Source organism: Dioscorea cayenensis, chromosome 6 (genome assembly GCF_009730915.1).
Source record: "Dioscorea cayenensis subsp. rotundata cultivar TDr96_F1 chromosome 6, TDr96_F1_v2_PseudoChromosome.rev07_lg8_w22 25.fasta, whole genome shotgun sequence".
In the NCBI taxonomy this organism is placed as follows: Eukaryota; Viridiplantae; Streptophyta; class Magnoliopsida; order Dioscoreales; family Dioscoreaceae; genus Dioscorea; species Dioscorea cayenensis.
The window spans coordinates 14,741,940-14,814,028 of record NC_052476.1 but is presented as its reverse complement, the minus strand read 5'-3'; the positions used below and the strand labels follow the sequence as shown (position 1 = coordinate 14,814,028).

At 35.5% G+C, this 72,089-nt stretch overlaps 2 protein-coding genes and 2 non-coding genes across 4 annotated transcripts; 1 reads left to right on the top strand and 3 right to left on the bottom strand.

Annotated features, from left to right (window-relative positions):
• Window positions 1–22,833: 22,833 nt before the first annotated feature.
• Window positions 22,834–22,966, bottom strand: LOC120264170. Its single transcript, XR_005537342.1, has one exon. It is a non-coding gene; the product is annotated as a small nucleolar RNA Z247 (small nucleolar RNA).
• A 14,830-nt stretch (window positions 22,967–37,796) lies between these two features.
• Window positions 37,797–39,635, bottom strand: LOC120263818 (cytochrome P450 94A1-like). Its single transcript, XM_039271796.1, has one exon. It carries the CDS (start codon window positions 39,491–39,493, stop codon window positions 37,928–37,930), a length of 1,566 nt encoding a protein of 521 aa, XP_039127730.1. The 5' UTR covers window positions 39,494–39,635; the 3' UTR covers window positions 37,797–37,927.
• Window positions 39,636–56,766: 17,131 nt separating this feature from the next.
• Window positions 56,767–56,871, top strand: LOC120264087. Its single transcript, XR_005537266.1, has one exon. It is a non-coding gene; the product is annotated as a small nucleolar RNA R71 (small nucleolar RNA).
• Window positions 56,872–64,128: 7,257 nt separating this feature from the next.
• Window positions 64,129–65,912, bottom strand: LOC120263992 (cytochrome P450 94A1-like). The gene has a single exon (XM_039271978.1). It carries the CDS (start codon window positions 65,671–65,673, stop codon window positions 64,147–64,149), a length of 1,527 nt encoding a protein of 508 aa, XP_039127912.1. The 5' UTR covers window positions 65,674–65,912; the 3' UTR covers window positions 64,129–64,146.
• Between the last annotated feature and the right edge of the window lie 6,177 nt (window positions 65,913–72,089).

Sequence of the window (72,089 nt, the reverse complement as noted above, 5' to 3'; positions counted from 1 at the left end):
GTCAAATCCTTAACAACAAAACTAGAAGTAAAAAATCCCACAGACATTAGGATATCTTTACAAAAGGTGGATATTAAAATTAAATTGTGTTTAATTTGAGGAGCACATAGGGTATTAGACAGCTGAAAAGTAGTGTTAGATGCATATAACTAAGTTGAACCATTATGAGTAATTGGGATTTTGTTACCATCTCCCAGTGTGACTCCCTCAAAGCTATTGTATTTTGGTATATTGTGTGGCTCAATGGTAATATAATGTGCATCATAGGTGTCTAGAATCCATGGGGTTGCAGATGCATGAGAGCTAGCTATAAATTTTGCATTAGCCTCAAGATGATTATGAGACTTGCTTTGGCAAATTGTGGCGATATGACCGGGGTGATTGCATAGCTGGAATCGAACATCATTATTGATGGTGTTAGAAATTTGTTGACGCCATTCATGTTCAGGATTGTACTTGAGATTAGGACGCCATGCCTGAGAGGTGACATTGTTGTTGTTGTAAAAGTGACAAGTATTCCAAGAGTTATTGTGATTGCCCATCATGTTGTTGTTGTTGGTCTTACTTGTGATGATAAACGTTATTGGTGATGAACATGTTTTACTTGATGGAGGAGAAAGAGTTCATGATCAAGAAGCTTTTTGTAGAGCTCAGGATATTCAATTAGAATACTATAGTTGCTGATTGTCGTTGATACTTTGTGAAAATCAAGACCAAGTCCATTCTGAATTTTGATTGTGAGCTCTCCTTCAACTACTGGTGAGTCGGCAATGGCAAGCTCAATGGCAATGTGTGGACTTGATGGAGATACTCAGAGACGCTGTTGTTTTCCTTGGTGATGCCACTGAGTTGATTCCGTAAGCCATGGATGTGGGTGTGACTTTTATTGGCATAGATGGTGTGAAGAAGGACACAAGCTTTCTTACCATTGGATGAGCTAGCGACGGTGGATGTAATAGTACTATCAATAGAGGCCATCATTGCTTGGTAAATAAGGCGATCATGACAAACCCAAAGGCGATACACTGGATTGATTTTAGTTGTGATGTTGCGAGTGATTGTTTTTGTTAGGCAAGGTGTAGAACCATTGAGATGTGCAGTGAGTTCATGGCCATTGAGAAGCAACATCAATTGGGTCTTCCAAGTAGGAAAATTGGAGCTACCTTGGAATTTAATAGGTAATTGTGAGGAAGGATTGAATTGCAAAATATAATTGTTGGTGTTTGTAATAGGTAATTGTAAGGAAGGATTGAATTGCACAATATAATTGTTGGTGTTTGTATTATCAACATTGAGAATAAAAATATGCCATGCGGAGGAGGCCATTGGATGTGTGGGATGATTGGTGCTTGAGGCAGGTAAGGAAAAAAAATGGATTGAACTTACATGAGATAAAGGTCTCTGATACATAAAGAGTTATGAGAATGGGATACTTTAGTGATTGTAAGGACAGAGCTTAAAATAGATGAAGACACCTAACAAGATTCCTTTATTATAGGAGAATTATCATAACTAACTTGCAAATAAAGAAGAATAAATCAAACTAAGAAATGTCAAGCACTAACTACAAGAGACACGTGTACTAATAACAATGACCTTCTTTGTAACATGTAAACTTTCTTGAAATTACATAACCGTATTTTTTATTATTTTAACATACTCCTTTTGGATACTAAATCTAATTTTCCTGACATAATCATTATAGCATTGGTAGGCCTCACTTTCTTAATTGAATTTCATCCTAATTTGGATTGGTTTAAAAATTATTTGTGGGATATGATTAACTTGCTATAGGTTAAAAAAAAAGTTATAGAACCAAACAATTCATCACTAATGATATCTATAAACAATATCTGTCAAATAAAAAAATAATGTATATATAAAGAGTGAAAATCAACATATAAGTTAAGGGAGTTTATAATTAAATTATAGTAAAAATAGGATAAAAGAGAAATAGATAGCTTTACTGCAAGTAAATAGTGTAATCTAATTAAAAAAGAGAAATAACATAAATGTACATGAATATCTACATGTGATAAAGTTTGTTAATAGAATAGTTAATATATTTATGTGGCTTTGACACCACAATGCTGAAGATAAAGTTTGTTTATGTAAAAGACCAAGAGAAGATAAAATTTGTTTTTGAAAAAGAAGAGCCTAATATCTTAATTGGGTTTCGAGGTGGGAATTTAGCGCAAAATTTTGGTGGGATTTTGGTTTGAGATTTTTAAAACATAAAAGAATCAAAGTTAAAAATAAATGAAAATGCGAAATAACGATATGAGAAGGGGATTTAGCGAAGTTTGAATCTTGACCATTGAAAGCATGTATAACACATGTCAAACATCTAAACCTGTATTGGAAAGTAATGAATGGAGATGGTATTGGACTAGAGCCGAAGAACCCCTTCCCTCACTAGCCACAATATAGATCCATTTAACTCAAATGAAAATATGAAGGCTATTATTATATCACTAATAGTTTAAAAAATATTATTTTTATTTCTATAAACACATGTATTAAGATGGTGGATGGGTAATAGTTAATTGGTTTAATACTCTACTTAATCCTTTTAAAATTTGAGATCAACCTATTTTAGTCCCTCTATTAGAATTTCAACCCGTGGATTACATTTATTTGTTAAATTTTGACAATGTAAGTCCTGAGACCAATGACAACTAGGTTTATTGTTTAGTTTTACTTTCTGAATTTTTTATGTTAAATATTATTAAAAAAAGATGAAAAGGGGGGAAAATTATAAACATTGAAATAATATATCCGTAGCTACCCTCTCACCTTCAAATTCTTTTGCCTCCCTAAACCTCTCACCCTAGATGGACATGGTTCCACCCAAGATTTCAATTGCGATCAGATCGATTGAGTTATTGGACCATAAAGACTCCTAAATTATGTTGATATCTCTCTAAAGAATTCCAATACATACTTGATAAATCTTCCCTCATTGGATCAACGCACTCATGAATTAACCCTAACCGAAAGAATCACAATGCCCTATCTATAGGCACATAGCTAATTCTCTTCATTTTTTACGAGATCTATGCATAAGGGATCTCTTAATCTCAACCTACATAATCAAATTTGAATGAAAGCTCTCACTATGAATAATCTAAGGCATCGAGACATGTGCAAGAAAATCTCAAACAAAACAGTGTAAACCAATATAAATTGATATCAGATTACAAAATCCTTCTAGGTTTCCCCAATGTTTGAACACCTAAAGATGTTCAAGTACTCGTCCTAAAAATGTTCATAATAGAATCAAGACAAAAGAACATCAAGATAAAAAACATAAACAACTCCCATAATGCTTTAATCATTAGAGGCTTAATCCCCTCATCAACCTTCTTTATACCTTTCTCCTCTATTTTAAGTCAATGACAAACCTTTTTTGAGTCACACTTTTTCCTTCCTTAGGTCAGTAACCAAAGTCTAGCAAAAAGATCCCCTTGAAAACCCTCATGGAAGCTCTTATAACCACAATTCATGGAGTTCTAGAGTCATATATAGAGTTGTGGATGGTTATCCACAGGGCATGGTTGGTCATCCACTAAGCGTGCTTACTCTCATGGATAGGGCCGTGGATCTCTCTAATGACTCTCCACTTGAAAGCCTTAAACTCTGAAAAACAATTGACTGATCCAGAATAATATTCATGACAATGGATGGGACATTGATCTTCTTGGAAAATACACTTTTGACTCAATATTTACTCCAAATAGCCATTTGTCCTTTTGAGAAGTGTGCAGTTGTACATCATTAATTTTATATTATTTTATATACTTATTTGGCATATATTAGTGTATTCATTCAGAAAAGATGTTATACATGGTGAAAATTGTAGTTCTGGATAATAGACAACACTTATGGAGGAGAGAGAGACCAAAAGAAGCAATTTAGAGCCAAAATGAAGAAGATAGAGTTCTCTCGACATCAATAGTATTAACAGGCAGCACAGAACACCTTATAGTTACCTTATAATCGGATTTACAACTGTAAGCCTTATCTTGAGAACCTTGTGAGCATGTTTATGCCCGTAAGGAGCATAAGGATCAAATAGAGGGACTTATGGGCATAACTTACGCTTGTAAGCCTGACCGTAAGGGTAGCTAGAGGAGCTTACAAGAAGCAACACACACCGGTAAGAGAGGTCACAAGCACCATCCAGAGGAGATTACAGTTTAGCATTCATGACATTAAGTTGAACCGTAACATCAAGACAGAAGATCTTGCAGGCGGGGCTTACGGTCATAAAAACTTTGCCTGTAAGGCATGTGACCCATCATCTTCAGTACTTTATGGCCTGGTTCTTATGCTTGTAGGGTGCCCGTAAGTTGCTAGATATAAAAGATTATGATAAGGATTTTTTTGATCTTTTGATGGCCAAGCTTAGGGAAAAGATGAGAAAACTTCACCAGGCTTTCTAGGGTAATCCATTAAGGAAATGAGACTCAACCATCTATGAGCACAACATTGGAGCTGTGTCAAGGAGCAACATTGGTGGTGTTTGTGAAAGGTAGAAGGAGAGTTCATCGGCATCTCAAGGGGAAATATTATAAAAGAGGGTTTTGCTTTCAATTATGTCTATTGTCTCTTGTGAATTGCTTGATTGTTGTCTATTGATGGAGAACTAATTTATAGGTGTTTGGGCATAGGTGAACTCTAGGGTTTATGATTTGATTTCTTTTACATTGATTTATTAATTACAATCTTTTATTGTTAAATTCAATTGCGTGTATTTATTGTCTTGAATTCTAATATGGCGAGAGCCCTAAATTCATGTTTGATATGCTTGTATGATGAGTTGAGAGACCGACTGACACAGCGGGGTAAGGTTGAGGACTTGTTTAGTCTAAGAATACCCAAGTCAACAACGTAGTGGAAATCTAAATCCTGTTTAGTCTAAGAATGCCCAGGAATTTAGAGGAAAGACAAAGAACAAAACAATTTTATTTCAATTCCAAGCTGCCTTCATAACCCGAAAGCTTACAAATAAATAGACCGACGAGAAAACACTAAAAGAGAAATAAATCGAGAATTTTCCAAAAATAGAAAATTTTTTATTGACACCATAGAATAAAAAATCAAAACCAAACATAGGGAATACCAAAAAATGACGTCTCAATCAGAGATTTACAGCCAAGAATATGGATGGAGAAAATCTTTCCATAAACGGCAAAATTGATGTTTTCAAGGCCCAGATGATGGAATCTGGCCGAAAAAGGGTGTGACTACAAAATATTAAATTGTATATAAATAATATTTAAATTAGTATTGTGAAAAATTATACAATATTTTTTCAACACTTGAGAATGTTGCATTTCGTTGTTATCTACAAATACTATATTGTTAAAACAATAATAATGAAATGTCGATATAAGAGGTTTAAGAGACACTTAACAAATGTTAGTAAATAATTATTGTACAAATATTTATAAATGAAATTTAAATTTAAAATTAGATATGATGAATAACTTTTACCAACATTTACAAATATCGACATAAGGTCAATATCACAATAGCTATTTTATTAAACCAATATTTACACAAGGTCAATATCAGTATTTTAAGAGACATTTAACAAATGTTACTATATAATCTCTACAACAACAATTACAAATGTTTCAATATTTTAAAAATAATGTGATAAAAGCTTATGGCGACATCTGTAAATATTGCACAAAATAAAAAAAAAAAGTGGTGCTCAAGCTATATACAAATGTTCAAATAAAATCCATATTGATTATGTTTACAAATGTTGGGAAAATATCACAATAAATGTCGGAATATATAGGTACCGAAGTTTCCTTGAAATGTCACAACAAAGTATGCGACTATGACAATTACAACATATAATCGACATTTATTGGAAAAGTCAGTATAGAGCCATTGCAATGGTTTTTAGTTATTTTACGACACATAACAAATGTCAGAAAACCCCTTTTTGTTGTAGTGATAAGGCCAATTTTAGGTTTTGAATTAGAACTAGTAGTCTTTAGTTCTCTATGGATCGATACCCTACTTCTTAGCACACTTTATTACTCAATCGGCATGTATACTTGCGTTCCGTAGGTAACCAAGATTCGTCCCTATCACCGCTCCATGTACTCCAAAAGAGTTAGTTTATACCTAAATTTATAAAAAATACAAATTAAGCACTAGATAGAAAATAATTGACTCCAAAAGTACATGCAAGGTGCTTTAATTTAATATGGAAATATGTGCAACTGAGCACTCATCAAAGAGATTCCATTTCTCATATTTACTATATTTGTAGGGGACAAATATTTTGACAAAAATCTCTTTTCAATTTGCTCCCAAATTGTGACTGATCCTATGGGAAGTGCAATTAACCATTGTTTCGCTCTGTCTCTCAATGAAAAGGGGAATAACTTGAGTATGGTAGTATTATCTAAGACTCCATTGATCATAATGTGTTGTCTCTAGGAAGTTTGCATCATGTAGACCATCAAAGTGTACCTTTTGTTGTACCACTGTGATGACATTCAACTTAATTTCCAAATGGTTAGGGGCAATAGTTGGTCTAACAATACTTGACTCTATACTAGCCAAAGATCTTGTATAATCAGATATGGTCCTCTGTTACTCTGCTCTTATCTTTGATTGGTCAACTCTTGATTCTTCCTTAAATTGTTCTACATCCTATAACATTCTCTCCTTTAACCTTCTCCTCAAAGTACGCTCTGTGATGCTAAGGACTTTTTTTCGGTTTGGTTTTTCCACTTTGAGATTGTGTAGTAGTGTATTTTGAGTCATGCCCTTGTGTCTTTCGAGACTTTCGTAATATTGTAGCAGTGTTACTGTAGGATAACCACTATAGCAGTGGTATTGTAGCAATTTGACAAAAAGGCACACGAGGTGACACATGGTCATGCGGATGTTCTACACTCCCGTGTGGGTGCCTTATGTCTTTCTTGTGCTTAGTATTGTAGCAGAACCACAGTACTATAGCACGGTGTTGTAGCAATCATCAAAAAGGCACAAGGCCGTGTGAACATGTCACACGCCAATGTGGGACTTTTTCCAGTGCATTTAAGGAAAGGGTATAATGGTCATGTTACCCTTTTCCTTCCCTTTTAACCCTTCCTTCCATTTCTTCTTCACTTTTGCTTGGATGAGACAACCCTCTCCACCTCTCCATTGCTCTTGTGATTAAAGATTTATTCATCATCTCGTCCACTTTGTCGAATTAGTAAGGTAAGCCATCTCCTTCCTTGCTCTTCATGCTTTTGTTTGTGGTTTGATTCTTAGACCTAGTTTTAAGGTGGATGAGTTTGAGGTTTTGATTTTTGGTCTCCATTCTTGTATATTGAGTGTTAAGAGTGGTTGGAGAATGTGTATTCCTTGTATCCTTCAATATTGTTGAAATCTTAAGTACCCTTCATCCTTGAAATCGCGGGTTATAGTAGTGTTATTGTAGCAACCGAAGCTTTATCTCAATTCTTCTAGATTTTAGGTAGAATTGTAGGATTTGGTGTTAGAACCATAATGGTTCTTATTTTGGTTCGATTGGATGTCTTATGATTCCAATCGAACTACTTGCGCGTGTAAGGAAATTAACACACACATTAGTAGTTTTATTTTGTTGTGTTTTCTTAATTTTCCTTTCATGTGTCTGATAGGTGGTAAATTCTTTGAGAGAAAGGAAAGCGAATGGTGGGATAGTAAACCCTTCCAAGAAAACTTTGCATTGTATTGTGAGTGGTGATTTTGTTAAATGCATAGCTTTATATGAGTGCTTGAGTATTTTATAACATAGTATAACTTTATATATATATATATATATATTATCTTCCTCTTTCTCTTAAAAGCATTGAATGTTTTTCTCATGGAACTTGAAACTCGTATTATGTTTGTGCATGCATTATGTTTCATGAGCAATTATATGTCTACTATCCTTTTTGCTATTTATGAGTAAAATACTTTCAAAGTATGTTTGGTTGGACTAAGACTCAGAAATGAAAAGTAATCCTTTATCCTGAAAATAATTTCATATGTTCATTGGAATGTGATGGTGATAGCGGGGCACATCCCATGGGCATTGGTAAGAAATTGTGGATAAGGTCTGGCTTAACACTGTAGGGGTCTCTTTGGTCCAGCCTATGTACGTAGAGGTGGCGGGGATGACCCTGGGTTTTCCCATGCAAAAGATGTTGTAGAGCTCTTGATGGGTGTAATGCTGAGATACTCGGGGTCACCACCCAAGTTGATCAGATGCCAACGCCAAGGGGTTCTTATTCTGTTTTCAAATCCTTGGCAGTCCCAGGACTAGTTGAGGTCACAACTATACTAAGAGAGTTTTTATGGTCAATAGAAAACCTATTTTTGTACTTCTAGTATATATTGATTTACATATGGATGTTTTTAAAATATTTTATGTTATGTTAAGCAAACTGCTTTAAAATTGTTTATCGTTGTGAAATGCTTTAGGACTCTATTTATCTATGCAGTCATCCCTCATTGAGTAATCTTATCACTCACCATCTCCCTTTTTCATCTTGGCACAGGTTATAGTCTAGTCGATCATCGTGCTGTGAGAGTCTAGTGTCGTGTTCAACATCTATTAGCCTAGGTTTGTCTGTATCTTAGGGGTTTAGGCCAATATATTAGTCATGTTGTATGTTTTATCTTTAGTTGTGTGTACTGGATATGTTTGTGTTGTAGGGATAATGGGTATCATGGGAGTGTTATATGTATCTAAATCCACTGTTGTGAGTATGTGATATGTAGATTTGTTTATTTATTTCAGTGTTGTCGGATGTCACAACGCCTTACCTTAACTTGAGAGTGGGGTGACACATCCCATCTCAAGTTACCATGACGGTTGCCATGAGCTTGTCCTATGGGACTGGGTGTGACACTCAATTTTGGGGTCTTCCTTAGCATTCTTTGAAGAAATACCTTGGGTTATGCACTATCTCCTAAAACACACACACACACACACACACACACACACACACACACAAAAGGAAAAAAAAAGAGAGAAAAGATCATTTGTTAAACAAAATAAAAAAAAAAGAAAGGAAATGAGATAACAAAAAATAAATCGCCAAACATAAATAGTATGAAGTTTTCTCCTTAAGTGTATGCCAGAAAATAATGACTCATAAACTTTGAATCCTATAGAAGTGATTGTTAGTGGAATTTCATGTAGCTTGAAAATCTAAGAAAATACAAATCAATGATACAAGAAGCATTAATAATCTTAATAACGGGTGGTGATCCTACGGACACAGTTGTGTGGGATTAAGATAGAACTGAGATGCAAGATCATCTTATCCACATGATCTTTGATCCACAATTAAAACTTATTTTAATATTAAAACATAGATAAGGGTAAATGGGGTATTTTTACCCTCAAAGTTATTGCCCCTCGTCTTCCTTGTAAACCCCATCCCATCTTCCTTTACCCCCTCTTTCTTTGATCCACAATTAAAGCTTGTTTTTATATTAAAAATTTGATGGGTATATTAGTCCATCTTCTTTTGCATCTTACTTTGGAGCCCTAGAAAGCAAAAAGGCGCATGAGGGAGGGGGCACATTTTGATGTGGAAATTCCCAAGCTTCCGTTTAGATCAAGACAAGGGGTTGTGGTTCGAGCATCATTCTCACCAATCATTACCCTTTTCGGCGTTCCTGATTGCAATGGTTAGGTCTCGACGATCTTTTTTGGTAGATCTGAATCTGTCTGGGATGGTTTGAGGCATCGAGATTTTGGAGCAGATTCAATTTTTTTCCTGGTATTTTTGAGTAATGGCAAGGTCTATACAGATGAGCGCCGAGTTGGAACGGCTCGATGGCGAAATCCTCGACATCCTGCATGGCTTATTATATAATTTTTCTCATCTCTATTCTTCAATTTTGTTTTGGTAAATTTTTATGCAATTTCTGTACAAAGTCAAGCTTTTATTGTTGATTCTTTGGTATATAATGTTGATAACTACTTGTGTATTAGTAATACAAAGTATTCTTTTTTTACATTGAGCATTATTTTTCTCAGATTTTATCACTTATTCTTGTGTATATATGTTCTTTTGTGCATGTAGGGTTATGGAGATAATTGTGAAAGAAAGGAACCAAAAATAGATCATGGATGCAAATTTTTGTAGAAGTCTTGGATTGAACAAATGTGAAGACACAAGTTGTGCTCAAAGACATGTGAGTGTGCTCAAGTTTACATACAAATTGGAGGGGACACAAAGATAGTCACACTCATTTGTTGTGACTTGTACAATACGAGCAAGATCTTCATCAATGTGGCTTTTAGTTGAAGACGCAACGCGATCTACCCCATATATGTGTGTCCGTTCATGTGGCCTCGATAAAAAGTGTGAATTTGAGGGTATTTTGGTGAAGTAATGTAGCAGTTTAGTGTAGCAAAATCACTGTAGTAGTTACTGTTTATAGATAACATGAAAACAACTTCTGGAGATTCACACAAGCGTGTGGAAATTCCACATGCTCATGTGGATGTCCAATTCCAGCCTTATAAAAGCTATGATTTCATATTCGTTTGAAAGCTTTTTCTCATCTTTTCCCCATCTTGGGAGGCACTCGTGGCTAGGGTTTGGAAAGGCTTTGGCTAGGTCTTTGGAGTGGTTCTACGGCCTTCGACACCATCGTTTTTGGAATATAGTTATTAGGGGAGCTTTCGTCGGCATCGATTCGACGAGGTGTGCCCTTTGCTTGACAAGGGAACCCTTGGAAAAGACGAGGCAACTCCACAAGACCATCGATATGGGCTACGAGGGGGTTTTACTATGGATCGCATGCTTTTACATTCGATTTCATTATTGATTGTATCTTGCTCCATGGAGAGCTAAATCCCTAGTAGATGCTTGGACTTGTAAACCCTAGGATGATTTTGTTTCATTGATCTTTCTTTATGTTTCTTTAATTGATGTCTTTATTTGGGTTCCAACCTTAAATGCTTGTTGAATTGATTTTCCCTTAGAGAGACACTAGGGTTGAAAATCTATCTTGGTAATCCTTGTGGATGAGTGACACACCATGAGGGTTAGACAAAGCTAGGTTTTAGAGGGTCGAGAGGTAGTAGAACGTCCTCTTTCCCTTCCGATGTGAATTATCCTACCTCCACGTACCAAGAGTTCTTTACGGTCATAATAGAGTGAAGTGCTAAGAGACAAACTCCACTGGGGCTTAGTTGTGCTAGCAACATAGTGAAATGTTGAAGTAATCTTTAGTGCTGGGGCTTAATTGTGACTAGGGGTCTTTCGCCTGGACCAAAGAGATAGATTTATATTAGGGAATAAGGTTTATCTCTTGGAGTCCCTAAATCTTCATGCAACCCCACATAGTGTGAGGCGTCGAGAGTATCCCTTTCCGCCGGGGCATAGTGTGAAGGTTAGTCACGGTTGAGCTTAGGTTTAGGACCGTGTGTTTTTGGATTTTCACGATTGATTAGACATCAGTTAGGAGACATAATGATTGGTCTTGCACTTGAAACAATAGTCCTAGGGTGAGCAATGCCCGGGTGCCTTATTTTCTATCGATTGCCTCTTCTTATATCCCTATTGCGCTTTCCTTTCTTTTTTTTTTTACTTTTATTTGCACTGATATTGTTCACACCACTCTTGAATCATCTTTACTATAGTTAAATAGCAATTCTTGTGTTTATGAGCACTATTCCCTATGGATACGACTACCCACTCACCAGTGTACTTTATTACTTCAATAACCCATGCACTTGCGGTACGCACTTGCATGGGGTGTGTCAAATGTATGAACAAGCAATCATGAAATATAGGAGATTTTTTTATTATGGAAATTTTTATTATTAATTTGAAGAGGAGACTACAAGAAAAGACACAAAAGAGGGGGAAAAACATAAAAGGGGAAAGGGTTTGAGGGGATGAGGGATAATAAAATTGAGGGTAAAATACCTAATTTTCCTTTATCTGTGTTTTAATATTAAAGTAAGTTTTAACTGTCGATCAAAATCCTGTGGATATGGTGATCCCATGTCTCGGTTCCATCTTAAATCCCATGGAACTGAGTTTCATGGGATCACCACTCTCTTATAACATGGCATTAGAAAAATAATCTAGTGGACTCAATTCCGTGGTAACTACCACGGAACCAAAGCGTGGCTCATTTTTAACCATGGGTTAATAAATTTTGTTATTTATTTATTATATAATATAAGGGTAGGTTGGAAATTATTTTAAAATATTATTTCCTTTTATTTTAAGAGTTATTAAATAAGGCAATTTAACGGGTGAGAATGATCCACATTTTAATTCCGTCATACCTACCACATAACCAAGTTCATGGAATCATCTCTTGAGCCATTTAGAAAATTGATCCACCACTAAGTGAATCTTTATTCCTCCACATTATTGGCAATCTTGTTATAAAATCCATACTAACATCATGGCAAGGAGCTCTAGGACATGGGAGATAAGTGTCTAAACTAGTATTTACGGAGTGATATTTTTGCCATATGACAAATGCTACATTCATCACAAGAATCTACAAAATTAAAAACAGAAATTTAGAAATGAAATTTTTTATATTTCTATTTGAAATGGATTGCAAAAGGAACAAAAATTTTGTTTTTAATTTGGAAACAATTTAATTGTTTTGTTATAATCCTTTAACAGCTGATTATGAACTAATTAGAAATAAGTATATAAAAGTATGTTTTATTAAAATATTATTAAAATCTATTTTTAATCAATTTTTTATAGAAACGGATTAAAAATAAACATTTTATAATGCATTTTTACTAATAACGAATTATGTAATAAAATTACTTTTAAAATTTTGAATATCATTGATCAAAATAATTATTATAATTAACTATTTAAAAAATAAATATCTCACTTGAATCATTATTCACCCTTATTATTTTAAATAACTGTTTAAATTGATGACTTTATTAAAATAAAATTAATAAATAGGGAAAATTACTGTTTGCCCCTCATGATATTCAAAAATCCCTAAAAACTGCCTCCAACTTTTGTACACCCAGGACAACCCTTCTGTTATAGTTTAAATTCTCTTTTACCCCCTATTGGTCACTTGAAGTGGGTCCGTGTTATGAAATTCTATTTTTGCCATTGCAAATGGTGGGAAAAATACTGCCCAATCACATTATGTCCGACCTTTATGCATACAATTGTGCATTTTTTTACCTTCCTGCTTGCTTTTTGTTAAACAAAGTTTAGAAAGCTCATTGCATCTTCTTCTTCTTCTTCTTCTCCACCTCATTTGGTTTGTTCAATTTGAGTTCTGCCTGTTTTCCAATAAGATGAGAATTTCTTTGTTGCTCTCAGTTTGATCATTCTGCGGGAAGGGAATAACAACTTATAAAAATGCAGGGCTGTTATGGAGAGTTTTTGTGCTATTGTTAGATACAATGGGGAGGGATGAGTGCTAATATTCATGGCGCTAACTTCTTGGGAATCAGTGTTAGTGAGATATGTGAGCGATGGGGTCTCGATATTTCCCGTGTCAGGGTGAAGTTTATCACACCCGATGGACGTAAAATGGTTTGTCCAGTAGAAAATGAGGCTGACTTCCAGCGCATGTGTCACGTGTACTCCATCTTCAAATGCGTTGTAGTCGATCTTATTGTTAAGGCAGATGATGTGTCATTGTTGTATCCTACTAAAAATGATTTCTTCTAGTTATAAAGTTCTTATGTTTTATGTTTATGTAGTCGTAGAAAGTTAATTGTTGTTTAATTATCCCATTTACCTTTTAAATATATTACATTACCATTTACATGTTGCTTTCTCTGCTTAAATTATTTTATTTCTATTTAAATATTTACTTTACCGTTTAAATTATTTACTTACCGTTTAAATATTTTTGTTACCGTTTAAAACATGTTTAGTTACCGTTTAACCATTTTATGTTTAAGTTTAAAACATTGACCTTTTCTATTAAAACTAAAGTGTTGGCAGAAATTCGGATTCTGGGAGCGCTCCCGTTCCACCTCATAGAGACCCTGACGGTGTGACATGCCTTCCTTCCTCGTCAGATCAATCTGAAGTGTTATCATTGGATATCGGATAACGTTTTCAAGGCGTTTTCAACCGTAGATCCTGCAATGAAACTGTCGCCGACTAGGCATTGTAAACAAACAACTATTTAAAAAGAAAATAACTTATTTGAGTGTCAATTTTTGATATTTAAACAGAGATATTGCCGTTTAAACATTTTACTTAAACATTTTTAGAATCAAAAACGGTATTGTAAATAAATAAAAAGTTATACAGAAACAGTAATAATTTACACAGTGACAATGATATTTAAACAATAACAATGATATTTAAACAAAGACGATGATTTTTTAAACATGGAGACACTTTTATTTAAACGTTAACTTCAAAAAATAAACTTAAAACTAAGAATTTAAACAGAGACAAAGATATTTAAACAAAAAATATGATATGTAAATGATATACAATGTTATTTACACGGTAACTCTATTGTACAATATTATATATCAATCTTTTTTCTCCCCCATCGACGAATCCCCCTTTTCAATGATGTCGGTTGCGCTCCCTTCCTTAAATATGCGGGTAACATACTTTAAGCGCAAGTAAGGGGCGTCCGTTTGTGGTAGCCATAGCTTTTCACCATCGAGCAGCTGTTCGATAAACCGCATGATGTAGATGGCGCAGTCGACACTTCCTCGTTTTTGCCTTAGGGTATCAGTGTCGTGAATAAAGGGGTAAGCTTGAGTCCCCGATTCACCGAGGTCCATATCAACACAATAGTTGAATAGTCTCGGCTGTCGAGATTTAAAATATGATGTTAGAGTCCCGACCAAAAGAGCACTATTTATAAAAATCTAGTTATCAAAGCACTTACCATCTCTCCACCGTCTCTATAGCATCGCCCATTAACTAGGTTGACCGTCATAACCACAAGCCTGCGACAATAACCATATATTAAACAGTATTCAGACAAATTTAAGCAGAAACTAACCTTTTTTAAATGGTAAACTAAATTCTGAAATGGAGACATAAATATTTAAACAAAATCCTCACATTTTAAACAAAAACAACAATTATGAAAGAGATACATCAAATGTTTAAATACAATCTCATTACTTTAATGAAAACCTCATTTTAAAACTGCAACCATATCAACGTAAAGGGAAAACCTACATTGTAAACATTACACAGCATAACAATCAAAAAATCTCTTTCGATCGTGTACACAGACAAAAATGAAAACCAAAACAAAACCCTAGCTGATGAATCTCCATGCAGACTTTAATATCATCCAATAAAAACATAACCACAAAACAACACCGAAAAATCTCTTTTTCTAATAGAATTGTTAAAAAAAAAACCATAAACACAACTTCTTCAACGACGTCCACCTCGGCTCAATACCTTAGACTACAAGCTGATGAAATGCCGAATACTTGAGCTGGAATTCTTCTCCGAACAATGGCGGAACGCGAAGTTCTTCTTCGAGACAAGGATGCCCATGCAGAGACAATTTTGGAAATGGAAAAGCTGAAGAGGCGAAAAGAGAAAAAAAAAGTATAACTGGCACCAGTAATTGTTGTCTCTCAGGATTATCCAAAATAATAACCCCCCACTCCCTCTCAAACCGGACACATGATTGTATTGCCACAACTTCCTATGCGAGGGGCAATTTCATCCATAAAATTCAAAAGTAACTCTATTATAGCCGGTTACAACTTTTGGAGTTTTGAAAATTATTAACTTTAAAAGGAGGGCGTTTTTAGGTATTGCCAAATTAAGGGGGTGTTTTTGGCAATATTGTAAAGTTAGGGTTTTTTTTGGCGATTTCCACTAATAAATAACAAGAGATCAAAATTTCTTCATTTATAAAATGATTGAATGCCATTATTCACTTTAATTATTATAATGAAAGACTTAAATAAATTTTTTTATATAAGTAAATATTCACTTCTCCAAAACTGTCATTTTACTAGAATTTAATTAATTTAATAAATAATATTTATTTAATTAAATATCCACTGGACAAAATTATCATATCAATTAAATTATTATAATCTATACATATATTTAAAGTAGATGTATAATCTGGCTTGAGAGCATTTCAAAGAATGATTATGATTTTTTTAAATATTATTGCACTTAAATATTTGTTTGCATTAATTATAAAATAAGTAATATAAAGGTTTAATTACTTCCATTAATTTTGCATTAAATACGCCATAAAACATTTTAAAACCAATTATAGTGATTGAAAAATATTTTGTTTTGTGATAAATGTATGCCTATAGGGAGTTATCAAATCATAATTTTTTTAGTCAATTTGCAAGTCATAATTGAAAACGACCATTTATCTTATATTATATCTACGCAAATTAGAAAAAAATGAAGATATCAAAATATAGAATATTAAAGGATGAAAGATATTGAAACTCTAAAAACTAGATGTATTTCTAAAATATGATCCTTAATTTTATTTTTTTAATAAGCTGTAAAAGAGGTTGTGATATCTATTATTGTGCAATTAATTTTTTTTACCCTTTAATTTACATTCAATTTTTTTATATTTTTTTAATACTTATTCTCCTAGGTATTATTCCAGTTTGGATTTGCTTTATTTATGTTCTCTTAAAAACTGTGTATGATGTTATAATTTCATTAATTAAAATATTTTATTTCAAATTATGTCTATATGTAATATTGCCTTACAACCATCAAAATAAAAATAAAAAAAAAAAACTAAAACCGAAGCAAGGGAATTGTAAGAAAAACTAAAATAGATGTATAATCTGCTCACAACTATTTCAAGGAGCAAATTTAAATAATTTTTTATTACATTTAAGTTTTTATTTATATTATTTATGATATTAATAATTGACAAACTTTAATTGCATTTATTTATTTATGCATTAAATTTCTATAAGACCTTTGAAATCCAAGGTATACAAGAGTTTCCATTGTAGGAGTTGTTTAATTATATCAATTATATATATATATATATATATATATATGATATTACCTCAAAAACCCCTCACAAAATTTTAAAAACTCCGATATGAAGCCGGGGAGAATGCCTAGTTATATATTAAAATTAAACAATCTAATATATCGTGGTATATCCAATTTTTTTTTAAAAAAAATAATGCACATTAATTACTATTGATTTCAATTATTATACTTAATTATTTAAATTAATAATTTTTACAATTAATTAAAGGTTCATGACGATTCCTAGGAAATATGTAAGCTTTAATCCAAACGCCCTATAAATGTTTATCTAGTTAGCAGTCCAGCCAGTTGGTGGTTAGCTATCTACCATTATTTTTTCCCTCTAGCATTACCACTCCATTAGTTCTTTTATTCCTGTCCATTATAATTTTTTTTTTTCAGATGGCAATTTCTAGTTATAATATAAGGTATTTCTGCAACTCCCTTGCAAAGAAGCTATATGATTACAATTTAATATTAATCAATTACATATTAAATTTTATAAGTGTCACGCTCCAAACCCGGCCTGATAGTAGATAACAGTCGCACACCCACAAAGCAGAAATCTCGTAGGCATGCAAGGCCTAAAATCCTGACTCACAGCAATATACGATCAAACAAAGCCAAGAATTACAGATAACAAAAATACAATAGGTTCCAAATACATAATTTAAGGACTACAACAAAATAGAAATTACAACTCAACTACACTGGGGAAAAGATATTCGACCACCCACTAAGTTATAACCAAAACTGTCTCATGATCTGGAAAGAATTAAAAACAATTTTATGAAATTGACAACCTAAGAAGTAATCCACTAAAATATTTGGGGATCATACAAAGTTTAAAATTTCTAATTCTGATATCAAATAAAACAAAACTTGTACAATGTATATAAAAGGAGTAGAACATAAATCACAACATATACTAAAAAGCAAAGAACAATATTAATTACCGAAAGACAGATTTTGCATCCATAATGCTTTAGCGAAAACACCGCTTCATAATAGTTTTTCAAAATATACTGATTTCATATAAATCAAATATCATATTGTAATCATTATCAAATATAAGTCTCTTGACAAAAAGAGTTTAATAGAGGACACAAATTCTGCATATAATAATGTTTGAAGATTATGTCTCCCAAAATTTCTATGGCCATTTATTTTACCTCAGTTGCACTAGTCCAATACCATTATTGTTCCACCGACGGCTGAGCATGAAACTATAGTCTCAATTCACAGAATTTATAACGACATGGTCAATATTGACCCCCCATTGATCGACTTAATGCATAGCTTATTTGGGGACTAAAAATGGTTATAACAAAATAAATTTTTCCATAAGTATCAAAAGCAATATTTTCAAAAACCTAGATTATCAATACTTGCTAACAAAAAATATTACTAACTTATCAAACCAAAATAGCATAATTTAACGCAATTTATAATATCAAACTTTTCCAAGATTCTCATTTGAGCAAAGATACTATAACTTTGTAAATAATCAAAGAATTGCATGATCCCACACGTATATAGAAACCAAGTCAATTATTTCAAGATAAAAAGAGTGGACAAATAAATAAATAACTGAATTTTACAATAAAAATAATCGATAATTTATATGTGTATTACTTAATTAGCGGGAGATCTCCAAACTCTAACTCACACTCGAAGATAAGATTAGTCCTTCTTGAACAACTCTAAAAATGTAACATAAACCAAAACATGGACCATAACCATGGCAAAGTAAAAAACCACTTTCTATTCCATATATCAGTACCAAACATCTAATCATTTCAACAGATAAAAGAATCCAAAAAGTATGATAGCTATAGCTATATAGATCAAAGAGGAACGAACACAATAAAGATCAACTCATGCATGGCTTCAAATGTAACTCCAAACACTAGATTACACTAAACGAGAAGGCAAGGTTTCTAGTGAATGCAAGGCAAGAACATATAGTCATTGAAATGAAGAAATACGACATTCATATATATATATACATATAGGTATATGCATCTAAACTTTAACAAAAAGATTAAGAATAATTACACTTGGCAAGCTAAAAATAAAATTATAACTTCTACAAGGCTTATGAGCAAGACCAACAATTGCATTTATACCAAGCCATTGTTGAAAATATAGAAGAGGATATTGGAAAGAATGGCTTACTTTTCTATTGATTCATATGATATATTTATACACATGATTGTAAAGTTACAAAGATAGAAACTATCCTATAATTAAGAAATTACAACTAATTACACAATAATATAGCTAATCACAAGATTATTGGTCATTGATTGAGATCCTATAATCAGGGGGTAATTGAGTACAAGGATTCTCTAATATTCCCCCTCAAGATGGTGTTCCGGAGCAGACGCCAATCTTGACTCGTAAGTCTTTGAAATGTCGCCGTGGAAGTGGTTTGGTAAGAGTGTCTGCAAGCTGGTTTGTGGAAGAGACATGAGTAACACGAAGAGCCCCTGATTGCACTTGATCCTAAATAAAATGATAGGTAATAGCGACATGTTTCATGCGTGAATGGAAGTTTGGATTAGAGCAGAGATAGGTGGCACCAATGTTGTCACAATAAATAGTATGCAGTGTAGGAAGAGTGACACGAAGCTCTGTGAGAAGAGAACAAATCCAATTGATTTCAAAATTAGCAGTTGCAACTGAACGGTACTCAGCTTCTGTGGATGACTGAGCAACTGCGCGTTGTTTGGTGGAAGACCAAGAGATGATAGGCACTCGTAGATGTATAATCGTCTTTGTTGCCAGCCCAATCAGCATCAGAGAAAGCATGAAGTGAGAGTGGATTTTCCTTAGGAAGAAATATACCATGAGTTAATATGCCACACAGATAGCGAAGAAGTCATTTTGCAGCATTCCAATGTGCAGATGTCGGACAATGCATGAGCTAGGAAATCTTGTTAACAACATACGTGATGTCGGGGCAAGTGAGGAAAAGATATTGTAGACTGCCAACAATGGTTCGATATTCTATGGAGTCTGACAGTGTGATACCTGAATAAAGTGTGAGATTTTCATGGGTAACAAGTGGTGTAGCAACGGGATTGGCATCAGACATTTTTGTTCAGGTAAGAAGATCAGTGACGTAGCGCGTTTGAGTAAGCATTAGACCAGATGGAGTAGTGAGAACCTCAATGCCAAGAAAATAAGATAAGGCACCAAGATCCTTGGTGGAAAACCATTGGGCCAAGAGATCAATATAGCGATGAATAATATTAGCATGCGTACCTATGATGATAATGTCATCAACATAAACAAGGAAATAGATAGTAGTAGCACCTGAGTAGAGTGTGAATAGAGAGATGTCTGCAAATGAGTTGGTGAATCCAGACTCAATGAGGAATCGGCAAAGTTCAAGGTACCAAGCCCCTGGAGATTGCTTTAGCCCATATATAGCCTTTTTCAATTTGCATACACAAGTTGGATTGTCACAATCAACAAAGCCTAAAGGTTGGGCCATGTAGATATTTTCGGAAAGATGGCCTTGAAGGAAGGCATTATTAACATCCAACTGTCACAATGTCCAACCTCTATTGATGGCCAAGCTTAGAACAAGGCGGATTGTGGTTGTCTTAACAATGGGACTAAAAGTATCATGATAATCCACACCAGGCCGCTGATGAAAACCTTTGTCAACAAGGCGGGCTTTGTACTTGTCAATAGAACCATCAGTAAGACATTTAATGATAAAAACCCACTTGCAACCAACAATATCTTGTAAAGAGGTAGATGGAACAAGCTCCCAAGTTCCATTCCGAACAAGAGCATCAAATTCATCATTTATAGCTTGTCTCCATTTGGGATCTTTCAGGGTCTGGGTGATAGTATGAGGCTCAAGGACGAAGGAGGGAGAGAGGGCAGCAGTGAGAGTCATCTTGGTGAGGGGTTTGTGGATGTTGTTTTTCGATCGAGTAGTCATGTGATAAAGATTTTGATTGGTGGGTATAGTTGTAGTTGAAGGAGAAGGGATCTCAAAAGTATGTGGTTCGAGTGAAGGAGGAGTGGAGGACAGATGGTGGTGAGCGACTGGTGAGGTATCATGCGAAGGAGGCAAACATGAGGAATCCCTTTGCGGAGACATATTGAGTGAGCCATGGGAAATGGGGAGAAATTGGACTGGGGGAAACCATTTGGAAATAAAATCCGGGGTGGGACGAGATAAAGTGGATTGACGATGAAGAAAAGAGAAAGAGTTTTCAAGAAATTTGACATGATGAGAGATGTATGTTTTAGAAGTGGACAAATCTAGACAGATATAGGCACTTTGTGTGGAAGAGTATCCAAGAAAAACACAAGGAGTTGAGCGAGAATCAAGTTTATGCTGAGAATAAGGACAAAGCCACGAATAACATAAGCAACCAAACACCCGAAGTTTAGAGTGGTTGGGTGGAGACCCGAAGAGTGTTTCAAAAGGAGATAGAAGATGTAGTGTAGGTGTGGGCATTCGGTTGATGAGGTAAATAGCAGTGGAAAAAGCATAAGTCCAATAAGTTAGAAGCATTGATGCATGAGTTAGAAGAGATAGACCGGTTTCAACAATATGGCGATGACGTCGTTCGGAAAAGCTATTGTGTTCGGGTGTATGAGGTGGGGTAGTAAGATGAGAGATACCAGTGGTGGAGAGAAACCGATCAAGGGCTTTATATTCGCCACCATTATATGAATAAAGGGTAATAATTTTATGTTTGAATTGATTTTCGACTAATGCCTTGAAGCGAACGAAGACATCATACACATGAGATTTACGTTTTAGTGGATAGTACCAAACATATCAGGTATAATGATCAACAAAAATAACATAGTACTGAAAACCATCAACAGAATAAAAAGGAGATGTCCAAACATCAGAAAAGAGAAGTTCAAGTGGATGGGATGAAGTTAACGTAGAAGAAGAAAATGGAATTTTATGGCTTTTATTGCATGCACAGGCATTGCAGGGTGGGAAAGAAGATAACAGGCTAGATAAAGGTAAAGAAAACATAGAAACAATGTTTTCCATAATATGGGATGAGGGATGACCGAGTCGAGAGTGCCACTCGGACAGGTTGGTTTTGACACTGGAAAAGGCAAGCAATAGAGAAGAAGTAACTGAAAGAGATTTGGTTGGCCACTCATATACACCATCCTTAGGTTCTCCCATCAAAAGGATTGGCCCCGTGTTGAGATTATTCACCTAAAAGCAGAGGGGGAGAATTCAACAGAAATATGCTTAGTAGTGCAAAATTGATTAATGGAAATTAAGTTCTTTTTCATTGAGGATACACAAAGGACATTTTGTAGAGCAAAGGTGTGAGAGGAAGTAGGGAATGGTGGTAGAACAATTATGAGTGATGGGAAGATCCGATCCATCACCAATCAGGATATCATCAGATCCCAGGTACGAACTATGAAGGGAGAAATTGCTCAGGTCAGATGTAACATGGTGAGATGCACCACTATCCAGCAGCCATGTAGGAGTAGAGGTGTTACCGAGGACAGCATGATGGGCTTGTGGTTGCCGAGGTGGGAAGGGGCGAGATCCTTGAGAGCCTTGAGGGCGAGATTGCTAAGATTATTGAGAGGTGACAAGTCGAAACATCGGGCACCGTTAGCAGTGTGTCCTGGAATGCCACAGGCTTGACAATGACCCAAATAAGGTTTGGGTTGACGCTGATCCGGAGAAGAATATATTATGGTAGGGCAGACTATTGGGATTGGTGTGAACATCTATTTGAATGATTATGATAAACAGTGGTATTTGCTGTTGCCGGTAGCGATAGAGAAGAAGGTGAGGTAGTATGAAGAGAAGCTTCTTGGTTGAGGAGTTTCTCATGGAATTCAACAAAGGAAATTAACATATCACGAGCATTAATCGCATCAACGACAGATTTGTACTCATCACGGAGTCCCTCAAGAACTTGATGAATAAGATCCTCATCATCAACAGGCTTCCTAATAAGAGCAAGTTTATTAGCATGAATTTTAATGGTTTGCATATAGTCACTAATTGATGTGGAGCCCTGGGAACATTGTTTGAACTGAGTCTTCAGTTGTTTAATATGACCAAGAGATGGCTTGGCATAGGTTTGAGCTAAGGTTTGACATGCATCAAGAGAAGTGGCAGTGCGAGCAATAAGTGGTTGCAATTAAACGGAGAGAGCACCAAGAAGAGCGCTAAAGATGAGACGATCTTGACGCTTCCATGTGGTATATGCCGAATTGGGTGATGTAACACCATTGACAGTAACGGTGGGTGGCAGTGAAGGATGAGTGTCATCAAGGAAGTGATAAAGATCATAACCTTCAAGCAAAGATTGGATTTGAAGGCTCCATGTAAGATAATTGGTTGAGGATAATTTGGTGATGTTGGAGAGATTGATGGTAAGGAGGGGATGGTGAGGATCCTGGTGGTTGTGAAGGGAGATAGGATCGTTGGTGAAAAATGAGGCAATGTTAGAAGCCATTGAATAGAGAGAAAGTTGTTGGGAAAAAAATAATAATAATAATTAGGCTCTTGATACCATGTTGAAAATATAGAAGAAGATATTGGAAAGAATGGCTTACTTTTCTATCGATTCATATGATATATATATACACACGATTGTAAAGTTACAAAGATCGAAACTATCCTATAATTAAGAGATTACAACTAATTACACAATAATACAGCTAATCACAAGATTATTGGTGATTGATTGAGATCCTATAATCAGGGGGTAATTGAGTATAAGGATTCTCTAATATCCATAACTCATGCAACCCAAGCAAAGGGTATAATAAAGTAACAATCACTAAGTATAAGTACAAATATTAAGCCTCAAACCACACATCCAACCACAAGATCACTTAGCCATACAATAGCCATAAACCAAGTTTTTAGGGCATTGATATTTTAACAAACACCTTGGTGTGCATCCTCAAATCTAAACAATTAGACAACTTGATAAATAAAATTCACGCTATCAAGTAATAAATAACATTTCACTACTACAAACAACGACTGAAGAACAACACATTTGAACCAAAACTTCATAGTTAAAAAAATACATGCCATAATCTAGCAACCTAGATTTGAAAGAAGCAAGGACTCTCACTACAAGAAAAGGGTGATTTGGCGTCACACATTTTGTGGCAGTTTTAGCTAAACTGCCACCATAGTTGTACTTTGTGGTGGTTTACACAGCAGTTCTATCAACGGCCAGTGTTATATTTTAAATGGTGGCGGTTTGTGGGTAAAACAGCCGTGAATACTATTAGTATGGTGGCAGTTGTATCTAAACGACCGATAAATCTGTGGAATTTCCAGCATTTTTATAGACAACCGGCATGAATGGAATTTTTCATCACCCGCTTAGTTATTTACATTTCGCTCCAGTTAACTCCTTTCTCTTTTTATTTATCCTTATTCCCTTTTCCAGTCAAACCCCTTTCCTTTTTCTCTACATTGATATACCATATAGATCCATCCGATTCTGAGAAAATTCTCTGGCCCCTTTGTTCGATCCATCGATCTCTCTGGATTGTTGAACAACTGCATCGGCATTGTTAAGGATCATAGCGCCACCCGAAGGAGTGAGAGAAGATAGGACCTCAGTGCCACCCTTCAAGTTCTTCGAAGATCTGTGAGTTTTCATGGTTTTGTGGTCCCATTTTGTTATTTCTTTTGCTGTTTTGGTTTCGGTGTGACAAATCCCTTTCCCTTTTCTCTACATTGATATACCATATAGATCCATCCGATTCTGAGAAATTTCTCTGGCCCCTTTGTTCGATCCATCGATCTCTCTTGATTATTGAACAACAGCATCGGCATCGTTAAGGATCGCAGCTTCACCCTTCAAGTTCTTCGAAGATCTGTGACTTTTCATGGTTTTGTGATCCCATTTTGTTATTTCTTTTAGCTGTTTTGGTTTTGGTGTGACAAATTCCAATTTTTGAAAGAAGCTAGTCAGAATGTTTTTCCTTTATATATATATATATATATGCTGAAGATTTTTCTTTCAGTTTCCCTCTAATTGGATCTTTTGAGAAGGTTTTCTTTATGTGAAAATTCATTTTTGTAACTAATATTGTTCATATTTTTCTTGAAGTTGAGGAAATCTTATGATCTTATCAATCTTAAATGTAGGTAGCTATTGGTTGTTTCCAAGGATTTGTTTTCATTATCTGGATTTTCTGCATAAGTATCTATTTTCATAAGGTTTTTTTGAGTTATAGTATCAGTAGTAACTTGTTAGAAGATGAACAATGTGATTTCCATGTTCTGTTGCATTATTTATATAATATTATTTCTATATTTCCTTAGTTTTCTTTTGGATGGAATACTCATGATACAAGACTATCTAGTGATGAATTGATTTCTTGGTTAGGCTCTAGCAAACTTTGCTTGTTTTTTTCCGTCAGTATTATTGCATCTCCCGATCTTGGCCTTCCTCCATCAAGGTTGATTAACCATCGCAGTCACTCAATGTTTGCGTCAATGCCTCCACCACCATCCCTAACCGCTTAGACTATTGTAAGTGTTCTCATTCCACTTCTTTCTTAATGCTACTTCTGGTTCTCGAATGTATTTATTTAGATTCTTCTGGTGCTCTTGAAACATTGTTTAATTGACCTGAGATTGTTCCTTAATTATGAAATTTTCTTAACTTTGATGAATTATGTAAAACTATATAGTGATTGCATTTATCTATTGATTTTTTATACTATTCACAATTCATAGCAGTTTGTTCATTATAGCAATTTGTTCATTCATTTAAGAATTTGTAGATGTATATGCGTTCACTTGGGTTGAGAAATTGTTTGTTTTTCCATGCTCCATGTTGTGCCTCATGATTACTATTTCTATTACTTAATGTGAGACTGTAAACACATAGTTAATATATAATGCAATGTACTCTTGTGATTATAGTTCTTGATTGGAAAAGAAAAAAAAAAGATCTGTCACTATTAAATAAAAAAGTTAATATGAGTTTTGACCTCCTAGTTTATAAGAATCAGTGAGTTGTGAGATCAAAATGAGGGGAAGTTAATAAGTTATTGAGAAATCTATGGGCTATGGTGCTTTGCTGCCACATCGATTAAGTATCAAAGTACTCTTTGAGATAATTGTTACTGATTGCAAATGAAACTCCATAAACTATAATTGTGTAACTATTAATTAAAAAATGCTTATTATTCATATGAATTAGTGATCTATATATATATGCATGAGATCTTAACTAAGTTGTTAGACTACGTGATGTCTTGGATCATGGGCTGAGATTATACACTCTCTTTGATCATGAGCGATGCACTGAATCTCGCATCCTTGCCGGCGACTCCGTATGTTCTTCATCATGCCTTCATGCATATATGCATGATCCTAATGAACTTTGGAACTAGTAAACCACTTTATTTATTAACCCTAATTCACTTCTAATTATTTAGAAGTGAACTTTGGATATATGCATGATCCTAATGAATTTTGGAACTAGTAAACCACTTTACTTTTCTTATTATTCTAATGAATGACTATCTTTTGTAATTCTCTTTAATACTTTTATATTTGTGCATATTTTTATTAGATTAATAAAATGAAAACTCATGTTAACTACTATACCTTTTTTATATGTGCTTTCTAAGTTCATGTTCAATTTTTTTCATTATTTCAATGTTCCATTTTTTATCAGATTAATAATCCTAATTTTCTATGCTTGGCTTACCAATCATTGACTTCATGGTATGCTCCCCTCATCAAGCATGGTTGGTACGGAGGGCCTTTTTTTAAATTTTTAATTTTATATCATTGATGTAAATATTTTTAAATATATGTGTGTGTTTGTGTTATGTGGATAAAAGGCACATAAATTAAAATTGAAATTAAGACTTGAGAGAGTGTACATGATTGGGAATCAGATTCCTAAATTTTCCCAAAAAAAAGTTTAAAAATTTGTATTAGCGTAGCATGCACATAAAGCATTTGTCATTTATTTTCATTGTTTAATTATTTTGTGGGAAAAACTGCCCTACATTTTATTCAATCATACATGAAATGGTTGGGTTTTTTTTACGTCTCTTTTAGTCAATAATTGGAGCCTTACAATATAGTTTTGTTGAAAAAAGATGCAAATTCAAACCTAGATTAAAACTTTCCAATTTTAATCAAAAAACTGTTACATGCCCTTTTAGCACTTGAATATCTTGTTCGTTAAAACATTTCTTTCTATTTCCATTTACTAAAGCTTTCTCCCTCTTTTGTAGGGCTTTCTTGCTCATAGCGTGGTATCTTTTTATAGTGTTCTCTTTAGTAGTATTTTCTCGATTGTGGCTGCCCTCTCTTGGTAGTGGCGGTGATCTCAATCAATTCAGGTAACATTCAATCTAGAATTAATGTCATTAACTATTGTATTTATGAATTCATGTTTCCAAGTATGACCAATTTGTATTAATAAATAAATGTTGTGTTGTTTATTTTTAGACAAAGTTTTTAATAAGCATGGAAAAATCATGGATTACAATGCCGCGAAACTCAGATGCATATGACCAAGGTGTTAAGAATTTTATTGAATTTGCTTTCCAACATATTTCAGTCAATGATATAATGCTATGTCCATGTCCTATGTGCGGGTTTAGTAAACATAAAAATCATGTTGAGGTATATGATCATCTTATTTGCAAGCAATTTCCAAAAGGATATACAATTTGGTACCTTCACGGAGAGTCCCACCTACAAGAAACAACTAATGTTCCAAGCGACGTCGAAGTTGCTTCACCAAGACATGTTGAAGACCCAATTAGGGATATGGTAAATGATGCTTTTGGAGTACATGAACCTATTCAAGAAGAAGGATTTCACACAACAGATGAGGGGATTAGACAAAGAGATGATGACATTGAAGACACGCCGAATTTCAACCAAGCTAGGAATGCAACATATGAGTTTTATGAGTTATCAAATGATGCTAAACAACCTCTTTATGAAAGTTGTGCAAATTATTCAAAACTATCGTTCATATTGAAATTGTACCACATCAAGTGTCTTTGTGGAATGAGCGATAAGGCATTGACGATGATATTAGAGTTTCTTTGTGATGCATTTCCGCATATAAAAATTCCAAGCTCTTTTTATGATGCGAACAAAACCATCACGAAGCTTGGATTAAACTATGAGAGAATACATGCATGCCCAAATAATTGTATGCTTTATTGGGGTAATAAAGAAGATGAAGAGAGACAAATTTGCAAAATTTGTAATGCTTCTAGATGGCAGGAAAGGAAGGGTCGTTCAGAAGTGTCATCAAGTGGTAATAGAGCTACAAGGAAGATTCCTGCGAAAGTGGTCAGATATTTTCCATTGAGACCGCGATTACAACGGTTGTTCTTGTCTACAAAAACAGCAAAGGATATGAGATGGCACAGCTTGGATGGGCAATAATGATGGGCTTGTGAGACATCCAAGAGATTCTGAAGCATGGAAAAGATTTGATTCAACAAATAGTTGGTTTGCAGCAAATCCTCGGAATGTACGTCTTGCATTAGCTACAGATAGATTCAATCCCCATGGCAATATGAGTCAAAATTATAGCATTTGGCCGATTATTCTCATCCCATATAATATGCCACCGTGGGTGTGTATGAAACAGACTTCTTTTATTATTTCAACGATAATTCCTGGTAAACATATGCCAGGAAATGATATAGATGTTTACTTACAACCTTTGATAAGTGAGTTGAAAGAGTTGTGGTCTGATGGCGCTGATACATATGATTCCTTTGCACATGAAATGTTCAAGATGCATGCTGCTTTGATGTGGACAATTAGTGACTACCCTGGTGTAGGGAATTTGTCTAGGTGGAATGTTTATACTGGGTGTGCTTGTATAAATTACAATTATTCCGATGATCCTTGTCGCTCGCGTCATAGTAGGAAATGGTGTTTCATGGGTCATCGACGCTTCCTCGATGGTGGTCATAAATTTAGATTGAACAAGATCATATTTAATGGAGAGCAAGAGTTACGAAGTCCTCCTAAATTATTATCAGGTGCAGAAATTTTTGGGCAAGTTAAGGACATTAATGTCACATTCGGCCGGCCCATGGATAGTCAACTCAGAGGGAAACGAAGACGTGGTGCAAGTACTTCTACAGATGAGCCACAACAATGGAGGAAGAAAAGCGTTTTCTTTGAGCTCCCTTATTGGGAAACAAATTTATTGCGTCACAATTTAGATGTCATTCATATAGAAAAGAATGTGTGCGATAATGTACTTTTCACATTGTTGAATGACAGTTCTCGCTCAAAAGATCATCTCAATGCTCGTAAGGATCTAAAAGACATGGCTTGCAAACCAGACATGTGACCAGATGACAGTGGAAAGTTTGCTCCAACTATCTACACAATGAATAAGCAAGGGAAGAGGTTATTTTTAAATACTCTGAAGAATATATGTGTTCCAGATGGTTATGCAAGCAATATTTCTCGATGCATCAATGCTAATAATCTTAAAATAGTTGGGACATTAAAAAGTCATGATAGCCACATACTACTACAATAGCTTCTTCCACTTGCTATGAGTGCAGGGGTTGATGATAAAGTATCTGCGATACTACTTGAGTTATGTTCATTTTTTCGGCAAATATGTGGCAAAACATTGAATGTTATGGAATTGGATAATCTACAAACCAAAATTGTACTACATTGTGCCACACGGAGATGCTTCCCCCCCCTCCTCATTTTTCACATTTTAATGATGCACCTAATTGTTCATTTGGTTGGCTTCCCCCCTCATTTTTCACATTTTAATGATGCACCTAATTGTCCATTTGGTTGATGAAGCCAAACTTGGAGGTCCAGTCTATTACCGTTGGATGTACCCGATATAAACGTAGCTAATTGTTAATCACTTCATTTGTAATTAATAACAACAACATATATATATATATATATATATATATATATATGTTATGTAATTATGAGCCATTTGGTGTTGTAGGTACTTGGGACTACTTAAATCATATGTGCGAAACAAAGCACATCCAGAGGGATCTATTGCAGAGGGTTATATTGCACAAGAAGTAATTACATTTTGTTCGTGATATCTAGATAATATTGTGACAATATGGAATCGATCTAGGTGAGTTGATGATGAACCTATCACTCTTCAACACCCAAATGCTCGAATTGCAGAATTATTTCCATATGTTGGGAAACCTGTCGGCGGTTTTAAGTGGTTTACTTTGTCATCCATTGAGCAGTTGCAAGCGCATCGGCATGTGCTAATAAATTGCCCTGCAATTGATTCTTATGTTCAGTGAGTATTGTTATGTGTGAATATGCCATATTGAAGTGGACATTATTATTAAACTACTACTTTGAATATAATAGACAATTCAAGACCATTGCAAGAAGACAATTACGGAGCCGAAGTAGAAATCCTATTGAGGTTGATAAGATGGTTCATAGAGAGTTTAATCAGTGGTTCACAACTCGAGTAAGTCTTGTCTATATATATATATATATATATTGAATTTTAATTATCATATACAACTCTAAATTATTTTGATTTGTCTTTAGATCAACCGAGATCGTGACGTGCTCCCAGATTCGATAAGAGTTTGCTAATAGCTCTTCTGCAGGGACCAATTAAACAAGCAAAAAGATACACGGCATTCAATGTTAATGGACATAGGTTTCGTACTTTGGAACGTGATAAAGGGTTAAACACACAGAATAGTGGAGTTTTTGGCACATTTGGAACAAGGAGTTATTCAAGCAATAATGATGTTAACATGTGCTATGGAGGAGTGCCATATTATGGAAAATTAGTTGACATCATTGAGATTAATTACAATGGATTATTTGCTATAACTTCGTTCAAATGTGAGTGGGCCAACACAACTCGCCCTAGAGGTTTAAAAACTGATACATTGGGTTTTACCTCAATTAATTTTGCAAGACTTATACATACTGGGATAAATGAAGATGATGAGCCATACATTAAAGCTTCTAAGGCATATATGGTATTTTATGTTGATGATCAAAAGGAAGACAGGTGGTGTATGCCAATACATGTAAAACCTCGAGACTTGTATGATATGGGCGAGGATGATTTAGATACCATGGCCAATATTGAAGCGTATCCATCACAAAATCTGGATAGTTTATTTCCTGATGAAGATGCACATTTACCTTTGAGTCGAGATGATATAGATGGTCCCCATAATTTGCATGAATCAAATGTTGGTGAACATTTTGAAGATGAAAACAATAACTAAATAATTATTTGGCACTACTTGGTAATTATTAGCTTCTATTAGTACTTATTCTTATGTATTATTTTCCTTTAAATGTTATCAAATTAATTACTTATGTGAATTGTTTGCAGTATGCCAAGGACAAAAAGACACATCATGACTAGTCATTCAGGGAATTCAGTCGGGGACCCTCACCATTCTACAGACCAAGGTACAACTATGCCAACACCACAAATTAATGCACAAGAGCAGGAAGATGGCCCTGTGCATCAGTCAGAAGATGGCCCTGTGCATCAATCAGAAGATGAAAGCGTTGAACCTCAACTAGTCAGGGGCTTTAAAAGGAGTACAAGAACATGGGATGTGCAAGTTAGAGGTGATTAATTTATGTATATGTATATATATATATATAATTCATTTGATTTTTATATAATGAATGTTTCTCAAAGTTATAGGTGGTTACATATAACAATATTTGTAGACTCATTTTCTCTTAATGGCAGATGGAAATGGGGAGGTGAAGCATCAAAAAATGTGAGCAATTGACATATACTCACTTCCACCAGGAGAGAAAGTTGTCGTGGAATGGAATAACCTAAATCAGCCTATTGAATTACCAGGTGGTATGCTTGCTCAATTTCTAGGCCACATTGCAAGCAATTGGCAAAATTTTCTTATTGGGTATGATAAGTGGCAAAAGATTCCAGAGTGCTATAAAGATCATGTGTGGAACAATATTACAAAGGTTCAAAGTTATATTTATCATTGGCATCTTATGGGTTGTATTTTTAGTACAATTTCAAATACAAACTAATATATTTATTTATTTATTTGTAGTCAAAATTGGAGATTAATGATGATGGACATAAGAGATACATAATGAAAAACTTAGCCTGACATGAAATGTGATCTCGATGGTCCCCGTGAAGCCAACATTGCGAGGAAACCTCCAGAGATTCCTTTGGAGCAATGGGTTGCTTTCGTGGATTATAGAGCTCGGCCTGACATGAAGGTGATATGCATAAATAAAAATTGATCGTTTTATTATTGAGAAGGTTTTTAATGTTTAAATTGGACTGTGCAGGCAAAAGCAGAACAAAATACTAGAAATCGCACCCAACTAACAATGCCTCACACATTAGGCTCAAAGTCCTTTGCTCGGCTGCAAAATGAGATGGTTATTACTTTCACCTAATGTGTAGTCTTAATTATGTCAATTAATCATGTGACAAAATTACGTATATATTAACAACTTTGATTCTTGGTAGGAAAAGCAACTTAGTCGATCTATTAGCAGAGCTGAATTATTTCAAGCCAGCCATACAACATCCAATGGGTCTTTTGTAAATGAAGAAGCGAGGCATAATCATGTAAGTTTAATATTAATAAATATGATGTGTTTGATGCTTGTATGGCATGTGTTTATGTGAAAAACTCTATTTCCTTAATTTTTAGGAAAATCTAATAATTCAAAGTCAAAGCTCATCTTAAAATGAAGCATTTACAAGTGTTTTTGGAAAAGAACATCCAGGGTATGTTCGAGGTATGGGACTTGGAGTTGTTCCAACCCAAGTTTGTGGATCATCTTCTAGCTCGAGCAAGAGAAATGAAGCTAGTGGAGGCACACAAACTGAAGTTGATGACCTCAGGGAAACTGTGCAATAATTAAAACAGCAAGTGCTAGAAAATGAATAGCGATTTCAGCAACAAATAGCATTTTTTACCCAACAGTTAGCAAATTAAAACCAAAACATGGCACCTAATCAGGTTTTGTTTAAGTTTATGGTTTTAGAGTCATTGTCTGCTAAAATTATGCTAATAAGGTTGGTTTTCTTGGTTACATTTATAGTAATTCATCCTTTTATTAATATGTCATATTTAAATTCTTTGCGATAGGAAATTGTTGGATCACCAATTATTGGAAGATGTTCATCACAAGGCAGTCACACAGCCCAATGTGAAGAAAATTCAGACCATACTACATAGGTTGATGATTAATCTTGTATGTATGTATATATATATATATATCTTCATGTTGTATTTTATTTTCTTTCATATATTTATCTAGCTAATTTAGTTAACTATAACTATCATTGGATTTTGCATGCTACCATCAGGAGACAATATATTCTCGCATGTAAGCCAGAGGCTTGTTTAATGCCAAAACTTGCTTGTTCTTTGCTGTTAGGGTTAATTTTGCTCGTGAACAATGCCTTAACAGGAGAATAACGATGGAATTTCAATGTGTTTACTGATTTGATTAGTGTTGTATTTAGTACTTGTCATTTTGTGACTTTTGTTTTGATACATTAAGGTTAGCCATTGCATTTGGCTCACAAATTTTGTTTCACATTATGTGCTTTAAAAGATTTTGTTTACATTTTGTGCTTTAATAGTTAGCTTAAAAAGTGGTAAGCATTACATTAGCTTCCTTCTTAAGCTGATTGGGTAAGAATGATAAGTTTGGGAAAGAGTGGCAGCTCTGCAGCAGTAGGTCTCACCGTTTGGGAAGGTATATTAATTCTTTTTCTCTCTTTCTTTCTTTACAGATCCTTCATAATGATTTTTTTTCTGTTTTCCTTTGTTTTCTTTCATTTTACATTAGACTTTGCATCTTTTTCATTCTTGCAGTTAGTAGAGAGACAACAACCTTTTGTGTACCATCTGGATTTACTCTTCTTTCAAATGGGGAATGGTAAACTTATCCTATATCAATTAATCATTTCACAGTTTGCAAATTAGTTTACCTCAAGTCCTTTCCTCTTTTATTCAAGTTTCATTGTCTTGTGCTTCTTTTATTGTTTACCTTGGTAAGACTTTTGTTGCATGTTAATCGCTATAAAGCATTTGTGGCAACATTCTTAAAATTGTTTCCAAGTTTGACGCCCTATCTTGGAACCATATTTTGTGTTCTATGTATATATTGTACCCTTGGTTTACAGGTATGTCCTTTTTAGCTTTTTTCCTAAGAGAAATGCTATTCCTAATCAACACTCTCAATTATTTAAGTATTAATTATTTGATTTTAACTTTTCGTCCTTTTTATTTTTTTTATCTTCCCGGTCCATATATCTCGACTTCCCATATACCACAGAAAGCTACAGGCTCTATTGTATTGTCAGGTAGGACAGTGCAACATCCATTTTTCCTATTCATATATTTGAGGTGGTTCATCAGTTGTTTGCATTTATGGCTAGCTGTTTTAGCTATGATGATAATGCTTACCATTTGTTTTTGTATTTGTTTGTTTTAATTTTGTATGTGGCTGTCCATTTGTGTACTTCTAGAGTAAGTATGTAAATCTCTTCTCCTAGCATTGATATGTAAATCTCTTTGGTCTATTTTGTTTCCCTCCTTTGTTTTTTTTCTTTTTGATAAATTGTTATCAGATATGGTCTTAATGATTTTTTAGTAAGGACTACAGAGTGTTCTTGGTGTTCAGATCAATGTTCTTGGAAACATGAAACATGCTCGTGGTTTTAGTTATCTGAAAAAAAATACTAAATGGACCAAATTAAGATCTATATTGGATAATTAAAGTATAAATGTAATTTATCTTTATTGGAATGGTCGTAGGAAATACATTTTATTCGGTGTCTTACAGTTTATGCATATGTATATGCTGGTCTGACAGGTGGTGGTGTTCTTTTTTAAATGATGAACTATTTGATGCATAGTCTAACTGGTTGTGAAATTTTTGTGGCAGAGAGCGCATATGTGAACATCCTCATGAGTTCGCATGAGTTACCTGATGGGCAGTAAGTTCATTAGACTCACATCATGGCAAATACACAATCTGATTAATAGTCTCTTTGATAACTTGTTTCAGAACTGCTAAGGCCAATCATTTCTTCTTGTTTCAAATTAATAGGGCTTCTTATTTCAGCTCTTAATGGTTGCCACTATTTATCATTGGCCATGCAGGACCATCGAAATCGGTGCTGATAGGTTTAAGATTCCGAATATTCTATTTAACCCATCTTTAGTGCAGGTAATTGTAGCTATTTCTGATTTGTTATATATATATATATTGTAGATGAATATCATTGCAGATGTTTCTTGTTTAAGTTTTTCTTCCAGATGCCCCTTATGGTTGGAGTTATTTTTTGCTTCCTTAGGGACTCAATATCATTATCACATTTATGCCATATGGGCAGAAATTTAGTTTAAAAGTTTTAATGAAGAATCACTCCAAGCTCATCAAACTTTATGCTTTCAATGAGAAATTACATTAACAACACTCACTTTTATTTAATGTGATTTATTTTGGAAGAATGCATTCAATGTTGTATTTCATATCAGAGTTACATTATTGACAAAACCTTGTTTTCTTTATTAACATGTGAATCTTGAGAAATAATGTCCGTGGAGAGATTTGTTTAAGGGGCAAAACCTTGTTTTCAGGTTATTACAAGCATGCAGAACTCACAAATGAAGTATTTGTTGATGGGTGGTTTCACACAGCCAAGTTATCTTTTGGACATTCTAAACATGTCAAACACTGGGTAGCTTTTTCTCTTCTTTGCAATTAAATTAAATAATGGCTTGAATTCTGCATATTTTTGGTGCTGAATTTTCCGCTAGAGCTAAATTTCATTTTTTTTTTCTGCATACGTTATAATGTCTGGTTGATGATAATTGTTGGCTGATCTCTTTTATATTGAATTGAGAAATGGCTTGAAAGTCTGCATCTTTTTGGTGCTGAATTTCCTTCTAGAGCTAAATTTCTATTTATTTTTTTTTGGCATAGGTTATAATGTCTGGTTGGTGATAATTATATGCATGATCTCTTTTGTATTGAATTGAGAACTTGTTACATGAGAAAATTTGGTTCATGTAGGTGACGAATTGTAGCCTGATGGCGCAATGAAGATTAATGACAGAAAAAAGAATATTTTCAAATTGTCCCAAGGAGAATATGTTGCTGTGAAGAACATTGAAAGTGCATATGCCCAATGCTCACTCATTACATTAGTAATGTTAACTCTGCATCAAATGATAAATATAAATGTGATTTATATGTCCACTGTTTAGGATCATGTCATTTATTACTTGTAGATTTGGGTATACGGCAACAGTTTTGGCGTTGTTGTCCCTGAAAAGAAAGCACTTGTGAATTGGGCAGCTGCCAATGATCTGATTGGCAACTATGTCGAACTCTGTAAACATCCCAAATAGAGGAAGTATATTCTAGAGGAGCTCAACAACACTGGCCGATGACTTCAAGTATGTCATATATTTCGGACCGGTATAATTCATAAAAATACACTATCTCTTAATGCATATATCATCAGTATTCAATAATCTTGTTCATATTACAATTTTTTCAATCAATTCTTTGGACTGCAGAATGAAGGGGAGGCTTATGAAGTCATTGTAAACAATCAGAAACTCTATATAAACAAAGCAAAACAAGGTAGTTGATTTGTTTATATATGACTATATATTCTAGTAAATATTGAAGACATTGAGTTCATCCCTGGGTTTCATTTCAGATATTGAAACTATTCTAGTAAAACAAGGTAGCTTCCAAAAGGATTCCAAGATGACATTGAGTTCAACCCTGATGAGTTCCAAGAAACCTAATTGTATATGAAGGTTGTTCATAGTTGCTTAGGCTAGGAGGTTTTTCATGACTCATTGAATTTAGAAGAATAGGCCTATTTTTGCTTCTTAGCAGTTTTTTTGTTTTTTAAGATCAAAACAAATTTGTAAATTTGACTTGTAATTATTCATGAGTTATCAATAAATTATTATTATTTTGAAATTTTAATTGAATGGTGATCGATCAGTGTATATATATATTTGTAAATTTTTATTATGTGACTGCAGAGAAATATATTTATATATATAATTATAAAATAAAACAATTAAAAATCAAAATTAATTATTTTAAAAAAATTGACACACGGCGGTTCAAGAGTGAACCGCCACCATGAGGTAAAGGAAGCCTGACAATATATGCAATTGTGGCAGTTGCAAACTGCCTTAACTGGCTACAATTGAAGGCCGTTTTCTAAACTGCCGCGAATCTTAGTGTTCATATACCTTGTGATTTGTGGCTGTTTTAAACCGTCGGGAATTACCATATGCATTTAGTGGCAGTTATGCTGGCCGTTGATTAAAACCGCCGTGAATTGCTGCACCGATGCTGGCACTCGAGGCGATTTTGTAACTGCCACCGGTTGCATTTAGTGGCGATTAAAACTGCCGTGAAATCACATAAAAACCGCCACTAAATGCTCTGTTTCTTGTAGTGTCTATATGAAGACTTACATGCATAGAAGAAACATGGTCCACAACACCTCCCTTATCTTCTCTCTTACTTCCCAAGATGTGCAAATGAAAGCTTTGGGCCCTCACCTATCTTGCCAAAGATGATAGCCATAGAGAAAGTTTTGTCCATAATAAATTCATAATGCAAATATGAACCTTCTACACAACTCTAATATGTATACATATATATATATATATGATAAAAAAAAATTTATGAGATACGCATAAATAATATTTCAGCACGCACTTATGCTAGCATTATACATGATCTAAAATAACGAATTCTTTACTTAAAAACCCATTATTAATAATTAAAAGGTGCATGGCACAGTATTCGCAAAAGAACTGTTACCAATATTTCGTGGCACAGTAACTTTTATTACACTCTATTAACAAAGATGTTAACTTCTTTCCCTCCTTTTCACTTGAACAGGCAAACCATCTCTCATTCTGAGAGTCATTGAAAGCACATGTTCTGGACTTCTTCCCTTCTCCAGCAAAACCTCAACCTTGAACTCCTCAAACACACTTGCAGCCACAGACTTCATCTGTATATAAGCCATCTCCTTCCCTAAACACATCCTTGGCCCTGCATGAAACACTGGAAACTTGAACGGATTCTCCGGTTTAAAAACTCCATCCTCCAACCACCTCTCTGGCCGGAAAACCCCCCAATCCTCCCCCCATATCTCCTCCAATCTCCCCATAGCATATGCACTGTATGACACAAACCATCCCTTGCCTACAAAGTTCCCGTCAGGCAATGTGTCATCCTCTTTGCATGCCAATGTGTCGATCGCCACCGGAGGATACAGCCTCATTGACTCCGTCACCGCCGCATGAAGATACTGCATCTCTCTCAGCTTGTCATAGTCAAAACCCTCTCTGAAATTTCCATGCCTAGCTCTAATCTCATCTACTTCCTTCACTATCTTCTCTTCCACATCCGTCCTTGTCGACACCAACCAGAAGAACCAACTCAGTGCAGAAGATGTGGTCTCCCTCCCAGCCAACACAAAACTTATCACTATATCTCTGAGAAACTCCTCACTCTTCTCCTTCTCCGACGAAAAGCGAGACAAGAGATCATCACCATCATGGTCTCTGTTATCCCTTCTTCTATCACGTATGATCTTCATGGCAAACTCACGCACAATGGACACACTCTTCCTGAGCTTTTTCTCTGAGCCAATGTCCAACATCTTCTTGATTCTCCAAGTGAATGGGAACACATCCATGAAACGCACCATTGATAAGCTTTGAGCATCTCCAAATGCTTTCTTGAACCCCTTAGACATACTCTTCTTCTTCTCCTCCTCCTCATCAATACTGAGACAAGCAGGATCTTCATTGAAAGCCACCTTGCAAATATTATCAAAACCAAAGGATTCCAAGATGTCTTGGAAATCTAAAACTTCATCTCTTTCCTCTGCTCTCCTCAACAAAGGTAACAACCTGTTTTCAATCTCCAACTGAACTGTATCCATAACAAAGTTTCTTAGAGATCTCTTGTTGAACTCATAGCTTGCTAATTTCCTCTGATGCCTCCATTGCTCACCATCAGAGTTGAAGATCCCTTGGCCAAGGAAGTCTTGAAGGAAAGTGGTTGAACGTTGACCTTTGGGGTAGTTGCCAAAGTTAGTCTTGAGGATGTGTTCAACGTTTAAGGGGTTGGCAGTGAGGATGCCATAGTCTTGGAAAGGGATTTGGAGGCTCATGGTGTGGCTTGGGTTTGAGGTGAGAACATCTGTGATCCAGTCAAGGAATCTATGGCGGTGCTTGATAAAGTGAGGTAGATGGCCAATTAGTGGGTGTGGTTTTAGTCCTTCGGAGGTTGGTTTTTTTATTGAGAGGTGGTGGAATAAGAGGAAGGTGAAGAGAGGGAGAAGAAGGATGAAGATGAAGGAGAAGGTAAGGTCCATTGCTAATGGTTTGGTTTTCCTTTGGTTTGATGCAATAATGACCATATGGAAGTATATTATGTGGCTTAGATTTTAATAATTGATAAGGAAGTCTTTGTATTGCTTGGAGTCCGTGGTGTGGAAAGTTTTAGTATATCTTGTCTCATTTATGTTGGAGAGAAGTTGCTTGGAAAATCTGGCTCTTTGTAATAAAAGAAGTTCTTTATTTGAGTGTTTGTTCTTGTTTTGAATCTTTAGAAATGAATAAATAAATTAAAATATATGAATTACTTTGCCATAAAATGCATTTACTCTGTTTCTTAATTGAGTCTGGTTTATTCATTTTTTTAAAAATAAATTGCATCCACTCTTGCCTGCTTATTATAAAGAAAAATATTATAAAAAGTATTTTTGAAATTTTGCTTGAAAAGACTACGGGAGGTAATAATCCCCAAACCCGATCCAACCCAACCCGATCCGACCCGAATTTAACTGGCAAAACTTGGTTTGACCAGGTTTCGGGTCGGGTTAGTAATACCCGACTAATGTAAAGCGGGTGTGGGTGCGGATATGGGAATCCTGATACCCGATCGAACCCAAACCCGAAACCCGAACCCGAATCTGACCCTGACCCGAAATTCAATTAACAAATATATCAAATAATATATATTCAATTTTTTTTAGGGTTTTTTAAATTTCTACTCTATGGTGTTGAATTTGTTTATTTTGCGTTGCTTTGAATATATATTTTCAATTCCTACTCTATTCTATGGTGTTCATTCAAACAAAAACAAAAAAAGCTATGATTTTTTATTGATACATTTAATTTTTATTTGTTATTTTAATTTTATTTTAAATATTTTTAAATAGGGTCAAGGCGGGACTGGGTATACTCACATGATATCCCGATTACCTGTTGAGGCGGGTGTGGGTTGGGGTTTTGAAAACCTATCGGATTCGGATTCGGATTCGGGTATAGGGGCGGGGTAGCGGGTTCAGGTGCGGGTATGGCGAAAATCCGCACCCGACCTGACACGACCCGTTGCCATCCCTAAAAAAGGCATTTTTGATGAATGATCAAAATTCAATGAAAGAAAAACTGGTTTTAAAAATTTACATTCGAAATAATTTTTATGTTCACGTACTTGTGGGTATTTAAAAAACGTAAATTTTAAGAGTGTTTTTAATTTAAAAGATTTTTCTATTATCTTTGATTTTATATTCTAAATGAGATTAAGTTAAAATTTGGAATTTAAAAAATAGATTGACGTAATCTTTTTAGTATCGTCTATATTGGAATGAGTACTATATTTTCTATAATACAGAAGATTTACAACATTAATAAAGGTGAGAAGAAAATATTCAAAAATTCTTGTAAAGTTTGCACTTTCTTGATAAAATCCCTCCAAGTTTGCAATTTTCTTTAAGGTCCTTCTTTTATTGGGCTATTTTTTTTAATCCATATTTCCTCAAAACGGTGTTAAACATGGAGTTAAAGGGCCCGTTTGGTAGACATGATAAAGGCCATAGGATATGATAGACTATCATATCCTATTATTTTCTTTTGTTTGGTGTGCCAATAGGACATGATAATATTATCCTATTGACCCAATTTATCCTACCGGGGACATGATATTAAATCCTGTTGGGGGAGTCAGGATAGAAACATGTAAGATATGATAAAATTTTAAACTTACTTTTTTACCCTATTTATGGTTTATTAAACTCATCTAGGGTTTGATTATATGCCTTCTTTCCATCTTTTGATGCTTGGAACAAAAAGCTTATCAACAACTAAACATGACGCTAATTTCACTAAGTAGGGTTTTTTCGCATCCGAGTTTCTCCGTCGATCTTGTGCTTGAATAGGTTAGTTTTTATCTAAATATCGTTTGTTATCATGTCTTAGTTTTTCTAATCGGATGATTTTTTTTTTAATTGATTTTGATGTGATGTATTTAACTTGCTATATTTATGGATTTTTTGTTATTTTTTTCTAGCAAATAGGTATGAAGTATAATTTTTACAAGTTGGTGATATTATGATCTATATATTTGTGGGCATTATAGGTTTTTTTAATAATTTAATAGAAACTCGTAAAGATACCGATAAGTAAATCATTAAGGAAATTTTTTTAAAAAAAGTCTATTTTGAAAAATAATATATAATTATATTATAAAGGGTAATTTTGTCTATTTACATATCATTCATATCATATCTTGTCATTATCTGGTCCACTTCAAACGTAAAATAGGATAATAAATGATGTCCAATGGCTTATCTGGTGTGCACCAAACATAAAATAGGATATGAGCTTATCATGCCCATATCCTTTACTACTCTATCCAGTCCTCATATCATATCCGTCTCATATCCTATCATGTCCACCAAACAGGCCCAAATGGTATTGAAAATTACTTGATTACCTCTAAGTGGAGAAACACAAACCCAGGTGCATGAAATAACATTTTTGCCCTCATGAACAATAAAATACCATTTTCAAAAAACACCCTTAATTATTACTTTATTAACTCTCTTCTCTACAACAACATTTTCTCATATTGAAAAATGATGAAAATAGCTATTAATTATAATTTTTTAATTAAAATTAGATTAGAGTTTGAAATCAAAATTAAAATCTTATTATTTTTTTAATTGAAACTTATTTAAGAATAAAATTTCCTTTTTATCACTTTAACTGTTACTTATTTTTCAAATTTGAGTTATACCTACTCAAATTAGAAAATCCCAAATAAAAAGTTTTTAATTATCGACTAAATTGATATTTCTCTTATTTCCCTTTCATATTTTGAAATTGTTTATAAATTTGGTTTACCAACATGATATAAAATTAATAAAAATATGATTTTTTTTATTAAAAATTAAAAATAATCATTTAGGGGAAAAAACACTCACACTTCTTACTTTAGAATATAATAATATCAACTAAAATAGATGTCAATATAGCCCAAAAATAATGCCAAATTTTAGATAATTATGTACATCTAAAATTGTTTTTCTGTCGTTGCAACAATATTTTTTATAGGAAAAATTAATTATAGGTTCTGAAAGTTTCAAAATTTCCCAAACATACCCTCTAACATTGAGTTTCAAAAATTAATTATATATATCTACAATTGTTTTCTACTTGAGTCTCTTAGCAGTTTGAGAAACGATAAACCAGAAGGCGAGGTGCTTGCACTATCACCATACGAGGGCCCAAAACATGTTTCCTCCTAAAAGAAGAAGAACTATGCAGGTTTCTGTAGGCTGAACCTAAATCGAACAAGCAGCCATTGGGATCTACCTCAACACCTGTGTTGATAAGTAATTTTTCTCTCTGTATGCTATGGAATTTTTATATTAATCAGAGTTTATGAAACATCTGTGTATTATTATCCTTTCATATGTAGGTTTAACGTTTCCTATTTAAACATTAGGTTTTCATGAGTATATTTAACGTTTCTTGTATAACAAATAACTTTCATGTGTATAACAACGTTTTCATAACTAGAATATGTTTTTTATGTGTATTTTTATTGACACCTATGTAATGATGTGATATAGTTCAGTCATTTTGAGGGATGAGTACGGGTATACAACGATCGCTCGTGTGTAACTTCGGTGTAAAGGGAAGTACACCATGATAGGCTACATGAAAGGTTGCACCATTGCCCTGATCATCAAGTTTTATCAGGTGACGGGCAATGTGAAAAAAATCGATTTTGACAGTCACCTCATATAATGTGTTACGGGGAGACCAGTTTCATAAAGGCTGCGTCTATGTGTCCGCTATTGAAATCACTCAAAGGAAAACATGTAAATGTGCCATCTTTCTATGCGAAATGTTTGCTAAATTTGTGTAATGAGTCATTTCATGTGTATTGTAATAGTTTTATGTGTATAATACCAAATATTTGTGTAATATATAAGCTTCATGTGTAGAATCCTTGCTTATTGTGTATAATCTTAGCTTCCTGTGTGGAATCCTTACTTCCTGTGTATATTCCTAGTGTCTTGTGTAGAATCCTTTCTTCTTGTTTATAAAATGTAATTAATGTGTGACGTTTCATTTTTATGTGTATATTATAGATTAGTTGTGTATGATATGCTAATGGCATTATATTTGATGTGTGTTTGCTTTGCAGTTCTTTGAACTTGTGCCAGTTAGTGATGAAGAGAATTTTTGACGAATCTACTGGCTTTTAAGAAGCTTGTTGTTGTCAGACGACCCTTGGCGCTTGCTATGCACAAACTGCAATTCACTGTGGAGCAGTCATTACACATGATGGAGAATGTCATGTACAGGATTGTCCCCAGCAAGATTCCAGAAGCGTTGATTGTCTGGCATTTTGTGTGCGCTGTATAGAGTAACTTTTAACTGAGGAAGCATTGGACATACCTCGATTGACGTCCCATTCCTATGACTCCGGTACGTCGCACGGATACTCATTGACGGTATATGGAGAAAAATTATTCCTGCTACAGATGAGAAGGACTTTGCTAGAGATGAGAAAGCTAAAGCAAAGGAGGTCCCTGCACCCATATAGATAGCTCCATGATAAGAGAGCTCTGCTGGGTGAGAAGGTACTGACGGTTAGGAGACCGATGCTGCAAAGGAAGATAAGATTGTCGTCTAGGCGGGGTCTTTGACGGATGACAAAATGGTGGACTTAAATGCCGCACTTACGTCTGACACCTAATGTATGGTTGAAACAATAGTATAAATACTTTTATTTTTTTTCTGTTTATAACTAACAACATTTGAATATAAATCCGAATGTTACACAAGAAAGTCATATAATGCACATTAACATGAAATGCTAAACAATAAAAGGAAAATAATACACAAGAAATGTGAACAATACACATGAAACATAAATAATACACATAAAACATAAGTAATACACATGAAACATAGATACTACACATGAAAATTATATAATATACATGAAACATAAATAATACAAATGAAACATAGATATTACACAGTAAACATATATAATGAACATGAAATGTAGGTAATCACAACAACAACAAAACATTCACAGTTCGGGATAGTATTACACAAAAAACTTTCATTGAAAGAAAAAAAGTAGAAATAAACCCCACTCGCATTATGCATAGTCTGCTCAATCCGTTATGGCTGCATTACATGATCAAAAATTATGTCTAGATAGATAGCACCAACTACAATGTAAATCGCAAATATTGAAACCATGTGACTCGATTCTCTTCCTCATTGGACACCTAGCAATACTAAACTCCTCAACATGAGGATGTTGGAAGAGAAAAGTTTCGACATTAATATTCATGTTATCTAAGAAGGACTCCCTTTGGGGCAATGCATAACACAAAATACATAGGAACCATTAAACAATATATAGAAAAAACTAATAATACAGAGGAAATGGTAATAATACACTAGAAAGGTTAGAAATACACATGAACACGTAAATGAAAAGAAACCAACACTAGTAGTCATTGTTGTATTAAGATGGGGTCAAAGAGACTGAGTTTCCTTCCGGGGACTCACTCACTTCCTCGATGGTAATGCCTATGACAAATTTGTTAAAAGTATGGTATATATGACATATATGTTGAAAGTCCACATTTGACTCAGTTGGACAAAGCATTTTGTATGCATAAGGCATCACGAACTTCACTTATACTTGAGAAACGTCAAGTGTCCAACGCTCACATATCTCACCCATGACTGTCTCCTATGAGCTCAAGATGGTGAATTGAAACATACATTCTTCTCCTTTATATCGCCCCATGGTACAGAAAGTTTTCATTAATGATGAAACCAACATGAAATTTTAAAAACCTACATGATGAAACCTACGATGGAGGATTCCACCCACAGCGAAAAAAGTGGTGAAAAATAAGAAGAAGAAGTAGAGAAACAAGAGGAAAAAAAGAACAAACTTACTTGTTCACAGTTTCCTCCACCATCCAAAACAAGAAGAAGAAAAAGAAGATGTTGAAGAAATATGAGAAGAAGAAGGAGGAGAAAAAGAAAAGTCTATGACAGAGAGAAGAAAAGGTCTCTGACAATATTTAATGTGACATAACTTGGTGGGGAAACCCCACTAACTTTTCCACTCAAAAGTAATGTGCATTTCAAACTTTTCACATGCCACTAACGTAACGGACTAAACGGCAGGGACTAAAAAGAAGTTTGCTTAAAAAAGAAGGGACCTAATGGAAAATGAAAAAGTCTGAGGGACTGTAGTGGAAGTTTGAAACTTTCTAGGGACTTATAAGCAATTTTTCCTAAAGTTGAACATTTCAATATCTTATGTATATATATGATCTAACCTAAGGCCACAAAGGTGCCATTTCGGTTAACTTATTTATTTTTGTTCAGAATTTTTTCTAAAGTAAATTAAGCATTATTTCTTCAAAAAGTATTATTTAGATTTGTTTTCCACAAAAAAAATCATCTAAAAATTAAAAACATTTCTCAAAGAAATTAACATGAGGAGAGGTATTTTCTAGAAGCAGTATTTAATTTTTTTTTAAATTTTTTTTTTATAAAAATGAATAAATCCTTAATTTATATAAAAAAAACAACAACAACAACAACAACAACAAACAACCTAAAAGAGAGCAAAAGAGGGTTCATTATACTCATGGCCACAAATGTTTGTATTTAATAACGTTGTGGGCACAAAACTTTTTTTATAACACAAATCCTACTTAACTTCTCTCTGATTGCACATGAGCTCATAATAACCTGTTTCGAGGTTGTTTTCAGTGAGTTTGCTTATGTGGAGACGCCAAGTCATCGCCATGTTAGCATCGAGTCAGCGTCATGTCAGCACTACAATAACAAATTCGCTGGAAATAGCCTCAAATATGGCCAAAAATAGAGTACAAACAAAAAAAAATAGAACTTAAAAAGAACAAACTTGCATGTGTCCACCCTAATACTAAGAAACTCCCACTACATTTCAACTGCATCATCATAAGTCAAAACTTAGCAAGTAAAAGAGTTAACAATGAATCTTAAACCCCTCCCCCACACTTAAATCATACATTGTCCTCAATGTGTGTTAATGATAAAAATGTAAGACAATGCAAATAAGAATAGGAGGGTAGTAGAAAATGATTACTTCCTTGGTTCATATTTGAGAGTCCACTAATGCATGAAATCGGATTAGTGTGTCCGTTGATGTGCCCAAGCAGTGGGGGTTACTCAAGGTCAAGAAAAGACCAAGTGAGTATCCACTTTATAATTGAGTCATGCGTATACACTGGAAGGCATTAATGCTAAAAAAAATCAAAATAATGAGATAAAAAATACAATCCACTAAAAATCTCAAAATAAGTACAAACTAGGCAGGGTCAACCCTTGTAATAAATGATGAATACAAAGACTGAAAAGAAAATACAAAATAAAATGAAATTAGAACTAATTCTCGACAATGTCAGAAGGAGCGGAGTCCGATGGTGGATGAGGTATCGGGGGATGTGTCGTGCAGGAGGTGCTTGAGCTGGGAGAGGGACCAATCGGGCAAGAATGTCCAAGGCACGGCTAAGATCAGCCTAGAGATGCTCATCCTCACCCATGTCTGGTATTTGCTTGGTCGTGCTAGGGGCAGGATCCACATAGAGCCACTGCACACTACCATCCCCATAAGTAGTAGAGTGTTCATCCCTAAGGGAACAATGCTGCCCATGACCTCCTGGCCCTAGAACTGATTTGCCAGCCCCATCACTCTGACAAGTTTATTGATGTAGGGGGTGGCAAAGATCACACCTAGGCATACATGTTGGCCTGGTGTGTAATAAAGTCAGCTAGCATATACCCTAGGTAGATAGGACAGTGCTTAGTCAGGCAATAGAGAAAAATAAGCTCTTGCTGTCCTACCACTTCAGTACTACTAGCGCAACCTTCAAAGAACTGGGCGATGACATCATGTACATACCTCATAACTGAGTGTGATAAGGATGAGGCCTTCGTAAGGCCAGGCTTGTAGCTCCATCCTTAGCTGAGGTGGAGCAATACTCCTTGTGGAGTGGCACCAAGTGGAAAGTCGATGAAGAGTTGCTCATAATGGTGAAGTCCGTGTTATAAAGCCCAGACAATAGAGAGAATTCCATGAATTCAATGTCTATTACTCCTCGAACAGCTAGAATCAGATGGAGCATGCTCTATCAAATCCAACCAACCCTTGATCCACCTCAAATGTGGACTAGACCTCGAGGGTGGTGTTCCGATAAACTTGCTCCTCATGTGAAAAAGACTTGGCTCCAATTACAGGTTTGGAGCATCCCCTCACCTCCTTCTTGAGCGCCAGCTTCCCAAGGATGGGCCAATCCACCGTACGGGACTGTCCAAACCGCTTTTTCCTCAAGTGGGTAAACCATTCTCGAAAGCGAGAGTGAGAAAATAGGGAGGGGGATAAGGTAATCGTCGGTTGAGGGATCGATGTCTCTGTCTCGGCGGTCGATCCCGAGGTAGATGCCTTAGTACAACCCCTCTTTGATAGCCTCGAAGTGGTATTCTTTGCTCTAGTTATTATGCACAAGAAAAATATGATGTTTAGAACACAAAAATACGAATTTCCCTCCACCAGGAGTGCTTACGGCCCGCCTAAGGGCAGACTTACGGCTATAACCCTCACAGAAACTCACTTTTACGGCAAGCTTTACGACTGTAAGCCTCGAGCTCAAACCGTAAGGGCCCCTCCTGTACATTAGAGTTCAAAAATTTACATATTTCATAATTAATTTGATATTCAAGCATTCCTAAACATTTGAGCAATCGATACCATGCAATTGAATGACTAAAAACTGAAGAATTCATAGAAAAGATTATAGCTTTGAGCAAGAAGAAGAAATAAAAAAAATCGGTCGGTATAAGGCAATAAAACCAAGTCCATCCCATTTAAAACACTCAATAATGAAAGAGGAGAACAAAGGGAATTGAATGGGTGGAGAAAGGCTCGCTGATGACCAAGATTCGGCGAAGAACAAATAGAAATGAAGATCGAAGGTTATCGGTGGTGCTTAAACCCTTGGTGCTTACGGGCGTATTCTATGACCATAAGTTCCTCTATGTGAACAATTATGCGGTGCTTACGGCCATAAATAGTGCCCTGTAAGGGCACATTTCCTTTACAACATTTGTTATGGCTATAAGCACATTTACACTATAGTCCATAAAGTTCTCTGAATTGTTGTTACGGTTTGAGTTACGAGTGTAATGTGACTATAAGAAACCTAGGTTATATCCCACGGAGGTTACGGGCTGTAAGGATGTTAGGTCTACTCGTAAAGTGCTCTGGATGACCCTTACGGCTCCCTTACAGGCGTAAGAAACCCATATGGTTCCTCTGAACTGTGCTCTTTAGGACTTACTGCCCGTAAATACACGCATAAGGATCTCTAGAATTGCCCTTGAGGGTTGGCTTACAAATGTAAAGATACTCATAAAGCTCTCTGTCAAGGAATTACAGTGTGGCTTATGGCCGTGAGTAGACCATAAGCAGTCCTAAAAATTTGATCAAAGTTTCCCCTGTTCTACAGTTAAGCTCATATACAAGTATGACTAAGTAACCACAAAATTGAGTATCTAAGGCAACAACTAACCATCCAAACCATGAAAAAGACAAGACACGTGAAGAATTTTATTACTAACTCAAACAAAAGCAACTACTACAAATAACAAACAAACTAAAGCGAAAATGCGAAAAATTCTTGGGTTGCCTCCCAAGAAGCTCTTGTTTTACATCATGAGCTTAATATACCTGAAATACACTTACTAAGGATGTTCCAAATAGTAATACTCCTCATACCCAACTGTGTGTCTCCGAAATAATGCCTAAGTGGGAAATCGGAGAAAGTAGATAACTTATTAATGATTTTTACTAACTCAGATGTTACCTCCTTGGGTAAATGTTTTCTGTTGCCTTACTTGGGGGAAGTGACTTCTATCTAATGCTTCTTGCCCATGATTTCCTCAGCTGAGTTTGTTGTAGGCAAAGAAAGTGTCTCTTCATCTTGAGGGTCATCCAATTACTCCTCGAAAGGCTCATTGTGTACCATTTCCTACACATATTCATCAACAATAGAGTCAGTCATATCCATGAGTAGCATGTATCATCAGAAGTGAGAGAATGTTTCATAGAATCAGATAAAGAAAAAACAACTTCCTCATCCCCAACCCTAAGAGTCATTATACTATTTCTCACATCAATTAGGGCTTGGGAGGTGGCTAGGAAAGGCTGACTTAAAATGAGGGATACCTTAACATCATCATCAACATCTAAAATCATAAAGTCAACCGGGAAGATGAATTTATCGATATTAACCAAAACATCCTCTATTATACCCTTAGGATGCTAATGGAGAGGTATGCTAAATAAAGGGTCATCCTAGTTGCCTTAAGATCGCTAAGTCCAAGTCTCCTAAACATGGTGTAAGGCATGATATTAATACTAGCTCCTAGATCCGCTAGGGCTTTCTCATTCACCAAATCATCAATGTTGCAAGGAATAGTAAAACTCCTGGATTTTTCTTCTTCCTCCGTAACCGATTTTGCAAGAGTGATGAGTTTCCTTCACTCAATGTAACCGTCGAGACTTCCTCAAATTTTCTCGTTTGTCAATAAATCCTTGAGGAACTTCACGTACTTAGGCATTTGGGATAATGCCTCCATCAGTGGTACATTGATGTGTAGTTGTTTCAACAAATCCAAGAATCTTTTGAACTGCTCATTTGTGCAGTCATTTTTCAACCTAGAGGGGTATGGAAGCCGCGAAACATACTCCTTCACTGGTGTGGTGGCATTCTTCTCAACAATAGGAGTGGCTTCTCCCTCTTTCTCTAGACTCTTAGAAACCTCAATTTCTTGTTCTTTCTCTTTCTCCATCATCCTTTCTCTGTCCATCCCCACTTCTTTACCACTCCTAAGAGTGATAGCCTTGAGATCCTAAAGTGGGGTTGCCTCAATATTACTTAGTAAATTGCCTTGTGGTATCTCAAATAACAATTTGGAAATCTGGCCAACTTGATTCTCCATGTTTTGAAGAGAAGGCTATTGGTTCCTCATCGTAGACTCTATGCACTGGAATCTGGCACTGGACTACTAAAACTTGGTGTTCATGGTTTGTATGAACTGAGTAAGTACCACCTCAAGTGAGGGCTTATGATCAGACTTTGGTCAAGGATAAAATCTAGGTGGGGGCTTCTACTGCTACCCTTGATTTCCCAAATAATTATTTGGGTGATTCCTCCATTCTGGGTTGTATGTGCTACTGTAGGGGTTTCCTTGCTGTTGAAGGGCACTACTAACAAAGTTAATCTAATCAGTGTGTCCATGCGCAGCTTCTACAATGGGACAATTGGTTGATCTATGTCCTCCCCACACATATCGCAAGACATCGCTGTTGCTGGTTTCTAGGAGGATAAGTCGGGGGTCATTTCACTCATGGCCATAAATGTTTGCACTTTATAGCGCTGTTGACACAAAACTTTTTTTTGTAACACGAAGGCCACTTAACATTTCGGCGAGTGTGCTGATGTGGCACTGAAGTGGCGCTGATATGGCACCGGAAACTACCTTAAAACTAGCCATTATGGTCTCATGTGTAACCGGAGAAAAGTTAAGTTGCTTTTGTGTTACAAAAAAAATTTTTGTGGCCACAACATTATAAAGTGCAAATATTTGTGGCCATGAGTGAAATGAACCCAATAAGTTATCAAACTTTTTGCCCAAAGGTTTCACCTTGGCGGCTAACTCTATAACCTCGCTAACATCTATCATCTAAGTGGGCTTTCCCCCTGGCTTTCCACCTGGCTTTCCATTGTAATTTCATTGGTAGTTATTCATGGCTATCTCTTCAATCAATTGCTTGGATGTCTCTGAAGTCTTACTTTCGAGTGATCCTCATGCTGTTGAGTCAATAAGCTATACTTGGTGATGCAACGGTATATCCAACACCTGTTGATCAGAAAGAGCCAGGAATTGGGAAGAGTAAAATCTTATTACTCAATAAAAAAAATAATGATCACAAAACTGTTTTACTCTTACTCGTAGGCTTACAATAAATAGGCAAACTAAAAATATGAAAATAACCCTAAGAAAGGAGATTATTTGAAAATATACCAAAAATGGTAAACTCTCAAATATCATTAAGAAATAAAAGGCTTAATAAAATAAAGACTATTGCCACAAACGGCTCACAAATTAGAGAGTTCTAGTGTAAGATATAACGAAATCAATTATTATCAAAAGCGACAAAATTAGGGTTTTCGAGGCCTAAAAGATGGAATTTGGCCAAATTTTGGTATGACTCACGAGTTTGTGACTTTTGTTCCTTGACCCGTTTCCCATCAAATAGACCAGGTCAAACCAAAAAATCCCATCGCCCGCCAAATTACTAAAATACCCTTGCATCGTGCTTCTCCATGTACGCACATGCTAATTTGTCTATACGCCCGTTATCATTCTCCACAGGATGGAGAGAATTCACCCTCGAATTGTCGTCGGAGAAGGAGTCACCGTAATAGGTTATCAAGTGCTTGACATTGAAGACATCAACCGTAAGGATGTGGCTCGGGAGCTGAAGTCGGTATGCATTATGATTGATCTTCTCAATGATCTCTACGGGCCCAATTTTCTTGGCTTTAAGCTTGTTGTACTCCCTAGCTGGAAAACGCTCCTTGGACAACACAACGCACATAAAGTCTCTAACCTCAAACTCAACATGGCGGCGCCGCTGGTCGGCATGTTGCTTGTAACGTGTTTTGGAGGCGATCAAGTTGTCGAGAACGGTCTTGTAAATGTTCTGTTTGTAAGGGAATCAAGTCGAGGGGTACACAAGGAATTCCGAGTACACCGCCTGAAATGGACTGAACCCCGGTACTTCTGTTTGTAGCATGGTTGTGAGCAAATTCTGCTTGACTCAATCTCACATCCCACCCTTTAGGATGATCCCCCACAAGGCAAAGAAGCAAGTTACCCAGTGAGCGGTTAACGACTTCAGTTTGTTCATCTGTCTGAGGCTGGCACTACTAAGGTTGAGTCGGGTGTTTACCATCTTCCACACACTTCGCCAAAAGTGGCTAAGAAACCGCGTATCTCGATCGGACACAATTGAGGACGGTAAATCGTGGAGACGGTAGACACCACGGAAGAATAGCTAGGCCACATTTACACCATCCATCGTTTTCTTGGGGGGAATGAAGTGCACCATCTTGGAAAAATGGTCTACCACCACAAAGAAAGAGTCATTACCACATTGAGTACGTGGCAGGCCTAGCACAAAATCCATACTAATGTCCGTCAATGGCTGAGAAGGTACTGGCAATGGCATATAGAGGCCAGCATTGGTTGCGCCTCTTTTGGAGATCTGGCATATTCGGCATCATTGAACAAACTTTTCTACATCCTTACGCATGCAGGCCAGAAGTAGGAAGACTGAATCAACTAGAGCATTATGTTCCTCCCCATATAGCCTTCACCGTGCAACTCGCTGATAATTTGCACCCTTAAATTGCAATTTGTAACACAGAGTTGGTTTTCCCGAAACAAGAAACCATCCTGGAGTAGGAAATCTGTCCGTTTTGCAGCCTGTACATCTAGGAGGATCTCTGAGAAATATGGGTCAGTCACAAACAAATCACGAAAAGAGTCAAAACTAGGTATCGCGACTTGCAGTGTGACTAGAAGGTTGCTTCACCTACTGAGTGGGTTCGCCACATGGCTAGAGACCCCTGCTTTGTGCTTCACGACAAAGGTAAACTCTTCCAGAAAGTTCACCCATCATCCATGGAGGGATGACACCTTATCTTGTTGATGTATATGCTATAGGGCGGCGTGATCTGTGTATATGATGAACTCTCGATGAACCAAATAATGCCTCCATCGCTTAATGGCCTACGCTACAACATAGAATCCGACGTCGTTGGTGTTGTAGTTCAATTGTGCTCTCGACAGCTTCTCAATGAAAAATGCAACATGCCGCCCTTGCTGGCTCAGGATACCCCCAATGCCCACCTTAGACACGTCTGTGTGCAGCTCAAATGGGTGGGTGAAATCAGGAAGTGCTAAGACAGGGGCGGTGGTCAAGCGTTCCTTCATCAATCGGAAAGCAGCCTCAGCTTTAGCGGTCCATGTAAATTTGATGTCCTTCATGAACTCAGCCAATGGTGCCATAATGCTGCTAAAGTGAACGATGAACCACCAATAGAATGATGCAAGGCCGTGGAAGCTTTGCAACTCGTTCGAACCTCGGTGATAGTTGTTGGAGTTGACTAATCTTGTATTGCCTTAATCTTGGCCTCGTCCACTTGTATACCTTCCCCTGAAACAACATAACCTAAAAACAATACCTTAGGTCTTAAGAAAACACACTTTTTCTTTGCCACATAGAACTGTTGGGATTTAAGAGTGGTGAGGACATCCTGAACATGTACAAGATGCGTCTTCTCGTTAGGGCTATAAATGAGGATGTCATCGAAATACACGACCACAAATTTGCCAATGAATGGACACAAGAGTTGGTTCATGACCCTCATGAATGTGCTAGGGGCATTGGATAGCCCGAAAGGCATCACCATCCAAGTCGCACGCGAATCTGGTGATACTCACTTTTCAAGTCTAGGCGCGTGAACACCGTAGCCCCGCTAATCTGGTCAAGAAAATCATCCAATCGAGGAATTGGGAATCTATACCTGATAGTGATTTTCTTAATGGCCCGACTGTCCACACACATGCGCCAAGTATCGTCTTTCTTTGGTGTCAATAAGGCAGGGACCGCACATGGGCTCATGCTCTCGTGGATATGTCCTTTCGCCAACAGTTCTTCTACTTGATGCCTTAGTTCATCATGCTATCTCGGACTCATCCGGTAGTGTGGTTAGTGTGGCAAGACAGAGCCAGGCTGGAGCTCTATCTGATGCTGTATATTCCGCAGTGGTGGAAGACCCATGGTAAATCTTTAGGGAAGACTTCTTGGAACTCATCAAGTAAAGGAAGAACGATTTCCGGAATTTTTGGAGTCTCCAAGTCTTCAGTGATTGTCTTCCCGAGCAAGACAAAAGCAGTGCCCGAATTTTGTAACTCTCTCCTGAATGGCGCATAGGACAGCAGGTTGGTGTTGGTGGCGGTTGATGCTTCCACGGGCTTGATGGGCACCAACACTATCTTTACGCCACTATAGACGAAGCTATAAGAGTTGGCGCGACCATTATGTGTTACCTTCCAATCTTAGTGCCAAGGCCTGCCCAACAATAAATGACAAGCATCCATAGGTACAACGTCACACCACACTTCATCTCTGTACTTCAGGTCATTCGAGAAGGAAATCAAAGCGCGCTTGCTAACCATAAGCTCGCCACCCCGCTTGAGCCAAGCCAGTTTGTATGGTATCAGGTCTCGCTCAGTGGTGATATTAACCTTCTGTACTGCTTCATCAGAGATAATATTCTCACAACTACCTGCATCAATCACAAACTTGCATACATTCCCAAGGATAGTGCAGGTGGACTATAAGATGTTAGATCGCCTCTAATCGTCTTCATTAGCCTTAAGTGTTAAGGAGGATCTTCGTACGACCAAGGCCATACTAACGTCACCCTCAACAATCTCCTTATCAAGGACATCTTCATCAAATACAGGCGGAATAATGTCCCCCGTATCCACTTCTTCCTTGGTAAGCATAACTCTCTTTCCTGCATTCTTGCAATCTGCTTGGCGATGCCCCTTTTCTCCATAACTGAAACACTGAATGGTGCTATTGGTTCCTTGGTCATGCTAGTTCCCATGGAACACTCAGTAGTAACTCCCCCTCGGGCCGGCCCACCCGTAGTAGAGGGAATCAGACGGCCTCCTCAAGGTGTCCCCCAGAACTCAATGGGTCTGAACACCGTTGTTACCGCTCAATAATCAAAGCTTGCTGATGGGCCGCCGAGATGGAGACCAAGTAGAACAGGTTAACGGTCTCCTTGATTTGGGTCCGCAAGCTGCCAATATACCTTGCCACCAACTGATCTGTTGATTCTTGAACTTCTTTCCGAGCCAGCAACTGATAGAACTCCGTGGTGTACTCCTCCATGGTGTGAGTTCCTTGGCATAAATTATACAATCGACTGAAAATCATGCCTTGGTAATTGTGGCGTAAGAAATTGGAGCGCAAGTGTTTCTTCATCTTCTCCCAAGAGTTGATCTTGTCCTTCCCCAACCTGCTACGGTTGAGCTTTGGTTGTTTCTACCATGCGGTTGCGTGCCCACGCAGCCACATTGCAACTAGCGCCACTCTTCTATCATCCGGGACCACTTTGAACTCCAAGACCTCCTCGATAGTGGTCAACCAGTCAAGGAACTCCTTCGCTTGTAGTTCACAATGGAATTCTGGAATATCGACCCGTATACCAAATTCCCAATGCCTATCTTCATCATGGTGGTGTCGAATGTCACCCCCACGATCTTGCCCTCCGCGTCGCCCTGCCAGGGCAATGTCAGCAAAGTAGCCATTGTCTTCCTCAATGGTGCGGTCGCTCCCACTTTCAGAGACACACCCTTGATTAACGTTAACCATCATTTGGGTAAACCGTTTAGTCAACTCTTCCATCATCCGCTCCATCCGATGGTCTAAGAGACGGCTAACTCGTTGCTCAAATCTAGCATCATCATCATGATCGTAGATCTCCTCCAGCCTTTGTGTAGGGTGACCACACCTCGTCCTCGCGGTGGCATGATCGATTTGGCTCTGGTACTAAATTGATGCAACGGTATATCCAACACCATTGATCAAAGATAGCCAGGAATTGGGAAGAGTAAAATCTTATTACTCAATGAAAAAAAATAATGATCACAAAACTATTTCACTCTTACCCTTAGGCTTACAATAAATAGGCAAACTAAAAATATGAAAATAACCCTAAAAAAGGAGATAATTTGAAAATATACCAAAAATTGTAAATTCTCAAATATCAGCAAGAAATAAAAGGCTTAAGAAAATAAAGACTATTTGCACAAACAGCTCATAAATCAGAGATTTCTAGCCTAAGATATAATGAAAACAATTATTACCAAAAACTACAAAAATAGGGTTTTCGAGGCTTAAACGATGGAAATTGGCCAAATTTTGGTATGACTCACGAGTCTGTGAAACACAAACTCATGACTTTTGTTCCTTGACCCATTTTCCATCAAATAGACCCGGTCAAACCATAAAATCCCACGCCCGCCAAATTACCGAAATACCCTTGCATCGTGTTTCTCCATGTATGCACATGCTAATTCGTTTATACACCCGTTATCACTTGGTGATCTTGTTGAGGCCTTGATGGAACATCTGTACTTTCATCCACTCTAGGAGATTCTGGTGTGGGCACTTCCTCAACAACTCCTTAAATCTCTCCCATGCCTCAAACAACAATTCTAAGTCCAACTGTATAAAAGAAGTAATCTCCTAACACAGCTTGGTCGTCTTCCTTAATGGAAATTAACGGGCCAAAAATTCCTCAACTAGCTATTCCCACACCATGATAGATGCACAAGGAAGAGTCTGGAGCCACTACTTGGCTTAACCTTTCAAAGAGAAAAGGAACAGTTATAGTCTGTTAGTGTCGTTGGAGACAATGTTAATTTTCAGCATGTCAAAAACTTCGAGGAACCATCCAATGTGGTTGTTCGAGTCCTCGTATGGTAAACCATGAAACTATACTGATTGTGGGCCATTTGCACAATTGTTAGCTTTAGCTGCGAAATTGTTCGCAGCTACTGTTGGGCGAACAATACTGGACAAAGAACCATCGAGAATAGGGTGAGCATAATTGAACAATGTTCAAATCAATCCCCTTGCTTTTCCTTGGTATTCAACTGCTCTCCTCCAACCCTAATTGTTAACGATCTTGTCTCAGACAATAGAGTTGTTCTCAATCGAGTTCCAATCACTCTTTTTATGTTGCTTTCACCTTCCACAAGTTGAGTTTATTTGCCTTTGGGTGGTATACACTGTAATCTAACAAAAGAAAAGAAATCAGAAATACCAAAGATAAACAAGAGAAGAAAGAATACGAAGAAAAATTAATGGCTAAAGTGACGGAAATACAAGTGTTCCTAATATCTCAAATCCTACCCAGTAACGGCACCAAAAACTTTATAGGATCACAAGTGTATGTGCCAATAGTGTAATAAAGTATTCATAAAAGCAAGATGTCGATACACAAGGATGAATAAGATTACTAGTAATAACCTTAGTTCTGAAAATTAGACTAAGTAATCAAGTGATGTCTGTGAACAAAAGAAATTAAAAGTAATAAGTATGAAATAAAACAAGAGGGAAATCAGGGGAGGAAACGATATATGGGCATAGCATCCTTCTAGGGTTTGATAAAGTATTAGACAAAGGTTGTCTAAGTATGCAATCTTATTTGAACTGAGAGGTTTCCTAAATCATACTAAACCCCTCTGTAGAGGGTGAAGAATAATTGAATCAGTGCAGAGTTGATACAGTCATTCACATAATCGCATTAACACTCTATGAAACCTCATTGTGGCTAATGAGAATTTCTTAAGTAGGTAATTTATCTTATGAGAAAATATTACCCCTAATCTGAATATAGAGTAGAGATGCAATTTCTCCTAAAATCTATTCCATATGATTGCAAAGAGGAGGGAGATACTCATTAACTCACTCGGGGGAATTGAGGGAGACGAGGTTTCCAAAGTACCCTATGTCTAGGGTTACTCACAATTCCCTCTAATCACGGTATGTCTATGCTAGGTGGTAATTTGTTCTCGTCACAAAGCACATCAAATATGATAACTAGAGCTTTTGCACAATAGAAATCAAGCATTCAAACATGCAATTAGACTCAAATATACTGGATTGCAATAAAGAAAACAATTAAATCATATAAATCCAACAATCAATGTCAAAACATAAACCCTAATGTTCAACTATGCCCAAACATCTAACAAATTAGCCTTCCATTAATGGGGGCATTCATCCAAGATACAAGACATGACGAGAATAAATAAAAGCATAGGAACCCCCTTCTCAATCGCACCGGAGATAGATCACCGGAAAACTCTAAACAACCTTTCAAGAACGTGGCCAAGGTAGGCTTGACAGCTACGATCTACTTCCCCTTGAATGTGGATCCAAATCTCCTCCTCAAATCAACTATAGAGCTCTGGAGATCTGCTTCCTTTCTTCTCTAGCTCCGCCTCCAAGAAAAAAAATAAAAGAAATTCAAAGAATGCCCTAAAAATCCTCATCAGATATTTTTATACTCAACTTCTCACAGGCTGTTTACGGGCATAAGGACATGGCCGTAAGGAGTTGGAGAAGATGGGTCACGAGCTTTACGGGAACACTTACGACCGTAAATTTCATCCATAAGGTCATCTTTTTGTGTTACGGTACAGCTTACAGCCATATGCGCGGTATTGTAAGCTTCACTGTGATGTCTCTTATAACCGTCCTTACGAGCATAAGCTCTGGTCGTAAGTAGGGGTGTAAACAAGCCTGGCCGAGCCGAGTATCACCAGGCTCGAGCTCGTTCGAGCCATTTTTTTTGTGCTCAAGCTCGGCTCGTTTAAGCTCGAGTTAGGATAATATATATACAATACAAGTAATTTAATATAGTTATATAATTATTTATTATTGTAATTAATATATAAATAATTTAATATTATATATATAAGCTTGTTAAGGCTCGCGGGCCTCACGAGCTAAGTATGTTTGGGCTCGAACTCGGCTCGACAACATAAACGAGCAGCTCGAGCTCAGCTCGGCTAGTGAAAAATCGAATCGAATTCGAGTACTGACCGAGCCGATCTCGAGTAGCTCACGAGTAGCTTGGCTCGTTTACACCACTAGTCGTAAGCACCTCTAGATGGTCCTTACGGGCATCTTTGCCGGAGTAAGTTCTGCTAGTAAGATCCTCTGATTTGGCTCTAAATTCTCCTCCTTATGGGCATAAACATGCCCGCAAGGTTCTCTAGAAAGTGCTCACGGTCGTAAGCTAGGTCGTAAGCTGCCCGTAAACCATCCAGTCTGCTTTGTTCTTGTTCTATTGATGCCAAGAGAGCTCCAGCTTCTTTGTTTATAATCTGGAATGCTTCTTTTGGTTCTTTCTCGTCTTTACGTGCTGCCCAAAGCCTAAGAATATAAAATACGCTAAGTTTAGCATCGAATTCCACAATATGATTCTAATACAAACCAAATGAGTGTACAAAATGATATGAAATAATAGAATATTGTACACTCATCAAAATTGTCTTATTAACAATCTCAATATTGATATTTTTAAATTTATAGTATATAATGAACCCAATTTCGATTTTTTAATTTTTTTCATAAGATTGTAGTTATTTAATGATGTTGATGATTATTATTTCATTTCTGTTATTATTATTTTGAATTTAATTTATACATATTCTAGATAAGAACTTGCAAGATAAGTATTTATCAATTAATATATTTAAATATAAAAGATTAGCTTATTTAAAAAATATTTCTATTAATAAATCTTTTCACGAAATTATTGTAGCGGGTCTTATTAATGTATGTCATCTAGAAAAAGACTTGATACAAGTGGAGAGATGTTTTCTTCACTGAGGAAGATTCCTTTATGAGATGTTTCCAAGGGAGAAGATAGTGCCGTGTCAGGTGGGCTGTCCATGTCTAGTGTTACACTTATGACCACAACAATATTATTGAAACAAATTAATATATATATATATATATTATAAGTGTGGTAAACGCATCGTTCAGGACATGAGTACAGTTCATACATTGAATAAAATTTGCGCATTTAACTTTTTATATAAAACTAATTATCTTATTTATGTCAACCATTGGATAGCCCAATGGTATGATATCAAAATGTAAGGGGAGGTCATGGGTTCAAATTTCTCCCCCAACAGTATTGTTTCCCCGTACTGTTTATACACTATTCACCCGAGATTCCTATATTATTCTCATACTGTACATCCGGGTTCTAGTACTGTTTAGTACTGTTTCTATTTATAAAAAAAGGGCGCTTGTCGTCTATTATTCAAAAAAAAAAATTATCTTATTTATGGAACTAACTTAATATTAAAATTTATTTTTATTTAATTAACACATATTTTGCCTATTGGGCAGTCCATATTTTAGTGTTCCAATTACAACCCGAATAATTATCAATGAAACAAATTAATTTATCTATCTATCCATATGTATACATATTCTTGTTTATATATAGTAGTTTTAGTGAACACACATCATAGTTCATCTTAATAATTAGTTCTTGTTCTACTTGCTTGGTTGTGAAAAGGTATATTATAAATGAACTACATAAAATATATGTTTTTTTTTCCAAGTGATTTACATTATATTTCCGTTTGGTATAAGCATTTACTTTGTGGAATATATTGTTACTGATATTTCTAATAAATTATGTTAGCATGTATAAGTTGGTCATTTTGGTATTTAAAGAGAAAAAGCATCCTAATACGAAACCATTCTTTAAACAAATAAAATGTGTTATATTATTATATATGCCCACTAAAAATTGAAGAACATAGTCATTAAGTCAACAAAATACTCAACAACGTTGATTTTTCAGAGTTTGATAATTAGATTATCTAGAAGGTTGTAAACCTCATCCATGACATCATCAACATATAACAAGAGGACAATAGCTACAAAGCAATCTTCATGATGGTATGGACAATGTCATTTCAACATGAGGCACTCCCCCAACATTATCTTAAATACCATCCATTGAGAAAATAACAAGGGCCATTTAAGATTTAACCAAGTAGTCCCTATTAAACTAAAATGGCCCTAGGGCCATTTTAATTATCAAAAATGGCTTTCAGACCATCATCATCACCCATGTGCGTGATGTGATATCTGACTGGTACTGACTCAAAGATCTGATGCTAGATTTTTTTAAATAAAAAAATCTCGATTTTTCATTTTAACCCTCGAATTATTTTTATAATCGATAAAGTTTGCAGCTTTATTCTTTGCTTTTTTTAACTAAATTTTTTAAAAAAATTTTTATTAAACTTTTAAATAAATTTTTTTAAAAAAATATATAAGTGTGTTTTTTAATTTAAATCCCTTATTTGTTTTTATAATTAACAAATTATCTTTTTCTCTTTGATTATTTAACCCAAATTTTTATTTTTAAAAAAATTATGTATTTTTTTAAATTTATTAAATAAATTAATTTTTAAAGAATATATTTGAATATGAAAACACAAATTTTAAAATTACAAATTTTAAAATTATTAGACTCTTAATGAAACAACTTTTTAAGCAATATACATGTGTGTTTTTTAATTTGTATTATAATTAACAAAAACTCTTTGATTATTTAACCCAAATTTCAGGTAACAGAACATATTAATGATGAAACGATTGACTATGAAGTTATTATCAATGGAGTTTTATCCACATGTACGTGTGGATTTATGGTTGCTCGCCGATTCCCATGTTTACATGTCTTGAGGGTTTGTAGTACTGCAAATGCAAACATTAACCCATATGTGTTATGCCTCATTGGTTGATCAGTAATGTCACATAGACAAACTTATGCTCCATGTTTTTCATCCGAGCATCGAGTTCACAATTTTGGCAACTCGCATGCGGGCCAAAAATGGTTTCACTCGTTGGTCGACGATCACTGGCCGACCAAAGATCGAGGGCGTAAAAGCGAATCGATATGGATGAAACCCCGATCCCTAGTAGACGTAATTTATGCTCTATATGTAAACAACCCGGTCATTATAGAACTACTTTGCCCTAGGCAAGGGAGAAATATATGATGTAACTTTACTTTTATATTTAAATGCAATTATGCTTTTTTTAATTTCAAATAATTTTAAAAATTTTATTATTGATTTAACGATTTAATTAAAAAATAAATTTGTGTTTTCATATTCAAATATATTATTTAAATTAATTTTTTAATAAATTAAAAATTACATTATTTTTTTAAGCAAAATTTGGGTTAAATAATTAAAATTTGTAATTTTAAAATTTGTGTTTTCATATTCAAATATATTCTTTAAAATTAATTTATTTAATAAATTAAAAAAGTACATAATTTTTTTTAAATAAAATTTGGGTTAAATAATCAAAGAGAAAAGATAATTTGTTAATTATAAAAATAAGGGATTTAAATTAAAAAACACACTTATATATTTTTTAAAAAAATTTATTTAAAAAGTTTAATAAATTTTTAAAAGTTTAATAAAAATTTTTTTAAAAATTTGGTTAAAAACCCAAGAATAAATGCCCAACTTATTGATTATAAAAACAATTCAGGGGTTAAAAATGAAAAAAATCAAGATTTTTTATTTAAAAATGCCACATCAGCGCTGAGTCAGCGCTGACTGGGCGCTGAGTCAGCGCCAAGTCAGCATATCACATCACCCACATGGGTGATGTGATGGTCCTATGGCCATTTGGTTTAATAAAAAAAAAAGGAGGCTACTTGATTAAATGGCCCAAATAACAACATTGCTAATGCATTGGCTGAGCATGGAAGGCTCCACCTGTGCCTTTCCCTTTCTTCCAAGGACTAGATTGGCCCAATTGGCTCGAAGACCTCTATTATTAGAGGAATCTTTTCTTTTGATTTCTAGTTTTTGTTGTCAAATATTTTATTTTATTTTTTTAGCTTCTAACTTTTTTGTTATAAAAAAAAATTGGTTTTTGACAAAGAAGCAATATGTTACCAACGGTTGCTTAATCTATTGGCATCGAATTTTTTACACAAAGTTCTCATTTCGGAGGGGTCTTAAGATCAAAATCTAAGCAAGACGAGGGCAAGATGTTGTTGAATTTATGAAAGCGCTCCACATCTGTACTCATTCCTGACTTAAACCTTAAATGGGGTGTTTGTTACCTATTGTAAAAAAAAAAAAAGCAATATGTCATTTCAAAGAAAATATACAAGCTTTTGGGTACCCTTCTATATAAGTTTGAACTAATTGTAGAAGTTGACCAATATGGATGATGAATTGAAGTTTGGTATTATAATGTTGGCACTTATTCGTACATTAAATTAAACTTATGCATTTTTTTTAATAGTAAATGAACCAATGAGCTTGTTAAAAAGCTTGAAACATGGCTTAGTTTGTTTAAGTTAAACAAGTGAATCTTGAACCTAATTTTAAAAATCATAAGATAAACAAGTCAGGCTTAATCACTCCCAAACTCAGTTCAGCACGTTTATTAATTTAAATGAGTAATTTTTAAATATAATTTTTACTCGTAAGATAACTTAGCCGAGCTATTTCATCGCTATTGTAACCATGTGCATTATAATTAAAATACTAATGTTACTGTAGTTATAATGAGTCAAGTCCAAGCTTAACAATTGAAGTTTGAACATAGCAAAGCTCAGCTTACCTGGTTTATAGTATCAGACATTTCATTATTTTAAGTCTAAATAATTTTTTTATTTAAAAAATATAGATAATGCCATGAATTTAAACAACCTACATCTGATATGGGTGGCGATGGCAAGTGAAAACAATCCACTGATTTCTTTTATAATCTTTATAAATGAATAACACCAACTCAAATTTATTAAAGAAGATATATTGAAAAGAAATCCACATACAAACCCTTCTCTCTCCTCACAAAACAATGCATCTACTACATGCTGACACCACGTGCAAGCTCAAGTTCAGGCTGAAAATCATGTTCTTCTTTCATTATTACAAAACTGGCATTCAGTTTCTACTATTCGACCCCTTCTCTCTTCTCTCTTTCTCTCAGCAGAACAGGCAACCCATCTTTCATCCTAATAGTAAGCCAACGAACCATCTCCGGATGCTTGTCCTTAGCCACCAAAGCCTCAATCCTAAACCTTTCGATCAAACACGCAACAGCGGACTTCATCTGTATATAAGCCATCTCCTTTCCCAAACACATTCTTGGCCCTGCATGAAACACCGGAAACTTAAACGGATTCTCCGGCTTAAAAACTCCATCCTCCAACCACCTCTCTGGCCGATACTCCATGCAATCCTCCCCCCAAACATCCCTCAATCTGCCCACACTATATGCACAATAAGTCACAAACCAACCTTTTCTGATTAACGTTCCATCAGGCATTATATCGTCTTCTAAACATGACTGTGAGTCAAATGGCACCGGAGGATACAACCTCAAAGACTCTGATATAGCTGCATGGAGATAGTGCATTTCACGTAGCTCATCAAAGTTGAAGGTATCGTAATTATCACCGCATGAATTTCTTTGAGATCTTATCTTACTTAGCTCTTTCAGTATCTTTTCTTCTACATCTGGCCTGGTTGACAATATCCAGAAGAACCATGTCAACGCTGACGATGTCGTCTCTAGCCCTGCGACGATGAAGCTTATCACTATGTCTCTCAAGTGCTGGTCGCTGTTATCTTTGTTTGAAGCGAAGCGAGACAAAAGATCATCATCTTCTTGTTCACTTTCTCTTCGAGACCTTATTATGTTCATGGCGTAGTTGTTGATGATCTTGATACACTCTTTGAGCCTTTTCTCAGAGCCAAGATTCAGCAACTTCTTGATTCGCCAAGTAAATGGGATCAAAGTGCTATTGAACCTTGCCACTGCAATGTGAGAAGCATCACCAAAGGCGCGAACTAGTTGTGACCTTGAAGTGTCATCAGTTAGACAACAAGGGTCTTCGCCGAAGGCCACTTTGCAGATGTTGTCGAAGGATAAGCGTTCAAACACTTCTTGCAGATCAAAGACTTCACCGGAGTTGCATTTCTTGGTAGCCAAGGGAAGTAATCGATGAACAATTTCTTGTTTGACTGTGTTGATGATGAAGTTACGGAGAGACTTCTTGTTAAACTCATAGCTGGCAGCCTTGCGTTGCCAGTTCCAGTGATCTCCGTCGCTGTTGAAGATGCCGTGGCCGAGGAAGTCCTCAAGAAGGGTGATGTGCTGGTGGCCTTTAGGGTAGTTGGAGAAGTTGGACTTGATCATGTGTTCAATGTTTGCAGGGTTGGAGGTAACGAAGGTATCAGATTCGAAGGGGACCTTGAAGACCAAAGAGTGGGTGGGGGATTCGGAGAGGAGGGTGGAGATCCATTCAAGGGATTCATGGCGATGTTTAACGAGATGAGGGATATGGCCTAGGAAAGGGTATGGTTTGAAGTTAGTGTTAGGGTTTGATGAGGGTTTCTTGGAGGTTGTTTGGGAGTAGAGGATAAGGAGAAGGAGGAGGAGGAGGAGGAGTGGGAGAGAGATGATGAAGAGTTCCATGGCTTGCTCTTCTCTTTCTCTTGTTTGGTTTGAGTGGAGATGAGGTTTGGTTATATGTTACACAAATACTTGCGCGTGGTCCAAGTAGAATAAACAAATTTTTAGAAATTTATTTAAGTTGAGCTTATGTTGACCAGTGAACATTCAAAAGTAGAATTCAAGAGCTTCCGTTTTTTATATATCTAGAGATAGGAAATCCACGAGGCAGTTTCTGTAATATACCATCAATTATCTAAAATTCCAAGCATTTGTTCAAGTGCACAAAATTTAATTTACTATAATAAAGTTTTGATTTGCATAAATACTTTTACCTATTAAAAATTAGAATTAAAGGCCCAAAAATACGACCAGGATGGGACGGACAAGAAGAGCCTAAAAAAATCAAGTGATTTTTTTTTATTTTGATGAAAACTTTAGTCAAGAAACAAGCAGGTATCAACGTGCATTAGGATGCACCATAAATAATTTAAAAATTTTTCCTGTCATACAACTCTAGAGGGGAGAGAAAATATTCTTTACATAAATGTCGCACAGAGAACCTTGTGTTTTGCTGTTTGAATGACTTGAACTCGAAATCTCTCAAACACAAGACGTAGTGGTTACCATTGGACTATAGCTCGGTTCCCAAAATTCATTTGATACTTAAAAAAAATAATACAAACATAAAATCCATATGAATAAAAAACAATTAAGACTAATAAGCAATTTACCAATTACAAGATTATTCTACAAAATATATAATAATAATAATAATATACAAGATGCTAAAAAGAAGTTGACGATTAGAATCGTGGATCTGCCAACAAAAATTTGAGGGTTAGAATTGTGGATCTGCCAACACTAGTATAGCCTAATGGAAAGGCGCATTTTTTCCTATGTGGAGGACTTGAATCCATGGTGAATAGATCCTCTAGACAGATAGGTCCCTGTGTATATGTGAGTGTGCATGGTGCATTTAACCAGAGGCCGAGTTAGGGAGGGTGAAAGGCGGCGATGGCCCCCATCCCCCGCAGACAAGTTTACAAATTGTTTTTATATAATACAAAAATTATATAAAATTTTTATAAATTAGAAAAAAACTTATGTTATCTCTAATAAAATTTTTAAAAATAAGGAAAATAATAAAAAAAATAAGGTCTTAAAAAACTTATTTTATTTAGATTCTTATTATTCTTAATAAGAATCTAAATAAAATAATAAAATAATTTAAAATAAAACATGTATTGATTATCCAGATGTCATTTGCATGGTTAATTTTTGCTATAAAATTTACCTAAAAACTAATGGCCACTGAATCATTCGGGCATCCTAAACCTTTTGTTTGCGGATAATTTTTTTTTTATTTGTTCAAATACAAGAAATTATTTTATCATGTAAATTTTTTATTCTTTAATTTGTATTGGTAATTGAAAGCCTGTGATTTTTTTATTTGCATTATTATTTTTTATTTTTTATTCAATTGGTCTAAGAGATCGACCATTGATGCATATTTCACAAAAAACCTATTGAAAGCCAATCATCATTCATCCCTAAAGTTGAAACTCCTTTCTCTAATCTTGAAACCTCGTCATTTATTCAAAACTTTAAAACTCCAAGTTCGGAAGTTCATCCTAGAAAGATTTAAAAAATTAACTCTAGAGTAATTGATAATACTTTGCTAGAAAGAGATCCAAGATTGCGTCCTCCTATTTGGGAATATTATCCCGTTAATCAACAAGATGAGATTCGTCCCTCTTATCTTAACCTTGGAGATTTTCAATATTCCCTTGAAAATTACCGACTCTCTGGTTCGGAGAACATGCTTGCCGTTTTTGTTCTTCTTGGCTTGATAAGTTTGGACCATGGTTAGAATATTCTCCAACCAAAGATGCTGCTTTTTGCTTGTATTGTTATCTTTTTAGCAAAAAAGGTGATCATTCGAACAAGTTTGTTGTGGAAAGTTTTCGAAATTGAAAAAAAGGTTAATTGTGGAGAGAATTGTGCTTTCTTGCATCATATGGGGAAAGATCCTAATTCATCACATAAAGTTGCAGTTCAATCGTGTGATGACTTGATGAATTAATTTCATCATATTGAAAAGCTTATTGAAAAACATATTGTTGGACAGATTATAGCTAATTGGTTGAGATTAAAAGCCTCAATTGATGTTATCCGATGGCTTATATTTCAAGGATGTGCTTTTAGAGGTCATGATGAAAGTGTGGATTCAATAAACGGTGGTAATTTTATTGAGATGATAAAATTTTTAGCACATTATAATCAAGAAATTACAGTAGTTGTATTAGAAAAAGCTCCTCAAAATGCCTCATATACCTCACCATAAATTCATAAAGAAATTCTTCATGTTTTTCTCTAGAAGTAAAACGTGCAATACGTGAAGAAATTGGGGATGCAAATTTTGGCTCATTATAGATGAAGCATGTCATGAATCAAGAAAGGAACAAATGGCTATTGTTTTTAGATTTATGGATAAAAATGGTTTCATACGTGAACGGTTTTTTGGTGTTTTTCTCATCATGACTTAAATATTCAAAATATTCGAGGACAACAATATGATGGTGCTAGTAACATGAAGGGTGAATGGAACAGTTTGCAAGCTTTGATTTGTAATGAATGCCCATATGCTTATAATGTCCACCGCTTTGCACATCGTCGCCAACTTGCTCTTGTTGCATCATCTCGTGAAGTAAAGCTTGTTCATCAATTTTTGAGAAGTTGGGGTTCATTATTAATATTGTCACTTCTTTTAGTAAGCGTAATGATGAACTAAGGGATGCTCAAGCTGCTGAAATTGTAAAAGTGCTTGCTATGAATAAGTTAGAGTCGCCTTAACCAAACTTGCATATTGCAGCGAGCTGGAGATACTCGTTGGAGTTCACACTTTAAATCCATCTCTAATTTTATTAAAATAGTTAATGCAACTTTCCAGTACTTGATAATATTTCTACTGAAGGCAGAACTTCTTCTGAACGTGGTCATGCCGATTATGCATATACATCATTGAAGTCTTTTGATTTTGTTTTTGTGTTTCATCTTATGAAGAAACTAATGGGGACCACTTAAATTCTCTGTCAGGCTTTACAGCGTGAATCTCAAGATATCTTGAACGCCTTACATAGTGTCTCAACTACAAAAGAGCTAATTCAAACCCTAAGAGAAACTGGATGGGAATTTTTCTAATATATGTAAAATCTTTTTGTGTTGAGCATGATATTGACATTCCTGATATGGATGCTACTTTTGTTGCACGAAAAGGTTGAGCACCAAATCAACCATGTGATTTTTCAATAGGACAGTATTACTGAGTTGAGTTGTTTTATGCTATAATTGATCATCAATTACAAGAGGTGAATAGTAGGTTTAATGAACATACTCTAGAGTTTAATTCTTTTAGTTCAGCTCTTGACCCTAAGAGATGGCTATAAGTCATTTAATATTGGCAATATTTGTAAGCTTGTAAAGAAGTTCTATCCTCAAGATTTTAGTGAGCAAGAGATGATTCTATTAAATCTTGAGTTGCAACATTTTGAAGTTGATGTTTTAAAAAATGTAGAATTAAAAGATTTATCTACTATTTCTGAAGCATGTCAAGGGGTTAACAAGAACCATAAAACCAAGCATTTATCCTCTCACTGGTGGATTAATTAGACTTGTTCTTACCTTGCTTGATTCTACAACAACTACAAAGAGAGCATTCTCATCCATGAAGATTATCAAGACTTGACTTCGGAACCAAATGGAAGACCAATTTTTAAATGATTTCTTGATTTTTTACATTGAAAATGAAATTGCTACTAAATTTAGTTCTGATTCAATTTTATATGATTTCAATAGTTTGAAAGAGAGTAGAGATTAACTTCAATAAATTAAATTATTTTGTATGAAAATTGAATACTATTTTTTTTTATTTGGCACCGCTTAAAAAAAATTTCTGGCTCTGCCCCTGTATTTAACACTCACCCATGCACACCTCTAGTTCGCACTAGCTTGTCCACTTTGATAAAAAAAAGTGAATCTCTTGACAGAGAATAAAGACTAGTGAAAGGGTTTGCAGTCTTTTTCTTTTTTTTTAAAGGAGGGATTGGATGAAATGATGAGGCCATATAGACCTTCATGAGCTTCAATCACATATTGCCACATTAGATTTTTTTTTAACACCTTCCTCACTCCATCTCATGATTGCTATACTCTTTTGGGAGTTTTATTTTATTTTTATTTTTAAACATATCTTAATCTTAATCTTATCGCTTGCTTCCCATTCCTTCTCTTAGTTCATGTTTTCCCTTAATCATCTCAATATCTCTGCCATCATCGACCTAATCTGGAAGTAGTGTTGGTGTCATCTCTAAGCCTTGATTCTGACCTCTATCTCCACCGCCTCCTCCAATCTCCTCCACCACTTTCTCCTCAAGTCCTTCTCTGGTTGTCCTCTCCACTTTTCCTCCTTCATTGTTGCCTTTACTGCCATTCCTCCCTTTCGCACTCCTCTTCCTCTTTCACTCCCTCCTTTTCAAGCTCTAGTCCCATGCTAGCTTCCTCTTTCACTCCCTCCTTTCTCTTCCCTTCTCCCTTTCTTCTCTCCTCCACTTCCTCTCTATGTCCCTCTCTATAGCCCTTTTTGCAACTCCATCCTCACCAATGTGCTTCTTCTTGAGCTTTCCAAGATGCCCTACACTAATTGCACCCTACAATCCTTCCACAACTCATGTAACTAAGGACTTAAACTCTACTCCCTTTCTTTCATACAACCCTTCTCAATTTGCTAATTATAGATGACAACATTAAGAATGTAGAAAGTTTTCAAGGTTATGAATCACAAGAAGTTCACTCCCAATTTGAACATACACTTTGATCAAGGGGGTATACAAGGTTGGGAAACTAATAAAAGCTATATATGGATCTTGTTAAAGATATAAAGTCTTGGAGTTGCTCTCCGTCTGAAGTCACTTATGATACTTTTATTGATGGATATTGCAAGATGTGGGGTTGCGAGGATGTATAAGGGTGACATGGTGTTTAAGGAGAATCCGACGATTTAGCGTGGCACATGAGAAGTAGGCGGCACACAAATATGGATTTCCAATTTAACCTGGAGGATAGAAGAAATTAAGATATATTTAAGGAAAATTAAAATAAAACTCTCAAAAGGTAAAGTAGTGATGACATGGAGTGAGTGAGGTGTCAAAGAAAAGAAAAATATGGTGTGGCAATCTATGATTAGAGGGGAGGTTAAAGTGGTTTGTTCACCATTTCATCAAATCTCTCCTTTTTTTTTAAGCTACCATAATTTTATTAATAATTAAATTCCACCATTTTTTCAAAATATATTTATCAAATTATTATTTTATTTAAAAATATTTTTTAATCCTTTTTACTGAACTCACTTTTCAATGACGGTGTAATACAACTGATGGAGACTACTTAATGTCACCTACAACACAAGTGCACGTGCCAATCAAGTGTAAAAGTGTGCTTGAATAAGGGTATCGATCCACGTGGAATTTAAAACTTCTAGTACTAATTCTAATCTTACTATTCAACCTAACTAAGATTCAATATGTCAAATTAAGACTAAAATAGGAAACTATGACTTAAGTACAACGGAATTAAACTAATGACCAATTAAGCATGAAGGAGAGGTGCTCAGGCATAGGCTTTCCCTAAAGTTTAATTAAGCCCTTGACAACGTTGCACTGATAATTGCACTTCAATTAAAGCGAGAGAGTTATTAAAACATATTACCCTTTCCTCTTAAGGCGAGCAATAATTAGTCCCATGACGCTAATATAGACCAACCTATGACCGCAATACACTTAAAGAACTCTTTCTGGAAAAAAAAAAGAGGTTCAAGGGAATAAGCAATTCTTCTCTCAAGGCAATTGCCCTTAATCCCATATAGAGTCAAAATCAAAATCTCCTTTTCTTGAAGCTTATTTCCTACTATTGTATTATGCATGAAACCCTAATGTTAACTCACTCGGAAGAAACACGGGGAGAGAAATCTTAATTCCAAAGTGCCTTATTTCTAGTAGACTTGTGTTCTTCTTCAATCGCGGTATGTAGACTTGATAATAAAATAAATGCGCAACACGATCATCACTCACATACATCATTCATAAAACTCACTGTTTACACTACAATAGAGTATAACACAAAATAAACACACAATTGAATTCAAAAGCATGATATTGCAATATAAAAGTTGATACAAGATTCAAGGTCTACAACCAATGTCATCAAAGAATGAACCCTAGATTCTACCTTTGCCCAAGCATCACAAAATTTGTTCGCCATTAATGGAGAACAATCATACAATCCAAATGAGATAATAAAAGTAAGGAAAAGCATTAAGACTCCCTCAAGGGTCTTCATCGCGGATTGATGATGAACCAGCACTTATCTTCCATGAATACCAT

Coding starts and splice junctions, on each gene's coding strand:
- LOC120263818 (XM_039271796.1), bottom strand. CDS start 39,493: ATGGTCATTATTGCATCAAACCAAAGGAAAACCAAACCATTAGCAATG.
- LOC120263992 (XM_039271978.1), bottom strand. CDS start 65,673: ATGGAACTCTTCATCATCTCTCTCCCACTCCTCCTCCTCCTCCTCCTT.